This window comes from Azolla caroliniana, unplaced genomic scaffold (genome assembly GCF_043228905.1).
Source record: "Azolla caroliniana isolate FFs.n. ecotype wild unplaced genomic scaffold, voAzoCaro1.0.p SCAF_9, whole genome shotgun sequence".
Taxonomy (NCBI): Eukaryota; Viridiplantae; Streptophyta; class Polypodiopsida; order Salviniales; family Salviniaceae; genus Azolla; species Azolla caroliniana.
Genome location: NW_028230444.1, coordinates 7,524,058 through 7,596,146, shown reverse-complemented (window position 1 = coordinate 7,596,146; position 72,089 = coordinate 7,524,058). Strand labels below are relative to the sequence as shown.

Sequence of the window (72,089 nt, the reverse complement as noted above, 5' to 3'; positions counted from 1 at the left end):
GCAAGATAATTTCCTCTCTAGGCCCAATCAATTCAAGGAGTGAAAGCAAGTTGTGAGACTCTTGAACATGCAATTACTACAAGAAGCCTAGATACATCAAAACCAAATGTTGAGCCTTGGAGGCGAAGAACAACAAAGCTCAAAGATGTGGGCAATCCAAAAACTGATGCAAATGGTTGAAAAGTTGGAACCATGTTGTTGCTTTAACTGTTATTAACAAAATTAGCCAATTTGTGTAATTTGTACTAGACATGAACATCCTTAGTCTTGAGCACACCAATGAAGCAGATGTTCAATTTACTACGGACAAAGCCACAATCTTGATTCTCGACTTTGACACTTCATATCATGTCACTACACTCCAATCCCAATTCTATTAGTATATTGCCATGGATTTTGAGCCGGTTCCAATAGGCAACTGACAAAACTTCATTGTGATTAGCATTGAAGACATACATCTCAAACTCCGGAGTGGTTCTCTCATGGTTTTACATGATGTCTGGCATGTCCCCAATTTGATGCAATCTCTAATCTTTGGATTTGATCCAATCAGCCACCTCTACGAAGTTGGTTTCCAAACCAAACAAGCTTCTTTACGAGGGGTGGTCAATTCACAAAGGGAACCTCCTACTTTCTCGAGTAGCCAAGGTACATACGTTGTATCCTCTACGATGCACTCGATGAGTGAACTGATTTTTGGCCGATCTTCCAATGTACATGTTATGTATGGCCCGAGTGACCCGTGCACTTGAGCAAGAGTGGCATCACACAACGAGTCAACAATGCACAAAGAAATCCCTAAGTAGCTTTTGCATATGTAATTACCTCTCCACGAACTAGGCCTCATCTCATAGATCATCATAATTGGTCTCTTGTGGACATGAAAAAGATATCTATCTATCTTGAGGACCCATCTCAATAGACCAACTACCTGATCAAACTACCTCTCTTGATGGCTCATCTCAACACACTCGTAAGCTATCTAACAAGCAGTTGATCCTACACTTCAAATAATACCGACAATGGTCGATATCCCCACCAGTACATAAGAGATTATCCACGATGATACAATGTGTCCTATTGAACAACTTCAATCCAAGAGACCATCTCATTCACTTGTCATTTTCAAAACACATGTAAGTGAATCTTTCTCATACAAAAAAGCTATATTGACAACCTACTAAGATAATTTGTAACTAGCTACGATATGATGGGATCAAATCGTTTATCTCTGAGAAATACAAACTAAAAAATACACAACGCGGAAAACGGGAAATAGCAAAACACAAAGAATGCACAGAGTACACAGTGTTTTATGTGGAAACCCTAAACAGGGGAAAACCATGGACAATAGAGAATCACTATAACAGAGATATACAAGGAAGAACATATTACAACACTCTCTATACAGAGTGTATAGAGAGTGTTGTAATATGGAAACCCTAAACAGGGGAAAACCATGGACAACAAAGAATCACTATAACAGAGATATACAAGGAAGAACATATTACAACACTCTCTATACAGTGTATCAGCCACACAAGTGTCTTGGCGTCTAGTATCACACAACTATGGCTCCCGTCGCTCACGCTCTCACGTCTCTGTTCCTACTCTCTACTACTCTCAGCACAACAACACTATACTACACTTCGTTATGTTCCACTTAACTAGTTTGCCCTAGTTCTTCCTATTTCTAGATAGGAATATGTTATTATTATTATTATCTAAAAAGAACAAGAATAGTCGTTAATCAGCCGATTGATCGACTCGACTATCTGACCCACACACAAGTCGACAGTCTAGTCAGCTCGACTAACTGATTCTCATGTCAACTATCCAGTTGACCCGACTTTTCGGCTTTGTCTTCGACCAGTTGGTCAACCTGACTTGTCTGCCTTGTTTTCACTTGGAGCATCCATCAATGTAGCCAACTATCATAGTCGGCTCTCTATCTCCTCCAAGAACCAGTCGACAACCCTGTCGACTTGTTGGTCGATCCAACTGACGAGCCAATGTTCGGCTTGTGTTCATTCAACTGTCATCTTCTCTCATAGACTTTGACTGTCGACTTGTCTCATAGGAGGGACAAATTCCTAACAAAACTCCCCCTTCACTCCTATGGGCAGAGTCGACTAGTCTTGTCTTCTATCGACAAACTTTGAGTTTGTCCACAGGTAGGTTCTTCATGAGCATGTCAGATCCATTATCATCAATATGGATCTTTACAAGGGTGAACTCTTCCTCCTCCACTTTCTCTCGTAACAAGTTATACCTTCTCTGTATATGCTTGGTCTGAGAGTGATACGTAGTATTCTTGGCTAGGTGTATGGCACTTTGACTTTAACAATGGAGCAAGAATTCTCCTTGCTTCATTCCGAGTTCACTAAAGAAACTCCTCATCCATATCAGCTCCTTACTGGCCTCTACAACAGCCATATACTCTAACTCTGTGGTCAACAAGGCCACAATCTTCTGTAGTCTTGACTGCCATGACATTGCTCCCCCTACATAGGTCATCACATAACCTGATGTGGATCAACTAGAGTTTACATCTCCCGACATGTCTGAGTCGGTAAAACCTTCGAGCATAGGTTTTCCGAAACCATACCTAAGACATACCCTTGAGGTGCCTTTTAAGTACATAAGTATCCATTTTACGACTGCCCAGTGTGCTCTTCATGGATTACTCATGTATCAACTCACTGTTCCAACTGTAAATGCTATGTCTGGTCTATTGAGAAGCAATCTCAACAAACGTATGTGATGCTTATTCAGAAATAAGCTATAGTAGCTATTAGCTAATTAGCTACTAGTGGACATAAAGGTGAAACAGCTATTTAGCTACTAACAACTATTTAGCTACTGTAAACGTAAGTGTTTGTGGAAGCGTAAAACAGAGAACAACAGAGAGAGAGAGAGAGAGAGAGAGAGAGAGAGAGAGAGAGAGAGCAGAACGTAGTTTCAAAATTATATCAAGACTATGTATACACACTGTGCTAAGTAGCACTATTTATACAAGTCCTCTTGGGACTGACAGAAGTACCATGTACTTCAATGCTCACACGAGCATCTGACACTTACTACGAGACTATAGCTACCTAGTAGTCTATCCTATACTAGGCTTCCGATTGGACTTCTGGTTACGGATTGCACCCGACCTCCACTGCTTGCCGGTTCGGTTGCTCACCGTAATACCGATCCGTTTCGCCCGATCCGTCTCGCTTACCGGCTCCGGCTTATTCAGCCGATCCGGCTCCGGTTGAGCTTGCAGCTCAACACTCCCCCTCAAGCTCAACCTGAGGTGGGGTCGTAGTGTCGACCTCTGTGGCAGTCGGTTCTTCCAACCGACTTCTCCTGGCATCACTCCGCCTTGCTCGCGCTCCTCGTCCGGTTCGGTCCCGTTTGCCGCGACCCCTTTGGTTCTGCGCGCCTCGACCCTCTCGGTCGGCATGTCTGCTCAATAGGCCCATCTCAACACTCACGTTGTTGTGACTCCGGCGCTTGCTGATCCGTCGGTTCTCCTACGATGGCATCGACTTCCGCTGTGTCCGTGTCCCCTTGGCCTTCAGTCGATCTGACTCATCCGAATCCATCTGTTGGTCCGAGTCAGCTGTTTCCGACTCGTTCCAGCTCTTGTCCGAATCGGTACACTCCGATTCGACTTCCGGCTTCAGGCCTCTCACCACATCGGACCACATCCGAGTCTTGGCCTTCTCCATGCTTCCCTCGGCTTCTTCAGCCGGTGAACCGAAATCGAATTCTTCATTCGACTCCGCATCATGGTTAGTGCCGTCGTGATTACCTCCGCACAGCATGCACTTCTCTTCCTGAGTGCACAACTCTTCTTCACGGCTGCTTGCTCCGACTTGTTCGGATGTGTCGACTTCCTTCGTTGACTCGGCTTCCTTCATCTTCTTGTCTCCTCTTCTTCCGGCTCTCCTCTTACCGACGGGTTCAACAATTTTTTAGCCTTTGCCCGTTTCGGTATATACTTTGCCCTTGCTTCTCCCCCTCAAGTGCGGCACGTCGAGATGCTGAATACCAAGCATGTCGGTAAAGTGCTGCAACTTGTCCGATCCGAGCGGCTTGGTGAAGATGTCGGCAACTTGCCGATCCGTATGAACATACCGTAGGTCAACTTCACCGCTCAGGACCCGCTCACGCACGAAGTGGTAGTGCGCCTCGATGTGCTTTATGTGAACATGGAACACAGGGTTCCTGGCGAGCTGCAGGCTGCTCATGTTATCGCAGTAAATCAGGATCGGGGTCGGTACCTCGATTCGCAAGTCTCGCAGCAATCGCCGAAGCCAGATGGCTTCACAAGTGGCAACGGTAGCGGCCCGGTACTCAGCCTCAGTGCTTGACAAAGCCACTGTGGGCTGCTTCTTGCTGCTCCACGCAACGGCCGCGCTACCTATGGAGAACATGTATCCGGAAGTGGAGCGGTGACCAGACGCATCGCCGGCCCAGTCAGCATCTGTGTAACTGACAAGCTCTTTGGGTATACCTCGCCGATATAGCAGACCCCGGTCCTTAGTGCTGCTGACATATCGTAATATTTGTTGCGCGCACTGAAGGTGCTCCACGGTCGGCTTCTGCATGAACTGACTTACCATGCCGACCGGATAGCTGATGTCGGGCCGGGTGATGGTCAAGTAGATCAGGCTTTCGACAACCTGTCGGAACCGTTTCTCATTGCAGGCCGGTCCGGAGTGGGGATGGAGCTTCTGGTTCCGGTCCAGGGTTGTGGAGACAGGTCGGCAATCCGTCATGCCGAACTTATATAGCATATTCAACACGTAATGTTGTTGTGAGAGCAATATGCCGTCGGGGGTCCGGATCACTTCGATCCCAAGAAAATAATGAAGGTCCCCCAGGTCCTTCATTTCGAATGCGTCCGACAACTGGGACTTGACGCGGTTGATTTCGGGAAGACCCGGTCCGGTGATGACTAAATCATCCACATACAAGAGTATACATACCGGACTGTCATAGCCTTGCCGGATGAACAACGAAGAGTCCGACTTAGAGACAACAAACCCCAGCTTACGCAAGCGGTGCGTGATCTTCGCGTTCCAGGCTCGGGGGGCTTGCTTCAAGCCGTAAAGTGACTTCTTCAGTCGGCATACCGCCGACTTGCTCATCTCCGATTGAAATCCGGGGGGCTGAGTCATAAAGACTTCTTCTTCAAGCTCTCCTTGAAGGAAGGCGTTCTTCACATCCATCTGGTGAAGATGCCACCCCCTTGCCGCAGCAACCGCCAGTACCACACGAACCGTCGTCATCTTCGCCACAGGGGTGAAGGTCTCGTCGTAGTCGATTCCATGGGTCTGTGCGTATCCCTTCGCCACTAACCGGGCTTTGTACCGGTTAACAGAACCGTCGGCGTTGTACTTGACCTTGTACACCCACTTGCATCCAATCGGTTTACAGTGACAGGGAGGATCAACTAGGTCCCAAGTTTCGTTGGCATCGAGTGCCCGCATTTCTTCGTCCATAGCGGCACACCAATTTGCGTCCTTTGCCGCTTCTGCGTAGCTCTCCGGCTCATGCACTTCTGTCACCTTAGTCATGTACGCATAATGATGCGCCATGTATTCATTGTACCCGTACCGCATGACGGGATCCTTCTGGCGGGTTGATCGGCGCAACGCATTGTCACCTGATTTGAGGCCCTTCTTGGCCAGTTCGGTCTTCATTGCCGAAGTTCTGCCTTTCTCCTTTCCGGAGTCGGATACGCACCGATCCGACTCATCGTTGCCGGTTTCGAATTCCGGCATCTTCCTCTTCCCCTTCTCTTTGCGCGTGAACCGTTTCCTCGGTTCCTTGCGCGGGGAGAGCACGACAGAGTCTCCACCACTTGCCGTCTCTTCATCCGACTGGTCCAACCGACTCAGTCGCTCGTTCAGTCCACTCAACCGAAACGATTCAGGACTCTCATCTTGAGTCCCGGCTTCATCGTCCTCTGCCAGGGCTGATTCAGGCTCACTGGCCTGATCTTCCGACAGTGGGTCGGGATCGGAAGTCGGAGTCGGTACGGAGTACCAGGATGCCGATTCATTGAACTCGACATCCCGGCTAACTCGGACTTCCTTCGTCCGGGGGTTATAGCACTTATACCCCTTTTGCTCTTGAGCATAGCCGACTAGGATGCTTTTTTCCGATTTTGCATCCAGCTTTCTCCGCTTCTGATCCGGCACATGCACATACGCTATGCTGCCGAATATCCGAAGGTGTCTTAAGTTCGGCTTGCGCCCGAAATACAGCTCATGAGCTGACACCTTGTCACCAATGCAGTTTTGTATGTAGACGGCCGTCTGAACCGCCTCCGCCCAGTAGAATCGGGGCATGCTCTTTTCCTCCAGCATTGCCCTTGCCGCTTCGACGAGTGTCCGATTCTTCCTTTCGGCCACACCGTTTTGCTCTGGTGTGTATCTGCAGCTGAACTCTCGCCGAATTCCCTTCTGCTGCAGATAACTAGTGAATTGGCCGGAAAAATATTCCTTTCCGCCATCCAACCGAAGGCATTTGATCTTCCTCTCCGATTCCCGTTCCACCATCTTCTGGAGGCTCCGGAAACAGTCGAAGACAACGCTCTTCCGCTCAATGAGGTAGATCCAAGTATGTCGAGTATAGTCGTCGATGAAGGAGACGAAGTATCGGCTCCCGCCAAGGCTTACACTTTGTGCCGGTCCCCACACATCCGAATGGATGAGATTGAGCTTGTTACGGCTCCGGTTCCGTTCGGTGGGGAATGGAAGCCGATGTTGCTTCCCAAGTTGGCAGGCTTCACAGATTTCGGCTCTCCGGCCGCTAAACTTGTTTCGTTTGCAGGTCTTGAAGCCTCCGGTAGTTGACGTGGCCTATCCGCTTGTGCCACAGGTCGATCTCCGACTCGACCTTCTATTGTTTCGCGAACAGAGCGGTGCCAAAGTCGTTCATCCTTCTGTTGTTTCCATCCTTACCGGTCATGCCGGATCCGGATTTGTCCGAATCGGCATGCTTTCTCCAACACTCGCTTTCCCTGTGGCCTTTTTTGCCACAGTACCAGCATTCCGTAGCGGATTTGTCTTGCCGGTCTCCGGCACCGCCTTGACTCCCCCTGCTTGTGGAAGTCCCGGAACTGTTGTCGGCACACTCATAGTGCCTTCGTTCCTGCTCTTGCCGGCCGCCTCCATTGCGTGCTGACCCACCTCTTCCACCACGCCCACGGAGCCGATCTATTCCCGTGTACAACATTTGGCTGTCCGGGGATGCACTGGTAGATGCACCGGCGTGGTTCTCCTCTACAAGGAGCATCGACTGTAAGTCGAAGAATGAGGGGGTATTCTCCCTTGTACACACCGCAGTCCGGAACGCTCCGAACTTGGACGCCAGGCCTCCGAGACATACCTGCACCATCTCGTCTTCCTCTATGGTAACATTGATAGAGGCGAGCGAGTCGCAGATTTCCTTTATCCGGCCCATGTAGTCTGCCACGGACATGTTCTTCTGTCGAACATTGCTCAACTCCTGTCTGAGTTGCAGCTTCCGGGCAGTGGTGCTTGCGGCGAAAACCTTTTTCAGGTTCCCCCAAGCATCCTTCGGTGTCTTGGCGTCACAGATGTGGCTGAGCAACTGATCGCCGACACTGGACGCGAAGCTGTACATCACCCTGCTTGCCGCCTGTTCCCATACCGGGAAGTCCTTGTGTGTCGAGTCTGGCACCGCATCATTCGCTCCTTCGACATAACTCCAATACCCGTGTCCAAGCAGGTACTGGTGCATCTTGTAAGACCAGGATGCGTAGTTGCTCCTATCGAGCTTCTCCACCGAGAGCGACGTAGGCATGCCTCTATCCATGTCTTCTACTGTGTCTGTTTTCGACCTGTTAGGGTTTTCTTCTCAAGAGTAAATGTCTGCAGCAGAGGTTCTCAACCCTCGCGCTCTGATACCATGTAAACGTAAGTGTTTGCGGAAGCGTAAAACAGAGAACAACACAGAGAGAGAGAGAGATAGAGAGATAGAGACAGAGATAGAGAGAGAGACAAAGACAGAGACAGAGACAGAGACAGAGAGAGCAGAACGTAGTTTCAAAATTATATCAAGACTCTGTATACACACTGTGCTAAGTAGCACTATTTATACAAGTCCTCTTAGGACTGACAGAAGTACCATGTACTTCAATGCTCACACGAGCATCTGACACTTACTACGAGACTATAGCTACCTAGTAGTCTATCCTATACTAGGCTTCCGATTGGACTTCCGGTTACGGATTGCACCCGGCCTCCACTGCTTGCCGGTTCGGTTGCTCACCGTAATACCGATCCGTTTCGCCCGATCCGTCTCGCTTACCGGCTCCGGCTTATTCAGCCGATCCGGCTCCGGTTGAGCTTGCCGTTCAACAGCTACTAACAACTATTTAGCTACTGACAGCTAATTAGCTGCATATACAAGTCACTTATCTACTTCGGTAAAAATGTAAGTAGTAAGTAGTAAGTAGAAGAGTGAGAGTGGTGCAGAGAGTAAGAACAGAAAAACAGAAAATAGACGAGAGCGAGTTGAGCTTTGCATGCAATGAAGTAGAAGCTTTTTGGACTGTGTAGAGGTAAGCCTCCTTCCCCTTCCCCTTTTTGGCTTGAGCATTGAACGATCCAGCACACCACGATTCGTTGTGCACACAGAAGAGCCGAAGCGCCTTCGTAACATGGTATCAGAGCAGAGTTGCTCATAAAAAAGAGTATAGCAGTGCATAGATATGAGAAGGTTATTTCTCTGCTTGCATATCTGAATCAAAGAGAGTTGTCTGTGAAGTTAACCCTAGTTGAAAGAGAAAATGGCTACAGAGAATGCAAGCCAAATAGTCATAGAAAAATTGGATAAAAACAATTTCCCGGCGTGGAAATTCAGAATGACAAACTTCCTTATGGGGAAAGGATACTGGGATTATATTGAAGGAGACCTAGAAGAGGCTCCAAAGATCCCTGAAGAAAATGCATCTACTGCACAGATAAAAGCATTTAAGGAATGGAACCAAGGGGCAAGAAAGGTATTGCATTGACTCTCACTTAGCATCTCAGATTCGATGCTTGGACACATATAGGATGTTATGCTTCCAAAAGAAGCTTGGGACAGTTTAGTAAAACTGTTTGCAGTGAATACAAAGGCAAGAAAGCTTCAGTTGAAAACTGAGCTAAATACCTTGGAAAAAGGTAAGATGTCAGTAAATGAGTATGCTCTAAAAATAAAGAGCATATGTGAATCACTTGCTTCTATCAATGTGAAGGTAGAAGATGATGATAAGGTGGAAATATTCTTAAGAGGTTTAGGACCTCAATATAAAAGCTTCAAAACATCTATTCTCACAAGGGATAGCATGATTCCCAAGTTTTCCAGATCTGGTTTCAATGCTTGTAGTAGAAGAAAGAAATCAAATGGATGATGTAAACAAGGGAAACTCAGAGAATGAGGGGCAAGCCCTCTACAATAGTGCTGGAAGAAGCCGAGGAAGAGGCCATGGAAGATTTCGTCCAACTAGAACCAACAATAATAGTTATCAAGGAAGAGGACAACAAGCCATTAGTGGAAGAAAAAACATTAGAGGCAAGGGGAGCAATCAAGGAAGAGGTAAGCAAACCTATTTGAATGATGATGGCTACTGGTATTGTGGACAACCAGGTCATACACAGGCTGAACGCTACAAAGAGCAAAATGATGAAAAAAGAAGGAAGAGACAGCAAAATAATTATGCCTCAACTAGTGAAGATTGTGATAAAGATGGTGCATTTGTGGTGCAACATGAAACAACATCAGTGGTTGAATGCTCACAGAAATATAATGAAGATTTTATGTGGTATGTAGATTTTAGGGCATCTAATCATATGACAAGACATAAAAACTGGTTTGAAAGGTTAATGTTACCGGCCGGCAAAGGAGTCCAGAGTGGGAAACGGAGAGTTAATTAAGTAGTAGGAATGTGGTTGTAATTAAGCTATGAGTGTGGACGGACGGACCAGAAACGGTATGCCGTTCCGGATCCGGACCGATCCCGAACAGGTGCAGATGGCACCGTTTTGTAATACAGACCGGAAACCTATTTAAAGGCCCGGATACAATGTAATAGTTAGCGGTTAATTAATGAAAGCTTAAGCGTTGTTATCTCTATGTGTTAATTGCCGTTCTGTCGTAATTGTTATATCTAACGCGTGTTATGAAAGACGATCCTAATAAGTAACTTAATTAAGTCGGATTAAGCGTTGAAGTCTAATCCGGTTGCCGTAACACCCTTTGGTGAAGTGTCTCCCATAGACACCCTGTGTTAGGCCATTGTCCGGCCCTAAGAGTTAACACAGTTTTTGGCGACCACGATTCCTGTTTTTGCAGCGAACGACGGAACGGATGGATGTCTAGATCAACGCACGACCTGGTTACAGATCGAACTTGACGCCTTGCCGAAAGGCAAAGGAGACGCGAGGCTTTCCAGCAAGCGGCGCAGGAAATTAGAGCGGATCGCTCGTTTTCCAACGTAATCCGGAGAGTAGCAGAGGACTCCCTCTAGTTACAGCAAACATCGCACCCGGACGATGGCAGCAGCCTAAGCAGCCTCCGGGAAACCGAATCCCTTCTCCACGCGTTGGCAAACGGAGAAGGCGAAGCAGAGGCCTTTTCAGCATATGAATCGGACTCCGAAGGGGAATACAGTGTGCACACGAACTACCGTAGCAGCGACGAAACCCTAGGCGGACTAGAGGACGAAGGATCAGATACCTTACCGACACCGAAACCGGAAGTGCTAACGCTGGAACCCCCGAAACCAGTAGAGGAAGAACGACCTCCGACACCGGAAGTCGAAGAGGAGAGGCTTCCGTCACCAAAGGAAGAGGAAAAACAACCGACACCGGAAACAAATCGGGAAAGACCACCGACGCCGGAGAAAATTCCGGAACGAGCACCAACACTACCAACCCGCGCACCGATAGCGGACGACGACATGCCGTTCCAGTACTCCAAGTATAGAGATGATCCGGACGCGGAAGCTCATGTGCACGCCTTTGAATAGACATGGGAAGCCAACCATGTGTCCCAGCGATTGACTCCGGAGGAAGAAGAACGCTCTAAGATAGTGGAATTTGGCGTCACATTGGAGGGACCGGCAGCAAGATGGCGCCGGACGCAGGACCCGTCTACCATCAACACCTTTGCAGATTTAAAAGCTAAATTCTTGCATTTTTTTCAAAAGGAGGTGGACCAGACCGTAATGGTAGGCTTATTTTATACCATCCGGCAAGAGGCAGGGGAGAGCATTCCCCAATTTGTCATCCGGTTTCAACGGATGCATAGTCAGCTTGCCCGCACACCCCCGGAAGAGAATTACGGACTATATTCCTAAACGCGCTCCGGGAACCCCTACGCACGGTTTGCACGGTAATCGACTTCCGCACAAGTACCATCGACCAGGTCATTGACCGGGTGAGAGAGATGGAAAAGACAAGCTCCTGGCTCACACTGGGAGCATTTCAACGGGCGTTACCGTCCGATGAAGACCTCCGGTTTCGGCAAGCAATACACTGCAAAACCTGCTTGAATTCCGGACACTCGGCTCTAGAATGCACTATGAGGACGCAATGTGTAATCTGTCAATCCAACAGCCATATGACGGATAGGTGCGAGTATAATCTGTTGAACCGGCAAGCACCGCCCGTCCGACAAATTGAGCCACGCAGCAGCCGGGATGAAGAAGACGAACGCTGGCGGCGAATGGACCGCGACCGACCGGCACAGGATGTCCGGTATGGCGATCGACGGGAAAATGATGTCCGGTACGGTGATCGGCGGGATAACTATGACCGGCATGATCGGTACCAGGATTACAATAGACGATACGAACATTACGACCGGGAGCACTCCCCCGGGTATCGTCAGCAACGGGAGGAATACGGCAGATATAACGGGCAACACCGTCAAGAGTACCGTAATAAGAAGAGCTATAACAAAAAACGGCATTTTAAAAAAGGCGGCTACCCCCGGGATCCGGAACAAGGAGCTCCAAGCAGCTAACCGGTACAAAACCCCGTGCGTACCGCAGGACCTACCCCAGGTACAACAGACAATGCCAAATCTAGCAATACCCGGAAGGCCTACTGCTACTACTGCCGACAGGAAGGCCATTATAGTAACCAATGCCCGGTGAAGAGCTATGAAAAACGACCGGCAGTAAATATGGTAGTCCCTGAGGTGGCAGATCTGCAGCAGGTGACCACAAGGTCGAAGGGCATGGCCAAAGAATGGGAGACACAGGAGACCATCCGGAAACAAGCAACGGAATGGGTAAAGAAAGCAAACGAGCAAAATGTCATAGACTTACAGCGACAAAAGGAGAACACCGCAGGGCTTGCCGGCGGTAATCACTCCGAGAACGAGACATGGCAGGTGTTGCAAGAATGCCAGATTACGTTACCACTAGGAAGACTCCTACAACTCGTGCCAAGATTCACGGAAGGACTGAAGACGGCCATGACTGCAGGAGAACCATCACCGGCACTGGTACTCTTCTTGAATCCGGAGGAGGGACCAACGGTGGTGGACACCAGCAGTCCGGTAATCACTGCCATTGTAAAAGGGAAAGAACTTCCCGGCACAGTTATAGACGGAGGCTCTGGGGTGAATGTAATAAGCCTCCGGACGTGCGATGACCTAGGAATCCACGAGTGGGAGCCGTGTTCGTTCTGGTTGCGGATGGCTGATACAAGCTCAGTGCGGCCGAGAGGATTAATACGGAAATTAGAAGTCACCGTCGGCGGTCATACATTTCACATCTCGGCCGTAGTGCTACAATTACAGGCACAAGGTGCATACCCGCTATTGCTGGGGCGGCCATGGTTGAAAACGGCACATATCAAACAGAATTGGCGGAAAAATATAATTACCTTCCGGCGAGGAAAAGCCAAGGTACGGGTACCAACACAGCCAAGGACGAGCACTGGCAAGGAATGTACACCGTTGTATGCGGAATGCGTCAACATGCTAGAAGGGTTAGCGGACGAAGAAGAAGCTCAGTACCTGCAGGAAAACCCGAAGATCATACCCCTCTTCGAAATTGACATTGCCGAAGTAGTAGCACCATACTTACCGCAACCGGAAGAGGCTGAAGCAGAACCGGATAAAGATGCAATCCGGGAGTTACGGCAAGCGCAGGAAGCGTTGGAACGGGAAATGGCCGTTTCACAGCGCGTGAAAGCGTCGCAACTGGAAGAGGTGAACCTAGGCACCACGGACGAAGCAAAACCGGTGCACATCGCCAAGGAGATGAAATCCGAAGACAAAACGGCGATGATCACACTTCTCACGGAATTCCGCGATGTGTTCGCCTGGTCATACGAAGATATGCGAGGACTTGACCCTCAGTTATACCAGCATCAGGTGCACTTGAGCAAGGACGCAAAACCAGTGGCATAAAGACGGTACCGGATGAATCCCAATTATGCCGCCAAAGTCAAGGAGGAAATCGACAAACTGCTAAGAGTTGGCTTTATCCGTCCGGTAAAGAAAGCGACATGGTTGAGCCCGATCGTAGTCGTACCGAAGAAGAACGGAAAAATTCGAGTTTGCGTAGACTACCGGAAACTCAATGCGGCTACGGTAACGGATGCGTTTCCACTTCCGTTCACAGATGGAGTGTTGGATGCCGTCGCCGGCCATGAGGTCTATAGCTTCCTAGACGGATTCAGCGGGTATAATCAGATCCGGATGCACCCCGACGACCAAGAGAAAACGGCATTCGTCACCGAAGGGGGGGTCTTTGTGGCCATGGTGATGATGTTCGGACTCAAAACGACACCGGCAACATTTCAACGAATCATCATGGAAATATTTGGTGAATATATACCGGCTTTTATTCAGGTTTTCCTTGACGATTTCGCTGTCTATAGCCGGGAGGAGGACCATTTTCAGCACCTTCGTCTTTGTCTAGAAAAGTGTAGAGCGTACCGGCTAAGCTTGAATCCGGCAAAGTGTGTATTTGGCGTGTCCAGTGGAACTTTATTAGGACATATTGTGAGCCAGGAAGGTATTGCAGTCGACCCGGACAAAGTGAAAGCCATATTAGAACACCGGCGCCGGCAACGGCAAAGGCATTAAGCCGGTTCTTAGGCCAGATCCGGTGGCACAGCCGGATGCTCCGATACTTGGCCGACCTGGCTACACCGTTTCATGCCGTCGTACATCGAACACCATTCCAGTGGACCGACACTGAGGATAGGGCGTATAAGGCCCACAAGGTACTATTGTCGCAGGCACCGGTAGTGCAGCCTCCAGATTGGAGTAAAGAATTTCACGTGTTCGTGGACGCCTCCGACATCGCAATCGGAAGCGTACTGATGCAGCTTACGGAACCAAAGTGGTACCGGCCAGTGTACTATGCCAGCCGGAAGCTATCCCAAGCAGAACGGAACTACTCTACTACGGAACGGGAAGCTCTAGGGATGATCTATAGTGTGACAAAGTTTCGGCATTATTTGTTGGGAAGGAAGTTTTCCTTCCATGTAGATCATTTGGCACTCCTTTACCTGGTGTCCAAAGCGTCACTCACCGGCAAATTGGCCCGGTGGTCCTTACTGTTACAAGAGTTCGAGTTTGAAATATTCCACCGACCCGATATACAGCATGTCGTGGCGGATTACTTAAACCGTTTAGAGTCCGGAGAGACGGGTGACGGAGTAGCGGATGAGTTTCCGGATGCAGAGCTGTTTCGAGTCACTACGGAGACGGCAGCAGATGAGACGGTGGCACAGGAAGACAAATGGCTCACAAATATGCACCAGTTTCTGAGCACAGGACTGCCTCCGGAAGAGATGAACCGGGACGAACGGAAACGCCTGGCGGTGCAAAGCCGACATTTCAGCTTACTGCAAGACACACTGTACCACAAGGGCGCGGACGGCATATGGAGATGGGCGGTGCACAGCGATGAAAAGGAATTGATACTAAGGGAAGCCCACTACGGAGTTGCCGGAGGTCACTATGCCGGAGATGCGACGGCCAGAAAAATATGGCAAAGTGGCCTATGGTGGCCAACGACATTAAGAGATGCGGTACGGTACGCAAAAGAATGTGACCTATGCCAGAGAATGGGCCAGCCAACGGAGCAGGCTCGTATGCCACACCAGCCGGTACTACCACTCGAGCCATTCCAAAAGTCGGGGCTGGACTTTGTAGGACCGTTCAAGCCACCGGCAATGAGAACGGGTAATCGGTACGTTATCGTTGCTACGGATTATTGCACGAAATGGGTGGAGGCCAAAGCTTTACGGGATAACACCGTTGCGTCAACGACGAAGTTTCTATATGAGTACATCTGGTGCCGTTACGGATGCCCAATTGAATTAATAAGTGACCAAGGGGGGCACTTTCTCGGCCAAGTAGTGGAAAGCCTGACGACCTTCTATGCCGTTGTACACAAACGGAGCACACCTTACTATCCACAGGCGAACGGTTTAGCGGAATCAACAAACAAGACGCTCCAGAATATCCTCCGGAAGATCGTCAACGAAAACCGGACGGATTGGAACACAAAGCTACATAGCGCGCTTTGGGCATACCAGACGGCATACAAAACGAGCATCCGAACAACACCGTTCCGGTTAGCGTTCGGACTAGAGGCGGTCATGTCGGTAGAATTCCAAGTACCCAGCTTACGGATTCAGCTACGAGAACGGCTGAACGAGAAGGAGTCGGAGACAATACGGTTGACAGCGCTGTGTGAGCTCGAGGAAGAACGACTGGCTAGCATCCTACATTTAGAATTGAAGCAACGGCGACAGAAAGCATTTGTCAACCGACACAGGAAAGGTAACGAAAAAATGTTCGCAATCGGCAAACCGGTGTTAGTATTTCAAACCCGGATGGGCAAGATGCCGGGTAAACTACGGTTTAGATGGACCGGACCGTATTGGCTAACACGGGAGTATAATGGGTCCTACCAGTTAGGGACACTTGCCGGCGAAGTGCTAGGCAAATGGGTCAACGGATTCTGGTTGAAGGCATATAGAGGACCGATGCCTAAGAACCCATTTGAGCAAAGGACCGACACCAATGAGGGAAATGGCAACCACCAAGACGGCAGAGAAGGCGAGCCAGTAACTGGGGAGAATGAGGCCGGTAAGGGTCCGAGAGGACCAACGGACAAGTGACGTCACACTAATAATAATAATAACTAAAAATAAATTTATTTAAAAATAAAAAAAAAAACAATCATGCAAAAGCGAGGAATGAATGGATGAAAGAGCGAGGAGCGAAAAGGTACGTAGTGGGCATTTAAAGTGCCACCACAAGACATAATGCTATTTTAGTACACGACATGCACACACTCGAAAAAGGCGCCAGAATGCACAGACAAAAACCACTGCACGTAGAGACCCTCTACTTTCGCGCACCGAGACGTTGCAAGATCATCAGACGAGAACCTGCGCACAGAGAACCCCCGCCTTCTGAACTCTCTCTTTCTCAACCTCACTCTCATCACCATCCAACCTCGCCACCGCCATCCGACCTCGACACAGACATGGACCCGCAAACGCTGTCGGAAGCCGCCAAGACATGGCTGAAGCAACACGGGCTCGAGGGCTTCTTGATGATGATGGAAGTACCGCCACACAAAGAAGCCGACAAAGTGATCAAGGAAATAGATACAGAGGTCATAACGGCAGACGCGATTCGAGCGTTAACAGGCCTTCTGGAGGGAGGCATACTCACGATCGACAATGCAACCCCGGAGCAACTCATCGGGTATTTTGGTGAGTACTCTCTAGCCAGCAAGGGCTACCGGACACAGGGCGGCGGAGATATGTTGTTCCGCGAAATTGCTCATGTGCTCCATGAATAAGGCCACGTGTACCCTAGACCCCCTGTCATACCGCAGAACCGGGCAAGGATGATCATCGCCACCTATGAAGGGATCAAGGTGGATTGGCCGGTATTGATCGCAGACGGGTTGTGTGCGGCCATCGAGATCGTCAGAGGCAAAGATGACAAAGAAGGTCGAGACGAACGGAGGATATGGCACGCCGTAACGCAGTGGCTCACCTTGCTTGTGCCACCCGTCTAGCCCGTTCAGCCCAAGAAGCGAGGAAGAGTGGCAGACGGCACCCCAAGGACGGCTTCCAAACGGCAACAGCTATTGGCCTCTAAGGCCATTAAGGGAAAGGCGGCGGATGCAGAACAGGAGGCAGTAGGAAGCGGCAGCCGGAAGCGCCCAACGGAGGCGCAGGAGGAACCACCGGCACGACCCGTAAAGGTCACACTCCGCCGACCGGTGAATAGAGAAGCGGACCCCTTGGTGGCAAAACTCAATGCCGGAGCTCAGGAGGAGGAAATAGAGGAGGAGCCCACGGAGCACCTCCAGCGACGGTCGTCGGCAAGGACCGTTGAGACAGCCGGGAAACGTTCGGACCCTCAGACGGAGGGAACACCGGCTCCCCTTAGTGACATTCCCACGCCAAGGAAGGAACCGGAACCGGTGCATATGGCACCGGAAACAGAAGCCCCAGCACCACCGGCAACACCAGCAAGTCCCATCCCACCAGAGCCGGAAAGGTCAATGCAGCCTCCCTCGGTCAGCCAAGAAGAAGCGCAAGGGGAACCAGGACAACAGGGTGGTCCACGGGCAGAAACGGAACTGCAACTCGGCGCAACCAGGCGCAACCACCCCTCTACAAGTGAGCCCATCTGTCAAACCTCCGTGCAAGCACAACAAGGCACCGGTAGCCTGTGGCTCCGGTGGATAGGCGAACAGATAGCCGGAGCAGTGCGGTATATTGAGGCGGAAGAAAGAGCGCAAAGCGAACGGTTGCTCGTCACAACCAAACAACTAGAGACGGCCCGGTCCAGAATCCGGTGCCTTGAAAAAGACTTGGATCAGGTCACGACAGAGATGGCCAAAATGGCCTTAACGGCAACACAGATCCAATCACCGGTGACTCCGGTAAGTGTACAGAATAAAGAAACGGAACGACCTGTACATAGCAATAAGACCCCGGCAACGAAAACCGTTCCGGCGAGAGATGCGGCGCAAGCCCAGGAGCTTGCGGAATTGAGAGATGAACTTGCCGCACAAGAAGCGCTAAGGAGCCGTGAACGAGAATTGAAGACGGCGGCCGAAGCCGAATTAAAGAAGACTGCTGAGAACCTCCACCGGGCAGAGGAGAGCCTCCGGAAAGGCCATCAAGCGTACGACCGGCTAAAGGAGGAGAAAGACAAAGTGCTGCAGGAAAAGGACAAGCTGCGGAAAACGGCGGAAACAGAGATTGAACGGCTAAAAGAAGAGCTCCGCCAGCAGAAGGACCGCGAGGACCGGGCCTGTCGTCAGATCAACGCACGGCTCAAGCAAAAGACGGATGATTTTGAGCACCTGCACCAGGACTACAAACGGTTGGAAATGGAGCATAAAGAACGGATGGCCGAGCTCCAGCAGGCAGTTGATCGGGCCGCGACGGAGATCGCCGACGAACGGGCGGAAAATACAAGACGCTTGGACGAGACGGAGAAGGTCCGGATGGAGCTCCAGAGGCAGCAGCAGGAAGACAAAGAGAGAGCGTCAACAGTATTGCAGAAATTACAAAGCACATATCAAAGGCAATTGACGCATTAAAAGGCGCCGGCGGAGGACAACGTCAAAAGCATCAAACAACTGAAGGAGGAACGGCAAGCAGCGGAAACCAAATCGCAATTGGGAACGAGCCGGATTCAGTCCATCCTCCGGGCATGGCTGAATCAGACAAAACACTTGATTGATGAAAGCTCCGTAAAATGGTGGACAAAGTGGGCACAAAACGCGGCGGAACTCCAGTTGCTTCGGGCGGATGTGGAAAACCGGCGGAAGGAAGGAGATGACTGTTATACGTTGACTTCCGAGGACTTCACCGCCATACGGGACGAGCTGGCCGATGACTTCCAAGTCCTGGCAGATGAACAGCTGGCGCAGGTCAGGCAACTCGTAGCTCAGCTAGACGATGATAGGCTGGACGCTCAAATCCAGTTTGAAAGCTACGAGCGGTCCCAGGTGCGGGAAGAAAAAGCACGGGAAGCGGCAACAGTTAACCTTAGTGATGAGGAACCGTCGCCGGCTGAGGGCCAGCCGGGTACCAGTCAACCGGAGACCACTACGACGCAGGGAGCAACGACAGAGACACCGGTGTCAGAGCAACAAACGGAGGAGCAGCGGCAGCAGCCACCAACGAACCCGCCGCAGCAGACATCAACAGAGCAACAACAGCAACAACAACAACAACCACCTCCAGATGAACCATTGGAGCCTCTCGAACAAAGCATTCTGGACATTTTGGACGAAGAATAGCAAGGGTCGGTTGTGGATTCGACGTACAAGGTACTGTCCCACGGGCGTGCCATGTGTTACCGGCCGGCAAAGGAGTCCAGAGTGGGAAACAAAGAGTAAATTAAGTAGTAGGAATGTGGTTGTAATTAAGCTAGGAGTGTGGACGGACGGACCGGAAACGGTATGCCATTCCGAATCCGGACCGATCCCGAACAGGTGCGGATGACACCGTTTTGTAATATAGACCGGAAACCTATTTAAAGGCCCGGATACAATGTAATAGTTAGCGGTTAATTAATGAAAGCTTAAGCATTGTTATCTCTCTGTGTTAATTGCCGTTTTGTCGTAATTGTTATATCTTACGCGTGTTATGAAAGAAGATCCTAATAAGTAACTTAATTAAGTCGGATTAAGCGTTGAAGTCTAATCCGGTTGCTGTAACACCCTTTGGTGAAGTGTCTCCGGTAGACACCCTGTGTTAGGCCATTGTCCGGCCCTAAGAGTTAACAGTTAAGAGAACCAGAGATTCCTAGTTATGTACAGATAGGTGATAATACTGCTCACCAAATAGAGCATATTGGAGATATCCCATTGTGGGAAGAAAAAGGAAAAACAAAGTATATGCTGAATGTGATGCATGTTCCAAACCTTGCAAAAAATCTGATTTATGTTGGACAGATAGTAGAGCAAGGAATGCAAGTGAAGTTTAAGCAAAGTGGATGCTTCATAGAAAAAAATGGAAAGCTCATTGCAAAAGGAAAACGAGAAGGAAGGATGTTTGTGTTAGATGTGGATATGCCTAGGAATATTACAACCATGTTTACAGAAGGAATGAGTGTAATCTCAGAAATGGAAATGTGGCATAAAAGAATTGGTCACATAAGTATGCAAACATTGAAAAATATGTTGAGGAAAGATGCAATGGCTGGACTGGCTAAGCTCAAAGACTGTGAAATGGGAAAAATATGTGAAGCATGTCAATATGGAAAGCAAAACAGGTTGCCTTTCCCTCATGAAAGAGATGTAAGTAAAAATCTGTTGGATTTGGTACATGCGGATGTATGGGGACCAACAAAAAATGCATCTATTGGTGGCTGTAGATTTTATGTAACATTTATTGATGATTGCTCAAGGAAAACATGGGTGTACTTCATGAAAGAAAAAAGTGAAGTATTTGATTGCTTTCGTAAGTTCAAATGTATGGTAGAAAAACAGGCTGGAACTAGAATAAAATGCTTAAGATCTGATGGAGGAGGAGAGTACTTCTCAAATGAGTTTTCTGATTTTCTATGTAATCAAGGAATAAGGAGACAGTTCAAATGTAGATATACTCCACAGCAAAATGGAGTTGCTAAGAGAAAAAACAGAACTTTGGTGAACATAGCAAGGGCATTAATGACAGAGAAAAATATGCCATTGTATTATTGGGCTGAAGCTGTAAACACGTCAAACTACATTCTAAATAGATGTATAACATCTGGAGTACATGAGGTAACTCCTGAAGACTGTTTCCATGGAAGGAAACCTATCTTAGGACACTTGAAAGTGTTTGGATGACTTGCCTATGTCCATGTACCTACTGAGGTGAGAAGTAAGCTTGATCCAAAAGTTGAAAAATGTGTTTCTATTGGATATTCAGAAGAGCAAAAAGGGTACAGATGTTATAACCCTTTGACAAAAAAGATTGTGGTAAGTCGGGATGTAATATTTGATGAGTTGAGCAGTTGGTACAACCCAAAACAAAATGTAGAAACTGATGAAGACTGTGAAAATGAAGACAGGGATAAATCTGAAAATGTAAGAGATAACCACAGAGATGGAAACAATGTTGGACAGCAAAGTTCCACATCAATGGAATGTACTGGACCATCTGGAAGCTCAGGTAGAAAATCTGAATCTAATGCATGGAGTGAAAAACATGCAAGACACAAAAATTATGATGATAGAAAAGGAAAACAGAACATGCCAGAGTATGAAATGCTTGATTATGGATCTAGAAACATGGAAGATGTAGATTCAAATACATCATTGGATGATGAGCTTGGTATAGGATCCCTGAAAATCCCTGGTATGGAAAGGGCAATGAAAGATGCAAATCAGAAACTGAGAAGATCAAATAGAGAGAAAAAGATTGTTGAAAGATTTGGTTATGACACATATATGGCTATGCATTATGCATACATATCTAAAGTGGTACAAATCCCTAATCCAAACAGCTTTGATGAAGCAAAAGCTGAGAAAAAATGGGTGAATGCAATGCAAGAAGAAATAGATGCATTGGCTGAAAATAGGACATGGGATTTGGTAAAGTTACCGAAAGGAAAAAATGTGGTAGGTTGCAAATGGGTCTACAAAAAAAGCATGATTCAAATGGGGATGTTAGTAGACATCAAGCAAGACTTGTGGCAAAGGGATATGCTCAGATGCAAGGTATTGATTATGATGAAACATTTGCACCGGTTGCAAAGATGGCAACATTGAGGACATTACTTGTTGTAGGTGCAGCCAGAAGATGGGTTTTGCATCATATGGATGTAAAAATGCCTTTTTACATGGAAACTTAGAAGAAGAAGTGTATATTTGTCAACCACCAGGTTTTGAAGATACGAAGCATCTTGAATATGTTTGTAAGCTGAAAAAGGCTCTCTATGGACTGAAACAAGCACTGAGAGCATGGCATAGGGAACTTTCAGAATCTTTGAAAAAAATTGCTTTCAAAATGTCAAAGGTTGATCCATCATTATATGTAAAGAAGATGAATGATTGCATTGTTGTGATCTTGATATATGTTGATGGTCTAATCATTGGAGGTGATTCTATGGAAGAGATAAGTAAGTTGAAGAAAAATCTGGAAATGCAATTTCGGATGAAGGATTTGGGAGAGCTGAGATACTTTCTTGGCATTGAGATGATAAGGTCTTAGAGTGGTATATATATGTTGCAAAAACAGTATGCAACATTTATGTTGAAGAAGTATGGTATGCTTGGATGCAAACCTATTGGTATACCACTAGATAAGAACTGCAAATTGAGGGCTGATTTGGGAGCCAAAATAGAAGATGTAAACATGTACAGGTCTATGGTGGGCAGCCTCATATATTTGACCATAACAAGACCTGATTTGAGTTATGTTGTTGGATTAGTCAGCCAGTTTATGCAACAGCCAACAAAGCCACATTTGGACTGCATAAGAAGAATTCTGAGGTATGTAAAAGCTACTCAGAACTATGGACTATTTTACAGGGCTGATCTGGACATAAAGCTGGAAGGATATACAGATGTTGATTGGGCTGGAAGCCAAACTGACAGAAGATCCACAAGTGGATATATGTTTACATTGGGAAGTGCAGCCATTTCATGGAGTAGCAAGAAACAAGCTATTGTTACATTGTCAAGTACTGAAGTTGGGTATAGAGGAACTACAATAGCTACCTGTGAAGAGGTATGGATAAGAAGATTGCTTTCTGATTTGGGAGAATATATAGATGGTGTTGTCACAATTTGGTGTGACAATATGAGCAGCATTCAGCTCGCAAAAAATCCAGTGTTCCATGCAAGAACAAAGCACATTGAAGTGTATTATCACTTTGTTAGAGAAAAAGTGATTGATGGAGAAGTGGATATGTTGTATGTAAGTACAAATCAGCAAGTCGCTGATATTCTTACGAAGCGATTGAACATGGAAAAACATACACAGTTTAGAGACATGATGGGAGTTATAACCATCGGCATGGTAACTGAAAAGCATGAAGAAAAGAAGATTGAAGATGACCTCAAGAAAGGATAAGTTGAGCTTGAGGGGGAGTGTTGAGAAGCAAGCTCAACAAACGTATGTGATGCTTATTTAGAAATAAGCTATAGTAGCTATTAACTAATTAGTTACTAGTGGACATAAAGGTGAAACAGCTATTTAGCTACTGACAGCTATTTAGCTGCATATACAAGTCACTTATGTACTTAGGTAAAACTGTAAGTAGTAAGTAGTAAGTAGAAGAGTGAGAGTAGTGCAGAGAGTAAGAACAGAAAAACAGAAAATAAATGAGAGCGAATTGAGCTCTACGTGTAATGAAGTAGAAGCTTTTTGGACTGTGCAGAGGTAAGCCTCCTTCCCCTTCCCCTTTCTATCTTGAGCATTGAATGATCCAGCACGCCACAATCCGTTGTGCACACAAAAGAGCCGAAGCGCCTTCGTAACAGGGTCTCATACAAACCATATCATACATCAAACTGCTGTCAGCCAACGCATATGGTATTTTCATCATCTCGGCCTTGTCCTTCTCCCCTTTTGGGCATTGTTTGGCATTCAGCTTGCAGTTTGTCGGCAATTCAGGACCGATTGGCTTTGCTTCTGACATGTTAAATCTTTCTAGGACTTTTGCCACATACTTCTCTTGTGACAACCGTAGGACCTTCTTAGTTCTGTCTCGAACTATGTGCATCCCCAAAATCTATTTGGCCGGTCCAAGATCTTTTAGGTCAAATGATTTACCTAATGCTTTCTTCAAGCTCACAATCTTCTTTGTGTCCTGACCGACTATTAACATGTCATCAACATATAATAGGAGAATCAAGAGGTCGCCTTCATCATACCCTTTTATGAACACTCAGTGATCAGCTTGTGTTTTATGGAACCCATGTTCCAGCATGAAGGATTCAAACTTCTTGTACCATTGGTGTGGAGCTTGTTTCAAACCATACAAGCTTTTCTTTAGTCGACACACCAAGTTCTCTTTTCCTTTCTCTACAAAGCCTTTGGGCTGATGCATATAGATTTCTTCATCTAATTCTCCATGGAAGAATGTTGTCTTGACATCCAACTATTCAATCTCCAGATCCATGTTGACAGCAATGCACAGAACGTTCAGGTGGATGTCATCTTCACAACTGGTGCAAAGATCTCATCAAAATCAACACCCTTTTTTGTTTAAAACGCTTCACCACAATGCAGGCCTTATATTTGGGTGTGTTGTCATCTTCCCTAGTTTTCACCTTGTAGACCCATTTGTTTTTTAGTACTCTCTTTCCTTCCGGTAGCCCAATCAGGTCGTAGGTGGAATTTTCATGCAAGGAATCCGTTTTGTCTTGCATTGCACTCAACCATTTGTCTTCATGCTCATCAGCTATGGCTTCATCATAACATTTTGGCTCACCTTCATCAGTCAAGAGGACATATTGACTTGCATATCGGGTGGGTGCTCTCCTTTCTCTGAGTGAATATCTCTTGCCTCCCATTGTCGAATCAGGTTCGCATGTTCTTGGCACCTGTTCATTCGACTCGGGTTCATATGTGTCGATTGGTTTCTTAAGGTCAACCGACTCCTACTCGTATTCCTCAATCGACTTCAGTAGGTTAGCCAACTCATATGTGTTTGACAGTTTCTCTGAGTTGACCGAATCAGATTCGAATGTTCCAACTAGTTGTCTCCTCGCAGTCGACTGTGTCGGGTCGATTGTTCATGTGTTCCAACTTCCGTTGTTTCCAGTCCTCAATTGTCTTGTCTTCCATGAACACAATATCCCTACTTCTCACCACCTTCTTATCAACAAGATCCCACAACCTATAGTCGAACTCATCCTTTGAGTACCCCAAGAATATGCATGGTTTCAACTTGTTGTCGATCTTCGACATGTCAAGAACAGTACTAAGACAGAGAGGGAATTAGTACTAAAATATGCGAATTAGTACTAAGAGGGACAAAATGGTGTAGAACTCATGAGAGAAGGGGAGAGAGAGAGAGAATGATGATACCAAAAGATATATTATATTATATGAAGAGTAAGTACAAGAATAGCTATGAGGCTTAAGACTGGCGTTGAACCGATTTGGTTCGAAATAATGCCTTGTGCCTCCTTTTATAGTATTTTCAGGAGTACTCCTAAAGTTTCTAGAATGTTCCAAAGAAATTTGGAAATATACATCAATTGTCTATAGTGAAATAATAAATGAAAATAATATTTTTCGTATTACAATATATAGTCTAATGGCAAGGGCTCGACCCATGTAACATAAGGTCATGGGTTTGAATCTTGCCATATCATGACACTATCTCCCCTTTAAAACGATGAGTGTTATGAGTCATTTTGGATTGAGGACCCGATTTGTCTAGATATTGACGATGGAAGTCTTCGAGAAGAGCACGAGCATTGGTCACATTCTCTATTGGTTCCCAAGTACACTCGCTAGGGCTATATCCTAGCCAATCGACCAAATAGTAGAACTTGTTGCGAACAATCTTGGAATCGAGGATGGCGGGAACCTCGTACTTAGGTCCATCTTCAAGTTCGATCGGAGGTGGAGGTGGTTTGATACGACCTGGGATAGTGTTGTCCTGATAGGGTTCTAGAAGAGAAGTTCTCTTGTTTACGTACGCGTATTTAACGTATCAATACGTATAATACCTTCTTATTTGTATAGTGCGTACCATACGTCAAAGTTGTTCATTCAAATGTCATATACATTCGTCTAATATGGTATTTAACGTACCTTTAATAAAATACGTATAGTACGTATTTATAGAAAATGTGAGTAAAACCCTAAAGAAAGCAAAAGAAAAGAACAACTTTAGTAAAATAGAAGGAAGAAAGACGGACAGAATAGACTTAGAAGAAGAAGAAAAAGTAGAAGAAGAAGAAGAAGAAGAAGAAGAAGAAACAGAAAAAGCAGAAGAAGAAGAAGAAGAAGAAGAAGCACTAGAAGAAGAAGAAGAAGCAGAAAAAGCAGAAGAAGAAGAAGAAGAACAACAACAACAACAAGAAAATAAAATCAGGTTAGTGAATATGTTTCTTTCTTTTATTTTTTATGATTAAGTATACCTCCCATTTTGTTGTATTCCAATGTCAAGTTGTATGATAATACCAAATGACAAGGGAGATTTAATTTTTAGTTGATCTAGTTTACGTATGCTTGTGTCCAGCAATCTATCTATTCCACAATAATGCATCTATACAAGTAACAAATTGGTAGACAATTGTAATTGATGTCATGCAATAAAACTCTCCTCTTTGCAAGTGTTGAGATCAAATATTATAGGAACCATGTGTTGAAACTCAAACATGTATGTATACATGTAGACAATGTGTTCAAAATCTTTCACAATTTGTAGCATTAGCTAATCCTTTGCTTATTGATTTTAGTGGTTCTATCCCATTTGAATTCATTTCAGAAATTGATCATTCTAATTTACTTTCCATGTTACTATAAATGACATTGGTTTCCAGAAACATTGAAGATCTCAATTTCGTGTCATGGGAAAAGTGCTTGGTCCTTTTTTAATGATGTCCCATTTTTTATCATTTGCAATGCATATTTATTTTTGTTAACAACTACTCATTTTTTGGAATTTCATGGTTTTGGTTGTCTGCTTTTGAATGTGATGGGTATGAATAAATGTGCACTTGCTAGAACTCTTTCAATACAGCCTCCATATACATGGATTGTCCTTTATCTGTAGGCCCTAATAAACCGCACACTTTTAGGACATGGGCAATGTATATGCATTCGGAAAGATTCCATCAACTTGCATTTTATCGAAAGAATCTAATGCTTTCTCAGTAGTTCTATACTCAACAAACCCTCCAATGAGAGCATTCCTTTAAGACACAAGAAAAGGTGAAAGTGTTTGGTAGTAATAAGTATCCCCTCATCTTGTATCTTTTCGAAGCTTTTTAGTGCATCCTCAATGGGTCCATGCTCAGCATATCATGCAATCAATGTTGTCCATAATACCACATCTTGGTTGGACATTCGGTTGAAAACATTTTGCACTTCCACTATAGATCCACATTTGACATACATATCTAGCAAAGCACTATGAATAAATAGATCTTCATCGAACCCTTTCTGTACATCTTCAAGATGGATTTCTTGACCAAATTCTACTTCCCTTTTGGCTTCCAAACTTGTTGAATTTTTTGCTTTTATGCATGTCGTTATTACGTTAAGCATTAAGGCTCTTTAGTTAAGTTATGGTAATTTTTGCTTCCTTTTTAGCTTCCAAAAGAGTTGAATTTTCTGTTTTTATACATGTCCTTAATTGTAACATTTTCTTGTATTTGCTTTCTATGAATAAAAGATACTCTTGAGTATCCTGTAGTTGCTTATTTATAGTATAATCCTCATCCTCCCTGAAGGTTGATCTATTCAAAGTTTTCAGTTCTTCAATTTGCTTTAATGCTTTCATATAATCTTGCTCCTCTTTTTGTGCATTATTTTCCATTTTCAATATCTCAATTTTATTGATTTGTAGAAAATAAAGAAGGAAAATGCCGCCCATTAAGAACAAATATTGGGATACATGTTGCCTCAATGTCGTAAGAAGTCAAACAGGAAATAGGAGTTGGAACTGTAAATTTTGCAACAAACATATGCATGGGTCAGCAACACGAATGATTGCTCATTTAATTGGAAAACCTAGCCATGGAGTAACGAAATGTACCAATGTCCCCAAGGAAATGTTGATTGACCTTACAACTTTGTATGGTAATTGTGGAAGCCAAGCAATTGGCGAAGAAGAAGATATAGTAGCAGAGATCGACTCATTCAACATGCCTGAACAAGGTATATACTATAGACACAAGCCTACAATAGGTGTCTTGATTACTAATGTTTAAATAATTGTAAATTATTTATCTTGAATTTTTTTTTCTTTTAGGTGTTTCTACCTCATGCTCGTCTACATTTGTTGATGAAAGTCAAAGCATGTCATGTATGGGTGGTGGTAGTCGCCAACCATATCCACCAGCAATTATAGTGAAACAACAACCGTTGCGTAAAGGACATGTGTTACAAATGCAAAGGAAACAACATGCAAACGTTATGGAGGTGAGATGTATCATTGAAGCAAATTTGTCATTTAATCTATTAAAAACACCATGTTGGCGGAACATGTTAGAAGCTTTCTCTACAATTGGAGAGAAACATAATGGAGTCACATATAATTACATGAGGACGAAAGGCTTGAAAAATGAGGTTATATCCTTGCAAGCAAAGTTAGAAAGGGTAAAAGGATTATGGCCCAAGTATGGTTGTTCTATATTAACAGATGGGTGGGTTGATGTTTCTCATAGGCAACTTGTAAATGTCCTCGTATCATCTTGGACTCCATGTGCAACCCATTCTTTGGATCTACTTTTGGAGGACATTGGTCAACTGCCTTGGATGAAAAGTATTATGTTGAAAGCAAATAATATCGTACGTTTTTTTTGCAAGAAGAGGAATGCTAGGAAAATTTTTCTGCTCACAGTAACCTCGCCATCTTGAGACCTTCTAAGACAAGGTTTGGTGTGATGTACCTTGTCATACAACGTTTGCTCAAAGTTTGGTATCCTCTTGAGCAAACAGTGGTGAGTGACATGTGGAGGTCTTGGTCAGATTGCAATAAGCCAGATGCCATGAATGTAAAGAACTACATCCTTGATCCTACAACTGAGTCCTCGTTTCAAGTTGTTTTGACCCTAATGGCACCATTGTATAGTGTTTTACGACTTACTGATAGGGAGGGATCCACTATTGGTTTGTTATATGAGTTTATGCGAAGAAGCAAAGATGTTTTAGCAAAAGGAGTGGAAGAAAACATCCCCCACAAATCCAAGTAAATTTCATATTTATTTTAATTTTTTATGGTTTCCTAGCATTAAACCTCCAAATGTTTTCTCATGTTTTAAGATCAAATCATTTTGTAATTACTAATACCCTTTTAGGTACGAAGATGTTTTGAAGTTATTTGACATACGATGGAAATGGTTCAAGAGGCCGATCCACCTTGTAGCTCATTTGCTGCATCCGATGTGGAGAGAGGAGGCTACATTTATTAACCCCGAGTTAATGGATGCATGGATGAGCTATACAGAAAAATTGTACTCGACACTTGAATGTGATATCTTATTTCGTGAATTGCATGAATATCGAAATGGTACAGGGACATTTAGCTATGCATTAGCACGTGAAGAGATATCTATGATGACGCCAGTCACATGGTGGGAAAATTTTGGTGGAAGAACTCCAAAGCTCCAAGCATTAGCTGTCCGCATATTATCCCAAGTAAGTGTCAAGTTTTGAAAAAATGATCAATTTTATAGTTAAGTTCTAAAATATTGCACTTTTGTGTACTACCTTTTATTTCATATTTTGTTTTCTATTAGGATTGCTCTTCTGGGGCAGCAGAAAGGAATTGGAATGCACATGCTCTCGCACATACAAAAAATAGAAACAGACTAAAGGTAGCACAACTTGAACGATTGGTATATGTGCGAGAGAACTTAAGGCTAGTTCGCAAGTTTGAGACTGTGAATGCATCTCCAATGCAGGCATTGTTTTATTCACTTCTTATAATTTACATTCCTCAAATTTCGTTAAGCATTTATAAACTTTTTGCAGGTGAATCCAAATGAGATAGATGTCTCTAAGACTCCTGATATTCCATCTATTAGCCACGAGAATGATATGGATAGAGAATTCTATGAAACTTATTTTCAAGAAACAATGAGCATGAGAAGAAGGACAAGGAGCATGACAAGATCACATACGACAACATCAAGCGATGGAGTCCCTATTGATCGAATACGGAGGCAGAGGCCAAGAAGAGATGATGAGCGGTCTTCTTGTAATAGGAGAATAACAAGATCAAGTACATTTGCTTCTTTACCACCAAATGATCAAGATAATGTCAATGGAATAGAAGAAGCAATTCATACAAATTATGATGATCTTACTAACGAAGAACCTATGTTGATGTCATCAACTAACACTGAATCTAATGATGAAGATGGTGATTGTGATGAGGACGAGATCTAATGACTAATATTTCTGATTTCTATACATTATTACTAAGCTCAATAGCCATATGTTACTTTTCTTTGATCTAAGCCCATTTTGATACATTGGAGTCTTGGACATAGTTCAAGTTATGTGTTCTTAGAAGTCAAATATCTGATGTTATGTGTTGTTAAGGTTTTTTTCTAAATTTTGTTCCTACAATGCATTCTATTTCTTTGACAAAATGCAATGTAAGTGTATCTCAAATATTTGATGTTATGTGTTCTGAAGGTTTTTTCCAAATCAAAAGATGTGGTCTTTTCTTCAATAGGTATGTTGCACTTCTTGTCAAAGTGTTGTTTTTGTCAAAAGTACGATTTTTTTTGTAGAATTTTAGCTTGTCATGACTCATCATGTGAATTCCCTCAATCATGTGAGGGATATATAGTTTTTGCTTCGTGGCCTTGGCTGTTGTTGTAAATGCCCAACAAGTTTGGGTTTTTTTTTACCTAACAAATATCTATTTGATTTGTTGATTTGTATCCTTTTGATTCTCATATTTGCTCGATTTGCCCTTTAGTACTTTTAAGATGCAACTACAGCCATGGAATGCTTCGTTACATTGCATATACACGGTTACAATATTACAATATTACAAATATTTTTTAAGAAAGTAAATAAATTTCAAATTCTAGAAGTATTTAACGTATTTAACGTACTATACGTATTTTATGAATTTTATAGGTATTTAACATACTAAAAAACGTATTTAACGTATTTTAAAATTGGGAGGTACTATACCCGTATTAATACGTTAAATACGTATGGTATCAGTACCGTACCTAACGTACCTAACAACCATGAAGAGAACTATGAAATACCGGATGTATCCGTAGTTTTAGAGGTAGATCGAGACAAAAAGCGACATCATTAATTTTTCTGATAATACGGAAAGGACCCAATCGTCGATAATCCAATTTATCGCATGGGCGAGTAGTCTTGATATGTCATCATAATAACCATACCCGATCTCCAATGTTAAAATAGGATGGAAGTTGATGACGATCCGCATAATCCTTGTGTGTTTGTTGCGCTTGTTGTAAATGAGTAGATAAATCCGCTTGTAACTTGCGTAACCGCTCCAAGCAATCCTCTACACAAGGATTTGTGGGTTACTCCGTAGTTTCAAATACACACCACCGGGGATGATAGCCCGTATAAGCATAAAATGGTGTAACCTTAGTCAATGAGTGGACAGAGTTTATTATACGCAAATTCAGCGAAGTGGAGAATATCCGCCTAGTCATCTTGGCGATAGCTTAGAAAACACCGAAGATATTGTTCCAACGTTTGATTTGTTCGTTCTGCTTGTCCGTTTGTTTGCGAGTGGTAGCCGGAAGCGAAATACACTACGTGAAAAACGTATAAAGTACCCGATTTAATAAATATGAAGAAAACAAAAAAAATATGAGAATACATGTTACATGGATAGGGCAAGATCCGAACCTTATACCTCCATGTTAATACTTTGAAGGTTGTAACTTACCATTACACTAACACATCATAAGTATAAAAATAATAGATATCCCACATAGAATGGTTAATTCACGCATATTTTCTAGGATTAGAAGAAAAACGCAATAGAAAAAAGCTACACATGCACATCAAGCGTGCATGAACACTATAGTCGATAAAAACGCATGAGGGTAGAAAAAATATGATCACTTTTAGAAGAAGCATGTTAGAAAAAGCATATAGTCTATAGATAGAGAAAACATGGAGTCCATAGTTAGAGAAAAAGCATGGAATGTTAAGACTCTCTCATCACTATATAAGGATGGGGAGCACAATGTAATGGGGGAGAGAAAATTATGGATGAAAAATCATTAGGGTTCAAAAATAATGATTAATAAAATAAACTATGCTCGTGGGATTCACGAGGTTTTCGATCTCTCTTTTCCAATCTATTCCTATTGATTCTAATCTATTCTAAAATATAATTAGGGTTTTAAATATTAATAAGATAAATAAACTATACTCGTGGGATTCACGAGGTTTCTATATCCTTCTCTTTCAATTTCATCTGGGGCGCAACATCGTATCCAAGTGATTACCGATCACAAAAATCTAATATACTTTTCTACCACACAAACCTTAAATCGTAGACAAGCGCGATGGTCGACCTTCTTGGCAGACTATGGTTTTGAGATAATCTTTCGACCCGGCGCTCAACACACGACGGTCGATGTCTTATCTCGTCGGTCTGAGTTCAAGCTCACTCTAGAGGATGAAGCCCATGTTCAGCAGTCCCAAAGTTTGTTAACCAATTCTACAACTTCACGACTTGCTTGCTCCAGGATGACTCTTTGCTCAAGCAAATATTAGAAGCCACTACGACTGACAAGTTCGCCACAGAGGTCAAGGCAAGTATCACAAACCCCTCCCATGAACCCAAAAGACCTGATTTAGCTCGTTTTACAATTTAGGATAATCTTTTGTATGTCCTAGAAGGTCCTTGTCGAACAAGGGTGCTTCACGAGTGTCACGATGATCCACTTGTTGGTCATTTTGGAGTTGCGAAAACCTTGGAGTTGATATCTCAGGGATACTAATGGCCACAACCATGGAAATTGGTCAAAGATTTTGTTAAGTCATGCGACGTTTGTGCTCGCTCTAAAGCATCTCATCATCGACCATATGGTCTCCTTCGCCCTCTCCCAATCCCCAAACGACCATGGGCCTCTCTTTCCATGGATTTCATCACTGACCTTCCCTTTATTGGTGGTTATGACTCGGTATTTGTCATGGTCGATCGCTTCACCAAGATGGCTCATTTTGCTCCATGTGCCAAAACCATTACCGGAGAGGAGACAACCGATTTGTTTTTCAAAAATGTGGTTCAACTACATGGACTCCTAAACGATATCACTTCTGATCGAGGACCACAATTTGTTTCCAATTTCTAGCGGCGCCTTCTGCAAACGTTCGGTTGTACTATGAATCTATCTTCCGCTTATCATCCGCAAACCGATGGACAAACGGAGCCGGTTAACCAAATCTTGGAACAATACTTGTGATGCTCTCTTGGTTACCAACAAGACAACTAGGTTGACCTTCTCCCACTTGCCGAGTTCACCTACAACAACTCTATGCATGCATCTACGGGAGTTACTCCATTTTTTGCCAACTACGGTCTCCACCCCCGCTTCAACATTTCGCTTCCCTCTGACTTTGTCAATCCTTCTGCGGAGGACTGGGCACGTCTCTTGGAGGATGTACATCGCGATCTTTCCTTGGAGCTCACCCTCGCTGGTGAACGCTATAAGGAGCAAGCTAGTCGTCGCCGCTTAGATGCTCCCAAGTTCGAGGTAGGAGACTTTGTTTGGCTTCTCCGTCGCAATATTGCCACCACTCGTCCTTGTTTGGAGCTTGATTACAAGAAGTTAGGCCCTTTCCGAATCATTGAGAAAATTGGTTCCATGGTTGTTCGCTTAGAGCTACCTTCCCACTTTCATATTCATAATGTATTCCATGTCTCCCTCTAGAACCTCGCCATATATCTGAAATCCCCAGTCGACACCTATCTCCTCCACCACCAATCCAGCTCTCAACCGGAGAAGAATATGAGGTCGACCAAATTCTCGACTCTCGTCTCTTTTGTCACTAGCTTCAATACCTTGTACTCTGGAAAGGGTACGCAATCTCCAAAGCAACGTGGGAGCCGGCACATCATCTCAAACATGCCCCAAACATAGTTCGAGCATTTCATGAACGTTATCCACAAAAACCGGTTGCGGATCCAAGGAGGCGGCCTTAGAGGGAGGATAATGTCATAGACTGGATGCAACATGGAATGGTGGGGGTTGAACCCATGACCTTCTGGTCTTATTGGGCAACCTTACCAATTGAGCTACACCCATCTATGCATTATTGTATTGTGTAAGACTCAACTTATTTCATATAGATTGATCACTAGAACTTTCAAGAACTTCCTAGAGAATGCATCTTCATGCACTCTCTAGAAGTCTTCTAGCTTTCATGCATACCTCCACATTCTTGTATAAATATTGGGGTGCACCTTGATTACAATCAAGGTGAACAACACCAGTTACAAAAGCATATACAATTTTTGTTTATTTTTCTATCCTCTCTCTTACTTGTTCTCTTGTCTATGCTCTCTCTCCCGCTATCTCTTAATATTGAGCCTCGTCTACTTGTCCTTGACAATCTTGTGATCTTGCTTATGCTCTCGCTCTCTCTTAGTACTTAGCCTCATTCCACCCGTTCGTGACGTCATGTGGCGATGCCTCTTGTGCCATATCTCTCCACTCGAGTCGGTTGCTATGTTTGCTTCTTCCTTGCACAACTTGGCATGCATCACATATAGAGTGCCCTGTTTCTGTGCTCGGGCCACTATGAGACTTCCTTTGCCAAACTTCCACTTGCTATTTTCAAAGCTACAGCCTACCACTATAGCCTTCATCATGAAGTCTTCCAATCCATATTAGAATCAGCTTGATATCAAGGACATGTCAAACATCCCTTAGGGTCAAACATACACTTCGTATGCCGGCTATACTACACACTCTGTTGTCTCCCACCTTTACATTTTCTTTTAGTAACAGTTTTATTACTAGTGGGAAACCTTAAAGTGAGGTGAAAACCCACAAAGAATAAAATATATATATACAAGTGTCCATTGTAAATTTGCAGTGTGATGTCTCTAAGTTGCAGAGAATCAAATAGAGATTGCCTGAGGGATTGCTTAAAGAAGCTAACTTCATGTAGTTGGATTCGATCAAAGACCTTATTATTGCGGGTTGTCCAAATGGTCCAGAGCGCCCAAAATCGTGTCCATTGGAGAAAATAGGTATTGTTGGATAGGGCGCACAGAATTTGTCCAAATAGCCAAAAGTGTTTCCCAAACCTTCGGCCAATAAATCTGTGATAAAGAGACGCACTTAGTATTTGTACAAATGTTGTAGTGAATGAGCAAGTCCATAATAAGTGTGGGACTATTTCCAATCGTCCACCACATCTTGTACAATGCGGTGAGGCTATCAATCTCTTTTGTTGATTCGACCCAGTCGGGAGCACACCCTAGACATCTCCATAGGAATACCCCTTGCTTAAGTGGAAGACTAGAGCTCCATAAGCTTGTAAGCCTGTTTTTTCACCAGGACTGTGTTTTGTGTAGGTTCCATAATGCATTTGCATGTTTGTGAAACCACGGAACAAGTTGCAACAACATATACATTGAATGTGTTGTAGTGTTATTCATTGGAATAACAATGTTCCCTTTTTGTAACATCTAGTCTTGAATCCTGCGATCTCCATCTAGTGGCACAAGTACTAATGAAAGTACCAACTATGTGACTTGATTCCAGATAACGCGATGATGTGGCCCAAGACTATAACGACATGTCATGTCATTGAAGTGCAATAAGTGACCTTGGTCATTTACCACATCTGCAATTGCTTTTGGCCCCTTCTTTGCTAAAAAATAAGCTTTCCTGGGCTCTTGTTCAGCTACTGACCGTGGGAATATAGCACTCCAATGTAAGCTTTCGAGGCCTAAAGAGTTCCCTAATTCTGAATTCCTACCTCACCATTTTATGTGGTGCAATACTTCCTTCCAGTGCTTTAGAAGCTCTGAGCTAAACGGACAGCCTTTGATGTGCCCGTCAAGCTTTCCAAATACTACATCCTAATGGTTAGTATCCCATGAGCCAAATGACTTGGTTTTCAAATTATCAAACATATCAGATGGCCTTCTTCCCCAAGGCAATGTTTTTTTAGCAAATTTTGGTAGTAAAGTAGCTTTCTAGCCAACATATGCAATTGCAAATTAAGAATATTTAGCCCTCCACTCAATCGTGGAGTGCATATCTTCTCTAGTGATATGAGTCATATACCTCTATGCAACTGCTTAGAGCACCAAAAGTTGCTTATGATTTCTGAGTTAATCTTTTGTAGCATGTGTTTCAGCCAATCAATCATAATTAAGTAATATTGCAAGTAATCCATTAATAGAGATTGCACTATCCTCAATCTGACATGGAGCGGCCATGTTACAATCTTCCAATGGCTCAACTTTTGTCTTGCTTTTTGCAGAACCCATTCAGTCTTTTTGTTCCCTATTGCATTCAATCCCAATGGATAGCCAAGATGTCTAACCATTTCATTTGGGCTAACAACTTGACCTAGCCACAAAAGTTGATGCCAACTATATGGTGTCAACGATAGGAGTTTGGACTTGTTGAAGTTAACATGCAATCTAGTAGCTAATCCATACAATTTGAGGGCATCCATAATAACCCTCATATCATTTGGATTGTTTTGTGACATGAATGATGTATCATTTGCATATGCTTGAGCCACGAAATCATGTTTGTCTTTCATTTGCAAACCGTGAAGTTGACCAATTGATACTAGATTATCCATATACAATAGTAGTGGATGAGTTGTGTCTCCCATCTTTACATAGCCAGTCACTGGTTGTGTAAGATGAGAAGCACTCTCTCGAGGGAGTTATGTGAAATGATGCACCAGAGTCAATCACCCAGGTGCACTCTTCATTTGCAAGGTTTGCACTTGCGTGCTTGCAAATGAGCAGGAGCTCCTCTTCGCTTGTAGCCACGGCTGAAGTGCCCTTTTCATCAAAAAACTTTATGGGTTCTACATAATTTGAGACACCTTTGTCCTTCTTAAGGTGTCGACAGTCCTTTTGGAAGCATGTAAGCATGTAAGCTTACCCCTGGACTTGGATTTGGCATGAGACTTGTCTCTTCGTTGTGGGTTTCTCTGCTTGAATGTTGTGTCACATTCGCCTCCGACTGGGATAGGACACCCTTGTCCTTCCTTCTCGTCTCCTCGTTTAGGATACCTGTCTTTACCACTTGTAAGGACAAGTTCTCTTCTTGGCACGAGGTACTGAGAGACACCACCAAGTTCTCCCAGTTGTCTGGTAGGGTACACACTAGTAGTAGTGCATGCCTAGCATCATCAAGGGGAAACTTGGCTGTCGCAAGTTGATTTACATACCCCATGAATGTGTTGATGTGTACCACTATGCTTTCTCCGTCTCTGTACTTAAGTCAAGATTACGATCTTTCTCATCAACGGGGTTTTGTTTAGAAAATTCTTCCTCTCGTACAGCCCTGACAAATTGTGCCACATTTCGTAGGCGGTTGTGTCGTTAGCCACATGTTCAAGGACACTAACATCTACACATTGTCTAATGATGTCAAATGCCTTTTTGTTCCGGAGTTTCCATTTAGACTCTAACACCCCGATGGATATTTCTTCTCTGTCTATGGGTTCGTACAGATCTTTGACTATTAGAAGATCTTCCATCTTGATCTTCTAGTCATCATAGTTGTGTGAGTTCAGGAACATCATTCCTGGAAAGCCGCTCACACTCCCTTCCATTGTTGAACCTCACCTTAATCTAGTTTGACGGGATCGAACCATTTATCTCTAAGAAATATAGATTGAATAATACACAACGCGGAAAACAGAAAACAACAAAACACACAGAATGCACAGAATACATTGTGTTTTACGTGGAAACCCTAAACATGGGAAAACCACGAACAACAGAGAATCACTATAGTAGAGATATACAAGGAAGAACATATTACAACACTCTCTATACATATGTATCGGCCACACATGGCTCTTGGTGTCTAGTATCATTCAACTATGGCGTCGCTCACGCTCTCGTGTCTCTCTTCCTACTCTCTGTTGCTCTCAGTACAACAACGTTATACAACACTTCGTTATGTCCACCTAACTAGTTTTCCCTAGCTCTTCCTATTTCTAGATAGGAATAAGCTATTATTATTATTATCTAACAATAATAATAATAGTCGTTAATCAACCGACTAATCGACTCGCCTATCCGACCCACACACAAGTCGGCAGTCCAATTGGCCCGACTAGCCGACTCTCATGTTGACTATCCAATTGGCCCAACTTGTCGACTTTTTCGACTTCGTTTGGTTGGCCTGAATTGTCCGCCTTGTCTTCACTTGGAGCATCCATCAATGTAGTCGGCTCTCTATCTCCTCCAAGAACAGTCGACAACCTTGTCGACTTGTTGGTCGATCCAACCGACCATCCAGTGTTCAGCTTGTCTCTGTTCGACTGCCAACTTCTCTCATAGACTTCGACTGTCGACTTGTCTCATAGGAGGGACAACTTCCTCACACGATACACGCTAACAATAATACGGTGTCAACTTCAACAATAATACGGTGTCAACTTCAACAAGATTTTTTCACAATAATACGGTGTCAACTTCAACAAGATTTTTTCACTAGTGATGAAAATGATAACCGTTTGATTCTTACTCAAGCTTGAAACTATCAAGGACTTGGAGCTTCTTCAACTAGATGTAAAAATGGCAACTCATTCTCAAGATGAAGATCAAACAACATAGAAGTAGTCGACAATTGTATCTATCTCAGACCAAAAACATCCGAGGAATTTTGGAAAGATTCAACATGAATTCAACCAAAATCTGCAACATCGTTGCATGCAAACCTTACACGTTCTTGAAAAGATTGCTCAAAATCACGTCTGGTGAGGGATCAATGGTATCAAAAATTTGATTATTTCATGCAATCGTTTGGATTTTCCCAGATTAGTGAGGATCATTGCCTTTACTAGAAAGGTACATCTTATGGTTTAGCCTTCTATCTCATCCTCTATGTGATATACTACTTGCTGGCCAAAATGTTGGTGTCCTTGCCAAACTTCGACGGCAATTGCAATTGAAGTTCGCCATGAAGAAATCATGTCTTGTGAAAGTGATTCTCGGGATGAAGATCACATGACATAGAAGTAGTCGACAATTGTATCTATCTCAAACCAGTAACATCCGATGAATTTTGGAAAGATTCAACATGAATTCGACTAAAATTTGCAACATCACTACATGCAAACCTTGCATTTCCTTGAAAAGATTGCTCAAAATCATGTCTGAAGAGGGATCGTATGAAACTAGTACCATACACCCTGGCCATTGGCACTTTGATGCACACAATGGTTACAACCTACTTGACTTAGGGCATGTGCTTGGCAAGGTAAGTAGATTTATGCACAATCCCGGACGACCACGCTAGAACGCAATGAAGCATAGGACTAAGCAAGGAAGATTGCCAAAGTCTGAATTTGAATGGGATCAAATGAGAAAGTTCTATATTCATATTTTGTATTACTTGTTTTAATGAACAATCTTATACTACACATGAATTTTGAATGAATATACCAGTCTATTGTTCAGTGTAGAAATAAAGCATGTGGGACCCCTTTTTGTTCTTTCCACGAACCATTGATTTACAATAATAAATCAGATTAGTTGTCTGCAAGGATTATTATCTACATTAATACATCTAACTAGCCTCAAACCAAATAAACAAAGAATTACGGTGATAGTCTCCCTTTGCTGGAAAACTTACAATTTGATTCGATGGGATTAATTACATAGAAGCCAAAATTTGTCCCTACTGAACAGCAAGATTTACTGATTAGACACCCTTTCAATCAGACATTTTAAAACATACTATGAAAACCTTTGCAGCATAATAGAAGTGGCAATCTCTTTTTCATATACTCGATAATGTCTATTGTAAACTAGAGATTTTCTAAGTCTGATTGAAAATTTACATTTGGTTTTCTATGCTCACTATATAACTTGTATTTGTAAGGGTTACACCAAAACAAACATTACTCCCTACCCTAAGTAGCAAGATTTATTGATTACACCTTTTCAATCAGACATGCATACAATGAATACTTTTGCTGCATAATAGAAGTGAACATGGATCTTGAGGTAGTCTTGCCTAATAACATTCCAATAAAAGACCAACTCATTTCAAATTTTACAAGACTGCCAGATTTGTGAAAGTGTAATCATCTACCTGGATACACTGGAAACTATAGAGTTTATGAACACCTATTCAGGACAAATAATTATCATAGTACAACAAACCCAACTCTAAATCAATCCCACTGAAGCAACCATTGATCCTACCGTATCAGTGACTTCAAAGGAATTTAGGATATTTGAATAATCATCATCCATGAATGGACATATCGTTCAAAATGATGCAAGCAAATTCTACAAATGGATCATATTTCCATTTTACAGTATCCATTAGAATAAACCAAATGCCATTACACCTGCCTGAATTCCTTCACACTAAATATCTATACAGCATTTGAAATGCCCAGAATAAACTTCACAGTATCACCATAGATATGAATGGTAGTCAAAGAAGACTTTTGAACTGACTTTCGACTCGGAGTACAAACAGAAAATACACCAGGTATCCGATGCCATAATACTCAACAAGATGTTTAATTTCATTTTAAACGATATGCCCTTCTGTTACGGATTCAGGATCCATGCTACAAATATAAAGCATTTGGAAACCTCCATCGAATTTCCCAATATAACTAGGAGATAAAAGTGTGAATTTGGATGATTTACAAAAAGCAAACTAAATGTAAAACGTGTGATCTTCAATATATTGAGATCCAAATATGGTATCAACCATAGGCTATACTGAGATTAATAAGATATTGATTTACAAAAATAGATCTAAATTGCAGTCATCTTCATCTGGTGGTGGCAAATTCAGATCCAAGTATGGTTTTGCAAATATAGTACTAGTTTGAATAGCAGGTAAACAAATAGCCTCATTTGTGTCTAAAATGACAGAAGATGATGAATCACAATCACTTTGGCAATCCACCGGATCAATACTAGTGTTATAAACACTACATGACATGTCATGGACACCCAAAGGTATCATAGGATGATTCTTCATTCTCATCCTCTTTCTCTGAAGGGATTCATTATCTATAAAACGAGCATCCTCTTTCATTTTGTTTTTAGTTGGAATCAAGAAAAGGTTACCAGACTCATCCCTTCGAGCTGATGTCACACCATAGCTTTGATGAGAAACTCGATGAGATTTTGTTCGAATGCTTTTCGGAGTACTGGAAGACTCTACAGTGCTACTATGGCTAGTGCTTTGCTCATCAAAAGGAAACTGAGAGGGAGAAGGAGAAGAAGAACAAGGTAAAGGAAAATTTATTTTCGCTTTATTACCTCTGAGGGAGCGAGCTGCAGTATCATAAGCACGAGCTGCATCTTCAGCAGTATCAAAAGTCCCAAGCCAAACCCTAGTTTTCTTCACAGGATCTCTTATTTCCGCAGCAAAACGACCCCATGGTCTTTTTCTAACTCCACGAAATCTGTGTTCTGTAGGAGAGAGAGTTGATGCCATCATGGTCGCTCCAGTTTCAGGAACCTTGTTGGAAAACATCTGCCTTTGTTGTTGCATTCTAGTATGCCAAGACTGTACCCTAAGAAAATAAAAATTTACATACAAAATTCCCATGAATCTCTTTCCTTTGATGAAAACATTTAACAAAAAACATTACAATACAACTTTTCACGGCAATAAGTTAAATTACATACAGGAAACATATATCAAAAAGCTCAATTAATCTCTCTTCAATTCAGAGGGAAAAAATTACATAGATTGCAGTCCTCTTCAAAAGAAAATTCCATATTGAAAGCCTGATTAATATCATCTCCATGAAAACAAGTTCACACAAGAGAGAACAATCTTTTACCTCGGGATGGAACAGAATGTATGATAAATCTCCTGCATGAGAAAGAAAACTATTTACAAAAAGCAGTAGCAATCTTACCGCTACCCACATAAACAGCAATAGATCTCTTCCTTGAGACAAGAAACACAAAAAAAAACCTTTAAACGAAACAAGTCTTCACAGACATATATCTATTACGTAAGTTGTAACATCCACGAACAAATCACAGCACAAAGCAATGTCAACTAGGAACTGAGGTTTCTGAGCACAAAAAGCAAAATTAGCCTCTTCCATGACAAAAAACAATTTACATAGAGAAGCACGATAAATATCTTCCCTGAAAAATAAGTCTACAAAGAACACAAGATAAGTATGTTTTCTGATTCTCAGCCAAGAAAATCTATACGGAAAGCATAATCAATCTCCTGGCTACGAACGCTCAATGAACCCTTCCAACACTCGAAGCAAATCAAAGAAAGCACCGCAATACATTTTCTAAGATATTACTAGGTTAGACACTTCGTACCAAGGAATGTCACATTCTTTACAAAATCAGAAAATGACAACAAATTCGCTGCGGCAAAGAAGTATCGACATTAAAATCATGTTATGTCTCTGACCTGAGGAAGAGGAAGAAAGATGAATCTCTCCCTGCCGAAAGGGAAAACTTAACCATACACAAACCAGAATGAACCTCTTCACATGAAACATATTTTGGCACGAGAACAAGACAGAGTTACACTTAGACTTTGGAGCAAGAAATGTCTTTGACACATAGAATGTACAAAGAAAAGGTTTCCTGACGGAGTGAATTTTACATAGATAGCCAAAACTAGAACGGATCCATTTCCTAGCATTTTAAGACCATTAATCAAGAGAAAATACAGTTTGACAACAAAGGAAGGTTTACAGAGAAATCAGTGCACGCGAGGAGGAAGAATACGTAGACAGATAAATCGTTACAAAAGCTATTTACTTATAAGGAACCTCGTCAAGAGAGAATACTAAATTCAAAACTAGACTCTTACGCAGAGAGAAGGATTTATCTGTTAGAATGAAAAGATATTTGTAAGCAGAGAGAAGGGAAGAGGCAGGCAGCATCACTTACCAGGAGAGGATTTGCAGATTCTGCAGAGAACGGAGGTCGTGTATGTATACGGATAAGCCTCCGTACTCAACAAGTCCTCTGCGACCGTCGATGGCAGGATGGACAGATTCCCATGAGGCAGATTGCGGAGAAAACCTGATGACTGAAGCCGCGTGTCCAAAAAGAAGGCGACGGACAGAGACGAAGAAGAAGGTATAGGGAGAAGAATCCTAGGCTGAGTGGAGACAGCGATTGGACTTCTGGCGTTTGCGAAAACACATCAGAGCCACCAAAAAACATAAGAAGAGGAAGGGGAAGAGGAAGAGGGGAGATCCAAGGCTTCGTGCAGGCGATGGATTACTAGGGTTTCGACACAGGGAAACAAAAGGAAGAGAGAAAGAAGGGCAAAGGGAAGGCTCTGATGATGTTCTAGGGTTCGCGGAAACGCATCAGAGCCGCCATAGCCAGCTGTATAACACAGAGAGAGAGAGAGAGAGAGAGAGAGAGAGAGAGAGAGAGAGAGAGAGAGAGAAGCGCTTTACACTGACGCCGTCAGTGCACCGTGACTTTTGACGTTCACAGGACGATCCTTTTTTCCACGTGTCTGGAGGCCGGTGGCCACACTTCGGGCGTCGATAACATCGCTGGGAGAGAGAGAGAGAGAGGGAACGGAACGAAAAGAAATGGGAAGAGGAAGGTTAGGTGGGGGGTGGGGAGTAACGCTGACGCCGTCTTCTCTGCCGTCCACGACTGACGGCGACTGAAGGTTAGGTGGGGGGGGGGAGACCGCCGGCCGCCTCTCATTTTTCCCGCCATTTTGTTTTTTCTTTTCCCGCCCTTTTATTTCCCCTTTCTGTTTGCTTTTTGCTTTTTCTTTCGGTTTTCTTTTTCTTTTTTGCTAACCCCCCCCCCCACACACACACACACCAAAAGAACCCCAACCCACCCCATTGTCAATGATCATTTTGTTCTGGTTTTCTTGTCGGGTTTCGGGTTCTTTGTTTATTCATCTCTGGGGTCCAACCCCTCCAGATCCGCGGCTTCCATTGGCACATGTGCTCGCCACAAAGGAGTGTGGAAAGCACATAATCCTCTACATGTCACTAATTGCGAAAACACTTCTTTGTCGGTTGCAAAACTAAAATTGGATGATTCCTTACACTTGTGAGGGTGTCCCATATACATACATGTGTCTATGTGTGTGATTGGAGCTCACTTCGCGTGGTGATCGATACATCGACGGGAAAACCATCAATGGGCTAGGGAGCAAGCCAGTGTGACAATATCTGGCATTACAATCAATTCATCAGTTGCAGAAACATTAGTTGTGGATGGGTACTAATTTAAATTTGCTTTGCTAGAGAAAAGAACATGAGTTCACTGTAACCTTTTTACATCAGCACATTTTGAAAAATCGCATTCCTATTCACAAACTTTAAGAGACAGCAAATATTGAGAGCGACTTTCGAGACGCATCCGGAAGGAAAGCCCTTCAAAATTGCAATATCTTCTCCAATATCTTCTCATTCAATAAGTTTTCGAATTTCAAATGGGAAAGAAACATGGTTTAAATTCAAACACGTTGTGGTCACTTAGGCATCAAAGACATACGGTTGGAATGAACCTAGTGATAAATTCATGGTTGCAAGCAAAATAGGAGGTTAGAAATTTATTGATGGCATGTAGTTGGATTGAAATATATTTCAAGAAGGTGCACACCTTACTAAGTGAGATTTTTAAATTCCTACCAAGCCACTGCACTTGTGAACATCGATGTTATTTTCATCCCATGTCCTTGCTTGTGAAGAGAGAATACATTTGCCAAACTTCTCGACTTTCTTCAACTACACATGAGTGTTGACAAATGTGGAAAATGACATCATTTTTTACATTCTTGGATGATAGATATTCAAGTAATCAATATTTACTTGATATATTGGCATAACACAATTTGTTCCTTCTCTCGCATAATGAATATCTTGCATTTGCATTAATCCAAATCAAGTGTAAACATATTTCTCATTTAGAAAGTCACAACTTTTTTCACTACCTTATCTTCCATTGTATTGGCGTAAGAACACGAGCATCAATGACACACATTTCCTCATATTGGGGTTGAGAAGGTAGTGTTTCTAACTAAAACGTGTTTGACTTTGCTTTCTGGGAGTCTAGAATTGAAATGCTTGAATCTTGAGATAATTGGTAGGTCTGAAAAGTTGATGATGTGTTGTTTTGACTTTTGTGTTGAAATTGACACCAACATTTTGAATTGTCATAGTTATAAACTTTTCCCCAAAGTGATATGTTGGCCAAATTTTATGTTGAAATTGACACATGCATCTTTTTGGCTACATGGTTATCAAGCTTTCCCAAAAGCAACACTATGTGAAGAAGCAAATTTGTGTAAAGCAAGTTGTAGTTTGTGGTTTTTGTAGACATGTTAAATTTGGAAATGTTGCCCATGTTAGACATAACTTACTAAGATTTTTTTTTAGATGAAATTTATTTGGGGAAATCACCAATATCAAGCTTCAGTTTAAGGTAGAAATAAAGGATTATTTGGGTTGTGGGAATTTAAGACCAAGTGGATGATGTTTATGGTTTTTTTTTAGATGAAATTTATTTGGGGAAATCACCAATATCAAGCTTCAGTTTAAGGTAGAAATAAAGGATTATTTGGGTTGTGGGAATTTAAGACCAAGTGGATGGTGTTTATGAAATTTGGCTATGTTAAGCTTTAGTTTTCGGTTTTTGTAGATGAGGCATATTTGGGTTGTGGAAGTCAATGTCTAACAACGTTGTTTATATTTGTGAATTGCTATGTGCATGGTATCAAACTAAAAATATGAAGACCATTAATAATACAACAAATGTCAAAAGAATTACACAAAACTTGAACCCAAAAGTTTAAGGTTACAATGTACACGCTTCACAAAGTTGATTAATGTAGACTCGTGAATCTATCAACAATAATACATTCAATTTAACTAGTGGGATGTGTAAGCCCCTCACATAATGTGCAATGCCTAAGACTTGTGCAATTACAATTTCAATTAATTCATTCACTTTAACTATCACAATTTTTTTTCATTGAATATCTTATTGCTCCTTGACAACATGGATATCATAATGACCTACAATTGAGTAAGACACATGACAAATAAGACAAGCATTACGCCAAAAACATTTTATTTGGAGAAGTGATCTTATCGTGTTTACATGTGAAATGTCACAAAGAGTGTCTCGACATATTTAGTCCTTGGTAGATGAAAAAAAGAAATTATCGTTCGCCTTATTTTCTCCCATTTGGATGATGCACGTAATTAAGAGTCATTTATCTCATAAATGGGTTACGTTTATTTAGTATACATGTTCTCATAAACCAACTACAATAGTGTTTTAATGTTGATAATGTATCATCTATAAAAAAACCTTGGTCCCTTGTTTTAGAGTTGGATAACGCAAGAAAATATTGTGTGGAGTGTTTTTTTGGTAAAAAAATAGTGTCAATCAAATGCCTTGGGCAAATGAAGACTTTTATTTTTCACAATAAATTTATGACCCAAATGTTTACTAAGGGATACCTCCATTATATAGATTAACCATGAAACCAAAAAAAGCCATGCATCAATCTATGATCATCAAGAGTAAATTTGTGAACTACAAAACTAAAACATATTTGCTTGAAGATGTGCTTGTACCCATGATGCACTAGATGTTATTGGAAATCTCTGCAACAATTTAGGAATAAAGCCAACATGATGACGAAGGATAATTGGCAAATAAAGTGAATGACAAAGCTTAAACAACCCATGTGCTGTCCCATGGAGTTGAATACATCAACTTGCACCTTTCTTGATTAACCATCATTACATGTTGAAGACTCATTGTAGGGTTTTCAACATTTAACCATTATATATACCTTTAAAACTTAGGCATTGGTGAAAGAATGGGCTTGAACCCAAGAACTTGAAGCTTTGTTGGTAAACGATTGCTACATGTCGAACACCAATTGTAGGGGTTTCAATGGGTAACTAATATATCCATACATTTTTAACCTAGGCATTGGTTAAAGAAAGGGAGGAGACAACACCAATTCTTGAATATTTATGGGTCACCAACCACCATAACATTTTGTAAGATCAATCACAACATAACATGGTCTCACATATTTCATTACCTTTTTACATTTGTTTTACCTATTCATAAACAAACAATTAAAGCAAGAGTGGTACATCTTCCACTTAGAAGTTTTTTTTTCTAGTCACGACACACAATATGGCTCGACATATGTATTAAAGAAAGAAGAATATGTTGTCCCTTTCAACCCCCTAACATAAATTGGTCTTCTAAAATGCAAAACTAAGATTGGACGAACATATTTCTATGCTCTTCTTTTGTTGCAACATGGAAGTGTCATTTTTAGAACATGGTCTTATCCATGGTGTTAACAAGTGTCAACAAATTTGTTCACTATGGTCAATGGAGTAGCTGGTCAAAAAGTTAATATTGTAGGTGAACATAGTAGGGGCACATTAAGCCCATGTATAAATGTGGTCTTATTTTAATTAACTAGGTTGGAGTACTTCGAGCCATGCACATATTTATTGTATCTTGTATCAAATGCAGTCGTGTTCATGCACACTCAAATAAAAAGATTTCAATGTTTCTTTCATTTACGCCTTTTTGTTAAGTAACATTTATTTGTATGTTTTGTCCATGTCCAATTTAACCTGGTTTTAGGGATTTTGCAAGTGTGTATGACAACAAGCATAGGGAGAGAGAGTTCAAATGAGTGTACTTGTTGTCATTTGACCTCTCTCGCCTTGATGAAATCCGGGAAGACCAATTGGCTTTGTCCCTCTCGTCATTGTGGTCATCCGAAGCAGGATCGACATGGAAATCCGGCACAAGCAACACATAATATAAGTCCAACCCCTTTAAATTTGCATTGGAATAGGATTGATAGTTAACTGTGCTCAATTCAACTAGGTGATATTTGGGAAGACCAATCGGCTATGTCCCTCCACGCACCATAGCCACTCCGAGCAAGTTTAGTACCCAACTGCCATTCGAAATCCAATAAGCTAATCAATTGGCGAATTTGGGTTCAATTAGGATAGGTTGACTGGTTGTAGTCACTCTAGACAGAACCTGCTGATAATCGAAGCTGATTGGCTCGTGTCCAAATCTAGCTAGAACAAATTCGGGTGAGCCAATCAATTGCACCCTACAACTATTCATAGCCAACTCTAGATAGAACCTCCCAAAGCTGACATAGATGGCATCAACATCCGGCTCATCTGAAATAAGCCTAAGGAAGTTTGACGGATTGAACTTCTATTTCTAGAAGGAGGAGATGCAAGATTACTTGATCGTCAAACGTCAGATTGATCCGATTGAGAACAAAGACACTCCAGATAAATTCAAGCCGAATGAATGGATGAAACTTGACCGTATTGTTTGAGCCACCATTTAGATGCGCATGTCTGAATCAATGTACTATATGGTGCAATTGTGTTTGACTGCTTATGGACTATGGAAGACACTATCAAACACTTATGAGAAGGTCGCCGCCACAAAGATACATCTGATTTAGAGCCTTTACAACCTTTGGATGAAAGAATCTGATTCGGTCGAGGCACACATAAATGAATATGAAAGCATAAACTCCCAACTGTCAGCCCAGGGTATGACAATTGAAGACGAGCTGAAAGCTCTTGTGTTGATGATCAGCCTACCCCCTTCTTGGGAGACCTATGTCATCACTGTGTGCAATGCATCCGGAACAGTCGTGAGTTACTCTGAATCTAAAAGCTCAATTTTGACGGAAGACTCTCGGAGGAGATCATTCGTTCATGATTTGGCTAAGGATGCTTTTGTAGTACAAGGTTTGGCTAAGTGTCCGAACAACTAAGGAAGAAGTCAACAAACTCGCGAAGCCGAAGCAAGTCTCGAGATAAACAGATATGCAATTACTGCAAGAAACCTGGACATGTTAAAGTCGATTGCCGCACCCTCAAAACTAAGATGTGGCTCTACATAGTAGACCTTAACCTTCCATGTGGCTCTACACTAGTACTAGACAATGTCCTACATGTACCAGAGCTCTCAAGTCCGTTGATTTTGGTTGGACAACTTGATGAAGATGGCATCCGTGCCAACTTCTCATCAAGAGGGTGGACACTCCATGTTGAATGCGGGTCTCTAATGAACGTATTCACATTGTCTCCTTTTGTACACACTAGGTTTAGGTTATTTATGTAAATAGTGAGAAGGGCAATTGCCCTAAGTCAGTCAGTATATAAACTAACTTTGTAACCTAGTTTGGTGGTTGGTTAAAAAATATAGGTCATCTCGTGCCCAACGTCTCTCTCTTGCATTCTTGTCATGTCTTGTTTCTTTGTTTCTGTTTTTGATGCCATTAATCTACCTTGCTTGGATCCACTTATGATCCTAACTTTAGAAGAGTGCAGATTCGATTGTTCCACACCTAGACGGCCACGTTCCCAACATCTAGTATCAGAGCTTGGTGTTCTCGATTTTGTTGTCGCCGTCTACTTTGTCTCCATCAACAACTCTTCTTTTGTACACCATGAAGATCTCGGTTGGCAACTCTCTACAAGATTGTTTTTCGTAAAGAGAAACACTGGCAAAATCTGCACTGATGTGAGCCAATATGTTCTAAATCACCATTGAAGTGAGTCAATCGGTTGCACTTCACTCCTGTGATTGTAGCCACTTAGAGTGAGATTTCACTTCACAAGCTCTGCCTCAATCGCACTACATTGGATTAGACAACAATCGAGTAGGTTACTTGACGTTAGTCACTCGCTTGTCATAATCACTCGTAGTTGTCTGGGCTCCAGGAACAACCCCCTTCCGTGCTTCATTCGGCTAGAAAACACTCGGAAAGATTAGCTGAATCTGTTCTTCTCATTGTCATAGTCACTTGAAGCAAGATGAACCTGGATAATCGGCACATACTCTGTGTTCGAAAATCTTGAAAATCAACATTCGAAATCGAATCGACATACTTGGGTCCAACTCGACTAGGCTAGTCAGTCGTAGTCACTTCGGATCGAGTCTCCCAAATTTCGAATAAGATTCGACTTGTGTTCAAAATCGATTAGAACGAATTCGGCGAGCCATTCTACTGCACCCAACCACTGTTCGTAGCCAACCCCGAACAAAGCCTCCCAAATTCGACACAGATGGCATCAACATCTCACTCATCAGAGATGAGTTTAAGGAAGTTTGACAGATCGAACTTCAACATTTGGAAGGAGTAGATGCAAGACTATCTAATAGTCAAGGGGCAAATCGACCCCATTGAAAACGAAAATGCTCCAGAAGGATACAAGCCACTTGAATGGGAGAAGCTCAACAGAATTATCCGAGCCACCATTCAGATGCACCTATCGGAGTCTGTGTACTTCATGGTACAATCGTGTTCAACTGCCTTCTAACTATGGAAGATACTTTCAGACACTTTTGGAAAGAAGGTCGTCGCCATGAAGATATATTTGATACGGCGCCTCTATAACCTTCGGATGAAAGAATTCAATTTGGTCCAGGCACACCTCAACGAGTATGAAAGCCTAAGTTCCCAAAATTTGGCTCAAGGGACGACTATCGAAGATGAACTAAGAGCAATGTTGCTTATGAGTAGTCTCCACCCTTCGTGGGAAACTTTCGTCACAATCATGTGCAATGCATCGACTACGGCCGTTAAATACTCCTTAGTCACGAGCACAATTATGACTAACACAGCTCGGAGGAAATCATTTGCAAACTATTCGGCCAATAACGCGTATGTAGTACAAGGTTCAACCAACCGATCGAACATCCGAGGAAGAGGTTCTTCACTGCAGCCGAACAACCAGCGACGGCGGAGCAAGTCCCAGGATAATCAAGTCTGCAACTACTGCAAGAAACCCGGACACATCAAAGCCGATTGCCACGCACTCAAGACTAAAAACGAAAAGGCTCAGCGAGCTGATCAAAAGAATGACCGGCATGAGGAGGTCAATTACGTCGGCTCTTCGGCCGAAATACTGTCGAGCGACCCGAACATACTATCCATTGAGAACCTAGTCGAATTAGAATTTCTGCTTATGACAGAGAAATCGAGCACATGACTCTTGGATTCGGGCGCTTCCTTTCATGTGATACCTCATCGATCCCAATTTCGGCAATACTCGGCCCAACATTCCGACTTAGTTTGAGTTGGAAATTCACAGCACTGTACGATTATCGGAATCGGCACAGTAGAGCTCAACCTTCCAGGGGGCTCTACATTGGTACTACACAATGTCTGACACGTACCTGAGCTCTCAAGTCCTTTGATCTCAGTCAGACAACTGGACGAAGACAACATCCGTGCCAACTTCTCATCAGGAGGGTGGACACTCCATAGGGGGAACCTCCTACTTGCTCGAGGACCAAAAGTACACTTGTTGTACCTGTTATATGTCACACTCAGAGAGGGTGACTTATTCTTGGTTGCATTCCCGTTTCATCACTTTGGCATGGACGACTCAGACACCTCAGCAAGGTCGGCATCACACATTTATCTAGAGCCGGATACATCCCTAAACTCTCCTTCTCTGATCATTAGTTCCGCGAGCATTGCCAGTACAGGTAACAAATAGCCGCATCACATCCGACATCATCGAGAGAGAATGGACTTCCCTTAATTTGGTCCACTCGGATGTCTGTGACCCCATGCCACATCAGTCTCTCGGTGGTGCCTTGTATTTCGTCACCTTTATTGACGACTCGACTCGGAAGGTGTGGGCTTACCCAATTAAAACTAAAGATCGAGTGTTCTCGATTTTCTCTGATTAGCTCTCTATGGTCGAGAATGAGTCCGGCTGAAAACTGAAATGCTTTCGGATCGATAATGGAGGAGAGTTCAAATATGAAGAATCAGTTAGATTCTACCGACAACGTGGCATACGACGTGAATATACGGCACCCCACAGTCCGGAGTAGAACGGAATTGCCGAGTGGATGAATTGGACAATTCAAGAAAGGATAGTTTCCATGCTCCAACACTTTGGACTATCGAATGGCTTCTGGGCAGAGGCACTACTTACAGTGTCGTGCCTTTCGGCGCCGGATCACGCACACGTTTTTCACGTAGTGTACGAAATACACTATAACAATGACAGTACACATAATCAATATGTTGCCTAGTAGGCCTCCATGACTTCGGATACCTCAGGAACTATGGAACGGCAACAAGCCGAATTATGATAAGCTGATGATTTTCGGGTGTGAGGAATACACCCTCAGACCGAAAGATGATCGCCGCAAACTTGCACCATGGTCTAAGAAATGCATTTTACTCGGTTACAGACCAAATGACGAAATTGGCTATCGACTCTGGGACCCCGAGCACAGATAGATCGTCTGAAGTTCGAACATAGTGTTCAATGAGTCAACCATGCATCAATCGGCCGAAAACCTGATCGAAGTCCAAAGCGTAATTTTTTCAGATGTGCCAACCCTTCACGAAGGCCCAACACACAACACAAGATCGGCTTCATGGGCAGCCGACACCTCTAGTACTGACTCAGTAGAATTCGACTGGGCATAACCAAATATTTCGGCTTCTAACCATCCGACTTCGACAACCGATGCGACTAGTCCAGTCATACCTTGAAGATCCGAGAAACTGTCGCAGCCCCCGGAGAGATACTCTCCTAGAATCTTCTTTACGGACGTCAGAGAACCAAGGTCATACGAAGAAGCATCGACATCTGTCGATTCGGCCACCTGGCATCTGGTAATGGAGTCCAAGATGAACTCCATTCGAGCAAACCAAACTTGGAACTTGGTCGAACTACTGAAGAATCGACGTGCTCTTCCATGCAAATGGGTCTATAGAATTAAAGAGACGTCTGATTCGGCCACCCCAAAATTCAAGACCAGATTAGTTGCGAAAGGGTTTCGACTAGAATATGGCGTCGATTTTGATGAAATTTTTTCACCAATGGTGAAAATGACAACCCTCCGCTTTATGCTCTGCGTCGTGGCAACCGAGAATTTGGAGCTAATTCAGCTAGATGTCAAAACGACATTCCTCCATGGGAGGAAATTTATATGGAGCAGCCAAAAGGCTTTGTCACACCCGACCAAGAACATCTAGTCTACCGACTCAGGAAGAGTCTTTACGGCCTGAAACAGGCACCGCGATAGTGGTAGAAGAAGTTCGATGACTTCATTCAATCGGTCACCTTCTCGAAGAGCGATGAAGACCACTGTCTCTTCATGAAAACAACTTGAGATGGGTCACCCATCTTCCTCATCATCTACGTGGACAACATGTTAATCTTCGGCCAGCAACGCGGAGAGCTTGCCAAACTCTTTCGGCAACTACGGTTGAAGTTTGCCATGAAGGACGTCGGTCGCAAGACACATTCTCGGCATGAAGATTAGTCGGAATCAAAATCGAAGACAATTGTTTCTATCCCAATCCGACTATATTACACGTGTTCTCGAATGCTTCAACATGCAATTGGCTGAATCTGCTTCGACCCCACTCCCCATTAGCATTCGACTGTCTCAGCAAGACTACCCAACATCCATTTTGGAGCAGGACATTATGAAGTCGGTATTGTATGCACTGGCAATCGGCTCCTTGATGTACGCGATGGTTGCGACATGATCTAACATTGCTCACGTCGTAGGAGTCGTCAGCAAATTCATACACAACCTTGCCCGATCGCACTGGAACGTAGTAAAGCATGTGTTCAGATATTTGGTGGGCATAAAAGACCTTGGCATTCTATTCGGCCCGAACGACAACTCAGGTGTAGTAAGCTATACTGACTCGAACTTTGTCGGTTGTGTGGACAGTCGAAAATCGACAACCAGATACTTTAAGTTCGGCAATTGAGAAATCTTGTGGAAATCGAAACTTCAGGAGTGCACTTCCACATCAACGACCAAGGCCAAATACGTAGCTGCGTCCGATGCGGCGAATGAGGCCTTATGGCTCGGTCGGTTGGCTTGCACGTTTCGACAAGTTGAACCCGACTAGACTCCAGTTGTCTACAATGACAATCAGGATGTTGTCGCTCTGTCGAAAAATACGGTTCATCACAACGCCTCGAAGAACATTGACGTTCGATATAGCTTTGTTCGGGACTGCGTAATTTTAGGAGAAATCGGCCTCGAGAAGATATCTACAATCGATAATGTCGCAGATGGGATGACCAAGTGTCTTTCGGTGGATCGATTCCGATCCCTTCAGCACCAGATGGACGTAACGAAGAATCAATCCGATTAAGTCGAACACTTAGGATGTTTTCGAACAATTGACTTCGACAGTTCGAAGTTCGGCTTTACCTTCCTCAACCCCGGGTAGTTCGGCCTTTAGTGTTTCGAAGTTCACCGACCCGAATGAAAATTTGATTTGTTCGAAAACTTTGTATCAATATGTATTTTACATTTATTTCGATTTACAGAATTTCGATGTATGCGCCCATTACAAGGGAGTGTTGAATGTGGGTCTCTAATGAACGTATTCACATTGTCTCCTTTTGTACACACTAGGTTTAGGCTATTTATGTAATTAGTGAGAAGGGAAGTTGCCCTAAGTCAGTCAGTATATAAACTGACTTTGTAACCTAGTTTGGTGGTTGGTTAAAAAATATCATTCATCTTATGTCCAACATCTCTCTCTTGCGTTCTTGTCGTGTCTTGTTTCTCTGTTTCTATTTCTGATGCCATTAATCTACCTTGCTTGGATCCACTTATGATCATAGCTTTAGAAGAGTGCTGAGATTGTTCCGCACCTAGACAACCGTGGGGGAACGTTCTGCTTGCTCGAGGTCTGAAAGTACAATCCTTGTACCCGCTATACATCACACTAAGAGAGGGTGATTTGTTTCTGGTTGATATTCCTGTGTTGTCATTATGGCACAACTAACTCAGACACCTCAGCAAGGTTGGCATCACACATCTATCCAGAGCTGGATACATCCCCAAACTCTCCTTCTCGGCCCACCAATTCTACGAGCACTGCCAATACGGCAAACAAGCCGCAACCTCGTACCCGACGGTAGAAACAAGGGAATTGACTTCACTCGATTTGTCCATTCCAACGTCTTTGGCCCGATGCCACACTAGTCTCTTGGTGATGCCTCCTACTTCGTCAACTTCATCGATGATTTGACTCGTAAGGTGTGGGCATACCCAGTTAGAACCAAAGATTGGGTGTTCTCGATATTTCAGGAATGGCTCCCGATGGTGGAGAATCAGTCCGGCCGGAAGTTGAAATGCTTATGGTCTGACAATGGAGGAGACTAAAAATCAGAGGAATTCATCAAAATTAGCCAACAGTGCGACATTCGACATGAATACACAGTACCTCATAGTCCGAATCAGAATGGAATTGCCGAACAAATGAATTGGACATTTCAGGAACGAATCATTGCTATGCTCCAACACTTCAAATTGTCGAATGGCTTCTAGGCAAAGGCACTATTGACGATAGTACAAATAATCAATATGCCACCAAGTAGGCCTCCAGAGCTTCAAATACCTCAGGAATTATGAACCGACAGGAAGTGGAATTATGACAAACTGAGGATTTCTGGATGCACGGCATAGTACACCCTTGTGTCGAAAGACGATTGTCGAAAGCTTGAACTGAGGTCTACAAAATGCATTTTCCTTGGCTATGGACCAGACAGAGAAATCAGATATTGACTCCAGGACCCAAAAAAAAGACAGATTGTTCGAAGTTCAGACGTTGTCTTCAACAAGTCGGTCAGGCACAAGACGGTTGAAAGGCCTATTGAAGTCTGAAGGGTAACTTTCTCCGAAGTGTCGGCGCTTCATGACAACCCAAACCAGAACACAAGGTTAGCTTCATGAGTAGCTGAATCCTCTAGTACCGAATCAACTCCAACGGATTTCGCACAACCGAACGTTTCAACCCTAGACCATCTGACCTAGACACACGATCCGACTAGCCCAGTCGTACCACACATATATCAGAGATTGCCATAGCCTCTAGAGAGATACTCTCCTGGGATCTTCTTCATACACGTCGACGAGACGACGTCATATGAAGAAGCATCAGCATTAGCTGATTCAGCCACCTGGCATTTGACGATGGAGTCAGAAATGAACTCCATCCACTTAAACAAGACTTAGGACTTGGTTGAATTGCCGAAAAATTGACGCGCTCTTCCATGCAAGTGGGTCTATAGTCTAAAAGATATGTCTGATTCGACCAACCCAAAATTCAAGGCAAGATTAGTAGCGAAAGCGTTTCGACAAGAATACGATGTTGACTTTGAAGAAATATTCTCAGTAATGGTGAAGATGACAACCCTGCGCTTTATGCTTGGCATCATGGAAGCCGAGGATTTTGAGCTAATCCAGCTAGATGTCAAAACAATATTCCTCCATGGTAACCTTGAGGAGGAGATTTATATGGAGCAGTAGAAAGGCTTTGTGCTACCGGGCCAAGAACTTCTAGTCTATTGACTCAGGAAGAGTCTTTATGGCCTGAAACAAGCATCGAGGTAGTGGTACAAGAAGTTCAACGACTTCATCCAATCGGTCAAATTCTCCAAGAGCGACGAGGACAATTGCCTCTTCACCAAAACAAGTCGAGATGGGTCACCGCTACTCTCCGGCTGGCATGCCGGACAACTCGCCGAACTCGTTCAACAACTCTGGTTGAAGTTCGCCATGCAGGACCTTGGTTTGGCAAGACACATTTTAGGGATGCATAATCGGCTTTAGAATCGATGACAACAGTTTCTGTCATAAGCCGACTACATTGCATGTGTCTTAGAGTGCTTCAACATGCAATCGGCAAAATCTGCTTCGACCCCACTCCCAATTAGATTTTGGCTATCTCAGAAGGATTGCCCGACATTTGGTCTTGGGGGGGGGGAACTATGAAGTTGGTACCATATGCACCGATGGTCGGCTCCTCGGCTCCTTGATATATGCAATGGCTACAACACAACCGGACTTAGCCCATGTTGTAGGAGTCGTCAGCAGATTCATGCACAACCCCGACCAAACGCATTGGAACACAGTGAAGCATGTGCTCAGATATCTGGTAGGCACAAAAGACTATGGCATCCTATTCGGCCCAAGTGAGACTTCATGCGTAGTTGGTTATACCAACTCAGACTTTTCTAGTTGCTTGGGAAAGGAGCCGGAAGCCGATCGTCACTCTGACATAGAGCACAAGGACTAGCATATAGGGAGAGCCGAAGGCGTACAGGCCAAAAGCCAAATCGGCTACCAACCGATTCAAGATAGAAACCGACTCTACCTTTGGCAATTCGGCTAGTAACATACAAATTGTAATTTAAATTTAAAATGAAATTTAAGTTGATTGGGGAGCTAACCCCATCACAGTGTGCATGTGTTTAATATAGTAATATACTCACACTTATGTGCACATTTACACATACACTTATACATGACTTTTAATACAAAGACTTTACACTTATCTATCCACGTACCAACACAATACACTCATACACTTTCAATCCCACGGATAACACGTTCCGATACATAATCACGGAAAACCGGGTTTCTCTTTTTGAGTGGAGTCGTGTTAGTTTCGTATACTAGGGTTCGGTGCTTCCTTTATGTTAGGGTTGCGTGGTCTTGAGCATAGTACGTAAAATTTGTGTTCGTCAGGCTTATCATTCGTTTTCCTACGTTGGAAAACGAACACTAATGATATTAAAAAGTTCGTGTTTTTTTTTTTTCATTTTTTCATTTTTTTTTCGTTTTTTCCCTCTTTTTCCCTCTTCTTCTCTGCACGTAACGTTACGCTCTCCTCTCCTCTCCCACCTAGCCTCCAACGATCTGCACAGTGCACACTGCTTACCAAGTTTCAACGACTCACGACATTCAGGTATGATTAGAATTTAGGTTTAATAATCGCTATTAGGGTTTAAATTTCCAAAACGAAATTTCAGAAATTTCAGCCATGAAATTTCGGAGATGAAATGTCTGAAATTTCAGAATTTTCTCTGATGAAATTTCATGGCTGAAAATTCTGAAAATTCTGAGATGATCAGACATGAAATTTCTGAAATTTCATGTCTGATCATCTTTGAAATTTCATGTCTGAAATTTCAGACATTTCATCTCTGAAATTTCAGACATTTCATCTCTGAAATTTCATGGCACAACAAGAAGCACAACAAGTTATTAGTGTTGCAAAGTGAACAAGAAGCACAACAAGTTGATGAAAATGAAAGCCTCACCAATGTGATGGCATATATTGATGATAATGCACAAGATGAGGATGATGATGATGATATCACCTTGAATGAAGATTAGGAATCTTCGTTTTGATTAACACCTCATTGAGAATTTTTTTGAAGAGTAGGATTTTGGATAGTTGTTATTAGAATTTACGAAAAAATGCATATTATTATTAAGAAGGTAATGTGTTTTTTTTTGCAATTTTTGCAATTTTTTTTACCTTGAAAAAATATTTATCTTATAGTAAATAGTTTAACCAAAAGTATGGTATTTATCATTCTTCGAGGGTGTTTACCCTTCTCGAATGATTGAATCATTCTCGAACACGAATGCACGAATGGTACGCATGGTTCATACTATGGTCCTGAGTTCCTGTACTCTATGGCTTTCCGTTCATAGCTCTATCTCTTGTGCAAGACCCCACTCGCGTAGGCGAGCCCGAGTGCTCCCCGAATGGCGGCTTGGTGGCATGCAGTTGTTGTGCTTCGGTAAGAAGGCTTGTCTTCAACGCAAGACTTCCACTCACGTAGGCAAGCCCGAGTGCTCCCCAATTGGAGCTTGCCCGTAGACGGTTGTTGTTCCTGTTCGGTATTGGGCCGGCTCGAAACCGGCGTTGTAACTTGTGTCCTTTGTAAATATATATGAGAAAACTTTGGTGTGCATATGTTTGTATCGGTGTCTTTCAGTTTCATCCTATCCGGGCATGGTTGTGATGTGTGCGTGTGTTGAGTCATTCTGTGTTGCAGCGTGTCTCCTCTTTCGGTCCGGAGACTCGTGATCTTGTATATAAGACGGTGCGAAGAGTCGGTGTGCGTGCGTGTGTGCTCTCTCTCTCTCTCTTCAATTCGGTTGCTTCTGGAACACATTCAGACCCATCCGGTCACATCCGGATCTATCTGGTTCGGTTGCTTCCGGCTCGAATCCGGAATCGTCATGGTTAGTGCCACAGTCGGTGTAACCGGCCCCAGAGAAATCGGCCTTCCGGCAACCATCTCTCCCTGGTCTGTGACCTCGGTGGTTCCGCTCGATCCGATACACGTGCACAGATTTCTGCAACAGTTGTTAACAAGATTCTTATCGAACTCTCAAGAGTCAAACAAGGTTTTAAATCAGAAGCAAGTGCATCTTTGATCATGTGTTGCTACTATGGGAAGCTATGGCGTTGGTGGGTCGTTCTAGGCAGAGCTATGTTATTCTATTGGTAGACTTCGAGAATGCCTATGACAAAAACAAGGTTTTAAATCAAAAGTAGGTGCATCTTTGATAATGTGTTGCTCTTATGGGAAGCTATGGCATTGGTGGGTCGTTCTGGGCAGACTTATGTTATTCTGTTGGTAGACTTCGAGAAGGCATATGACAAAAACTGGGTTTTAAATTAGACGCAAGAGCATCTTTGATAACGTGTTGCTACTATGGGAAGTTATGGTGTTGGTGGGTCGTTCTAGGCAGAGCTATGTTATTCTGTTGGTAGACTTCGAGAAGGCCTATGACAAAATCCTTTGGCCTTTCCTGGAGATCGTGATGCAAGAAATAGGCCTACCCCAAAAATGGAGGAATTGCACATTTACACTCTACAAGACTCGAATTAGTAGTGTGCCATTAGCCGGCATTAGGAGCCCCTCCTTTTGGTTGCAACGTTGAGTGAGGTGGGGATGTACCTTCAATGAGGTGGGGTTGTACCTGGCCCCATATCTTTATCTGGTTATAAATTAGGCTTTTTCTACCTTTTTTTAGGGACCAAGCAACGGATTGAGGGGACTGCTCGTCCCAAATGCGCCTGAAGATCTCTTGTTGTTAGAATACGCAGACGATATGGTCCTATTAGAGCCAACCCTACGGTGAATAGGGATAGGATGGGACAATAAGCAAGGGCCCGGTAGTAATTAATTATCGGGACGTGCCAAAGTGTCCCCGCATCTAATTTTAAAGGAAAGGGAGTAGCTAATATGCTTCAACATTCGAAGATAAAGAGCGCAGATTGGCCAAAAGGAAAGTAAGCAACGTAAAATACGGAGTGACTCTTAGTTGTTGAGTTACTGAGTAGTTATTCGACCTACTTGATTAGGACTAAACTTCCTTATTTGTTTTTTAAATTCCTCACAAAAAAAAAGAATTCTATTGAAACTACCCGAACTTGCTGGAATTAAGAAAATAGACCTTTGATTCAACATCGAGGTTTTACTTGACGTTAGGTGGGTCTATCCCGAAGATGACGCTACGAATGATTCCTCTATTCCTACAGGAGGATGAGGAGAATATGTTATGGGCGCAACAACTAATCGAGGACTTTTGCTAGGACTTTGGAGCCAAGGTAAACTAGAGTAAAACCCAGAGCCTTTAGATCAGTGCATAGGAGAAACCAAGGTGGAAAACCCATGTCTACTTTGACTAGGTTCCAACCAGGATGATCTTCAAGTACCCAGGGTTTATGATGGGGAGGGATATCCCCAAAAGGGTGTAGCTCCCATGTGCAATCCAAAATAGGCAGGAAGTTGAACCACTAGAGCAAATCTAAGCTATCATTTGTTGGCAGGGTGCTTGTTACGAACCAAGCGTTGCTTGCCACCAAGTGGCACTCGGTCTCATGCTGGATCATGGACCCTATAGGTTTGTGTACAATTAAGGCCTCCATTTAGGGATTTATATGGTGTGGACTCGGTCTCATCAACTCGTAGAGCCGAGCACTACTGGCAAAAATGTTGGTTCAGTGCCTCCTTCCAAGTAAGGAGTGATGGAAGGTACTCCTTCGAAATAGGTTGCAAGAATGGTTGGCGGACATTAGACAGTGTTGACAAGGTACTCTGTACATTCTGAAAGAATCTCTGTCATCTCTACATGCCTGAGAAGATCAAATTGTTTTGGTGGCAAATTAGCTATAAAGTGCTCTATGTTGGCGAATGGATAGGTAAACGAGGATGCCCAAGACCTTGCCCACTCTACTCTGCACCTGTCGAGATTGTGATACATTGTTTGTGGGATACCCCCAAGCTCAAAGGGTATGGGACAGGGTGACTCGCCTCATAGCTACATGTGAGGTGGAAGGAACAACATAGTGGAGTGTGGTGGCCTGGATCATTCCCTCGACCAATAGTTGGATGGACACCTTCAACAAACTTCAAGGCAGTTGGTGCTATGAATGCACAAGAAGCAAACTAGTCTAGACCCAGTTCAAGGGAGGGTTGACAACCACATCCCCCTACTTCCAGGAGATCTTGAAGTTGATCGTAGGCTTCACCCTCTGGTATGAGTGGAAAGCACACTACCTAATGTTCTTCCGAGATCTAGTATGACCACAGGAGGAATTGATCATGGAGATATGGTTCACGATTATCAGCTGCATGTGAGGGCATCTGGACAAGATTTGTTATCGCTCCGATGATGTGGTCACTGCCCGCTTACATTCTAGCAGAAATGGTGGAGCACACCGATGATGACGCATGGAGGGTTGTTTCCCCCTCACCTCCCCCCTTCCTTCGTTGGGGGCAAGGGGATCGGGTTCATGCCGGCCAACGATGGAGGGCACTATTTTTGAATGTATGTTTTTATAGTTCTATCTACCTACTTACACTAAGTAGACAATATGAGAGGATATGTATGTAGCCATAGTTTTCTTCTCATATTTTGGAGCTCGGGCAAGGGGTCATACCTTTATATATATATATATATATATATATATATATATATATATATATATATATGATGTGAGTATAGGTAGCCTATTTAACGGACAACATGACCAATACATTTGTTGATTTGTTGTGGGTTGTGCAGTTGTGCAGTTGTATAACCTTTTCTATAAAAAAAACTCTCCTAACGGATTGGGAAAGCAACCCCTATTTTGGGAAAAAAACTTCAATCTAAATAATATACAAAGGGCCACTTCTTGCATATATGTTTTCTCAAATATTTTGAGACAAATCCATTCTCATGCTCTACGACTTATTTTATCCTCTCATATTTCTTCATCCATCCACCTTATCTATCTCATATTACAAAAAAACAAAATTTTGGCCAAAAAAGAATAGCTAGTTGTAGAAAAAATATAAGTATTTAAAGCATTCCACACAATTAACGTATTCCATGTGTATTCTACGTATGTAACGTATTACACATTTTTTTCTTTAGAATACATATTCTAAGATTATTATTTTTAAAGCAGAATACTTTTAAAATACTTCGCAAATGTATTCTACACATTGTATGCTAAGTGTTTGCAACTATGCCACTATCCAAGAAAATTACCACATCAAGCACATACTAGAAAGAGTGGTAGGTAAAGAAGTGTATAATTTCATAGATGGTTTCTCGAGGTAAACCCAAATATCAATGGGCCTAGAGAATCAATACAAGATTGCATTTGCCATAGAATTCAACACATTTGCCTACAAACATAAGCCATTGGATTCACGAGTGCCCTAAGCACATACCAAAGAGACATAGATTATATCTTTGCCTCAGACTTGAGGTTTGGAGTCCTACATCGATGAACTTTGTTGCAATTCGAGTTGGAGTGGACATCAACTTCCTGAGGATCTTTATAAAGAGTTGTGAGTACCATCACTCCTTAAACCTTCCAAAATGCAAAATTTGGATTCAACATGACTTAATACTAGGGCATGGCATCAAAGGATGGCATTTCCACCAACGAAGCCATAGGAAAATTCTTACTTAAGATGCAATCCCAACTAATGAAAAATAGTAGCAAGGATTCATGGGTTATATAGGATATTTCCAAAGGTTCGTTAAAATGCTTGTTGGGAGAGAAATCCCTATATGGGTTGCTTAAAGAGTTTGAATGGACCGAGGAATGTACAAGGTTCTTCAAATACATCAAAGATTGCCTTGTCCCCTATTTTTCCAATCGACCCTGCTACAGAGACATCCTAAGGTCACTAGATTAAGATGAAGAATTCCATGGGTTATATAGGATATTACCAAGAGTTCAATGAAATGTTTATCTACAAAGAGAAATTCCTATATGGGTTGTTTAAAGAGTCTAAATGGACCGAGCAATGTACAAGGTTATTCAAACACATCAAAGACTGACTTGTGGTCACCTATTCTTAAATCGCTAGATATTTTCACTTTCGCGGTTGGTGTTGTTTTGACCTGACCAAACAATGATAAGCTAGGTTTGTCTGTTGCAAGCGCAACCCATATAAACATAATTATTCAACAAAGAACTAACTCCATATGAGTTCTTCTAGTTACTCCTCACTAATGCACTTGAGCAACCAACAAAGAAGTGCCCTTTACTAGGTCATTACATTGGTTTGAAAGATGAGTTGGATATCAACGAAGCCCACCAAGAGCTAGCCATTCATGCCACATGTGATTTCCAAGAACAAGAATTCACACTCAAAGAAGTCACCACCCCTCGAGTGATCTTTCAATTTTCCAAACTTCAACATCATGAAGAAGCAATGGCATGTCAATCTTGCACAACTACCAAGTCCACATTGGATGAATCTCTTATAACAAAGCAATGAAAATATCATTAATATAACTAAAGGTTGAGCCCACCCTTCCTTAATCTGTTGAGCATCCAAAGGTCACACTTGTACCGCTTGTACCAGAGAACAAAACAAGTGTGATTTTTGAAACTAGCGCACTTATGACTAGTGTTGCAATGTAATTAGAGAACACAAAGTACACATGAGACCATCACATAACCCTCCTTTTTCCTCCATAAGTGAACCTTCCTTCGAACCACCATAAAAGATGCAATGAAGGTGCAACACTAGGCCCTCAAATGCAGATGCTCAACAACACTAGACACGTCTCTACTATAACCATTGACATACATACACGTAACCACAACGATAACATAACTCCTACAATGCTAACCCCACCAAATGTCTCCATGTTGGAAATCGAAGATGCATTGGGAATATTCACACAAATGCTCCTAGAGAAACAAGAAACCTTGCAAGTTTGAATTATCAACAATAGGTGCAATTCATCAGACAACAAAACATAGAATTGAATACATACTCAAAAAGGAACTCAAATGTGAGTCACTCAAATGCCAACTACCGAAATAGGTAAAGCCCATCACATAGCATTCTAATGCCAATGGGAAGTCAACATAAAAAAGATAAGGTTTTGCCATAACTCTTATAATGCCAATGACTTACAGATTCATTATTGACTTTTTGTATTCTTCAACAAGATAGTTGATGTTTCATTTAGTGTTTGATTGCTCAGAGTCCTGTAGATTTCGTCATGTCATCACATAACAATATAATGGGTATATATGCTAAGGTATAGACAATGGTGAGACCTTATAAAATAATGTTCTTCTGTCTTCCTGATATACTTCTAATGTCCCCATAATTAACGTAAGTGCCAAGCTTCTAAATTTGATGAAAATATGGGATTATGCATAAACAATAGAATATATTGATTTTGCTGTTCAGTTTACTAGAATGTGTGGACATTCTCTTGGGTGTTGTTCCTCTCCAAGAGCATTTCTGTATTTCTCAATCTGTAGAAGTAACAAATTAGCTCTAAAACAATACAATAGTTTTCATATTCAACTCACGTAAATGTGTACTTTCAAAGAAAAAAAACCTTATACTCAGGACTGTGAGAGCCTTGTCAACTTACTAAGCCTTTGAGACCGTGCCAATATATCACCAAAACTTCATTAATAACATTAAATTATCACTCAGAAGTATGTAATCATTTCAATATCACCAAAGTCAGATCTGTTTATAATTTACCATGACACCAAGGATATTATTTTGGTTTTACTACATTGTTGCCCTCACATTCACAAAACACTTTTGCAAAGAACATTGGTAAAGCATACCATAATTCATTATTGTGATCCACAATAATTAAAATGTAAGTCAACAGCATAGAATGAGCCTGATTCCAGCATAAAGATGTGGACAAAGCTTGGCGAATCAAAGTTCAATCCAGGCCTATCTACCTGACAACTGCTAACCATTGGCACTTACTATTTCCAGTAGTGAATACGGAGTGCAAACATCCACAGCATCATTTTATGCCTTCTGGATTTTGAGTCTTACAATTATTATCAAGAATGGGTCATTTGTGCTGCCTTTAAGTGGTCATTTTTTAACCAATTTTATAACCTTGAAGCTGGCTTCATAATTTAAACAAATTCTTTACACTTGTTTGGCCTACTTTGCATCTGACTTTAACTCAATCAACTTTGTTTTCCACAACAACGCAGACACTTACATTATAACTTCCTGCATTCTTTTTGCTCCAATTAGCTCACATCCATCTGAAGTGCCCACAGAAACAGAGATGAAATGCAATTGCATGTGTGAATTGATATCTTAAGTACTGATAAAGCCTGTGCATTCTTAGCAGGAAGTTCATCAGACACATCCTGTGCATCTAGACATATCACTATGCCCCACTCAATATTACTGCATTTTCACTAGGATGCTTTTGAAATCCTACTCCTCTTTGATTGGCACACTGCATAAAATGACATTAAAGACAAATTAACAGCTTTCTACAAACACTAGAAACACAATAGGTAAGGAGACTAGAAAAAGTACACAATAAATCACTGAACAAATACCAGCAAGATGAATAATCCTATACCTTTTTAAATAACAGAAATATATCAAATGGGTGATTTCAATTTTCTTTGTTACAAGTTAATGAACAAAAATCACAATCTCTTTACAAAGACTGCTAATAATATCAGGATTCCATGAAGTAACCAAGGATTAAAAACAATCTCACTTAACACAGTAGATATTTGAGGGATTAAACCTAAACTCTCTTTATAGAGACTGCTAATAATATCCGGATTCCATGAAGTAACCAAGGATTAAACGTAATCTCACTCAGCAGAGGGATTAAACCCAAACTCCGTCTTCAAATGACATTAAGTTCATCAAGTTCTTCCAATAACTTTCAAAACGTAATCATAAAACTAATCAATCAGTAGAGACTTTTAACAAGTTTTTTAACCATTAAATATAACTTGATACTAACAAGAAGAAAGTGTATAGTGCCACAAACCTATATTGGGAAGGCCAATGAAACAAATGAAATTTCAATACCAATTAAAACTTCCAAGGCATTGGAAAGATGCTTCGACAGATAAGGCATTCAATAAACAAGGCCTCTGTTTCAATATGAATTGTTTTAACTCTCCTGCATCAGTAAAAAATATTCAATCAACAGCATTTAATTATTGGAATTGATATGATAATTAGATAAGGTAGAAACATACCATCTGAGCCACAAGGACCACAAAGCATTTGCTGTAACCATGCCTTTCGAGTTTGAATATGATGCCCAATATGATAAGCATTATATAGAACTCCACAAGAACTTTTCAAAACTGTGTTTTTTGAGGTATAAAATTCATTATAAACCCATCTGATGGATTTAATGGTTTCATGAAATACCGAATAGTAATCCAATTCTTCCAATTAACTCAGCCACCAGCCCTGAACCATTTTCTCACCTTCCCTAACACGTCACAGCTAGTTCTCCTGAAAGCTGGATAAATTTTGGACATCTTTACAACAGAAAGCTGGACATGAACTTATTGATACAATCAATAAATCTTCCTGATTAGGATGCATGTCTCCAAAGTCAAATGCAAAATGGTTTTGCTGTACAGATAATTTCCGACATTATGTTACAACAGAGGTAATTGTTTTTTATGGCAAGATCCAACCTTGATCGTCACATATACTTCTGCAGCTGTAATATAAGATTTTAGGAAACTTAACAGGAGCAGTTAAAATGATTTACTAATTAAAAACAGACGTAAATGAAGATTATTCATGTACATGAAACTCAAATCATCACTTCCTACTACTTAGAACTACCGCAGTAGAGATTTAGGATTACATCCAAGTTTTGTAGGGCAAAACGGCACTTTGTTGCCTTGAAATTAGTTTTAGTCTATATAATTGAAAAAAATTACTTTAGCCTACATAATCAACAAAAAATTACGTCAGCCTACATCATAACCTGTAGATATTCATCCTACAGTTTAAATAGATATCAGCATAATAGTTTAGCCTTCATAATAATCATTTCTACGTTGTAAAACAACAAGAATAGCACTCGGAACAATATTTATCATTAGAACCTAACATTACGGAGCATTAACTGAAGCTTCCAGATTTCTGTGGAATTAGTTGGGTCGTTAAAACTAGTGTCAGAAGAGTCAATCTACTAAGTACACAATTCCAATATCACAAATATCAATAACTCAAAATAAACAACTGACAGCAAATCCAACCATATCTGGAGTAATGACCAAATGCAATGCGTCATTGGTTCCATGATTCAATTTATTATATCTTCCTACAATGACAGGTTTCAGAACTAAGCATAAACATTTCGCATGATCATGAGAAAACTTTAACTATAAACACTTTAAACTATAATCCTCGTGTAATGCTTTACATAATGAAAAAAACCGCTTAAAGGAAAGCTTAAAAGCTATGACTCAACTTACATCATAAGTCTTATCACTGACACTGCAAAATACACTCAACCAATAACCAAACCCAAAATAATAGATATTCAAATATAACAATCCGAATCCTCCTGACTCAAAAATACCCTTATTTGACAAACCTCTTACTTGACACAAAAATACTTTAATCCCGTGGACATTAGTTTTTCCTCCGAAATCTTGTGTTCCACATAACTTTCGTAACCCCACGCATATCTTGGGAATCTCTTATTTCAAACAAGTTCCACAACTTCGTTCAATGAGCGCATGCACAATTGTTCGCTTATTATTCACTAAATTGAAATCGATGGTGTCTGTGGAGGTTATCGACTATACGATTATGTGAACTTAGTTTATGATAGACCAGTGACACTTAAAAACGCATGCACTAAGAGTAGCCCCATGCAAGAGAAGCGAACACTTGAGAGGGAGTAGAGCCTCCCTCCAGGACACAAAACGGTAGATTTTTTATTGCTCGGTGATCCACCCCGTGAGCGCACCCGTAGGGGAAGGACCATATAATGACGAAGACGATAAAAAATGAACTAAATGCCACAGAAATAACACAAAAATATCTAAATCTGTGGCAGCAAAGATTCAAAGACTTAACGGTGCCAACCGGTAAAGATATGCAGCCGTTCCCTTCCACCGCAACGAAAAACATTCGCAAGTTTCTTGTAAGGACGGACTGATCATTAATCCATCCACGAAATCGGCAAGACAACCAACCTGTAATGGAAATGAAGTAACACAAATGAGTGAGTTTGCCATTGGATAAAATAATATACTTTTAGGGCAAGTTTGAACTCAATAGATTAAGTCCGAAGGAAAGGTTGGTAATTCTATGAAATTTCAAACCATGTCATCACCTCAATTATTTAGATGCCAGCCATTTGTATAATGGCTATTATGTTACGGATGTATTTTTATGTATTAGATAAAGTCATAGTACTACAATCACACGGGTCTGCATAAATTTCTATGTTCTACACCGTACCTTGAGTTATGTTAAAATCCATCTTCGATCCAATCTTCGATAAGAAGTACGACAACCATTTCTTACTTCTGTGGCGTGTTCAGAATCACGAAATTGTTCAGAAGTGAATATACTTCTGAATAAGAAAAGTAAGGCCGCATGCAAAGAAACAAGACCAGAAAAGGAAAATCCGAACAAAGGGAGGTAGAGAAAGGCGTCATTTTGAAGTAGATCTGTGGAGGCGGTCAGAAGGAAACGGAGACGACGAAGAAGAAGAAGAAGAATAAAGAAGAAGAAAATGATGATGATGATGATGAAGAAGAAGAAGAAGGAATGAGGAGGAGGATGAAAGGAAAGAGAAGGTCATCATGTCGAGATGAAGGCGACCTGCAGAGGCAAGGTACTCACTCTTCCTGCAGATAGATGATTGAGGAAGCAGGAAGCAGGAAGCAGGAAGAGCGATCTGCAGGCAGAGTAAGAGGAAGCAGGAAGAGCGATCTTCAGGAAGCAGGAAGAGCGATCTGCAGGCAGAGTAAGAGGAAGCAGGAAGAGCGATCTGCAGGCAGAGAGGCAAAAGGAGACGGACGAGGGAGCAGATCCAGGGAGAAGGTAGCGATCTGCAGGCAGAGAGGCGAAGGAGAAGAGAGAGAGAGAGAGAGAGAGAGAGAGAGAGAGAGGCATACAGGCACAGTCTAGAGAGAGAGAGAGAAGCTTCTGGAACACGCGATTCCCTTCGGAGACGTGGCCGCGTTCACACTTGTCCGCCCGCCTACTCACACATACATACAAATACATACGTACGTACGTACGTACAACATACTCTATACATACGTACATACAAATACATATGTTACTATGTACATACGTACACGCATACTCCATCCAATGATACACATATACACACATGCATATCATACATATACATATTTTGCCCCTATCCACCACGCTTTTTTAGCATGAATCATCAATCATCATCATGCACAGACCATGCCATGCCACCCAAAAACGTTGATGTCACTTCGCTCACCGCCGACATGTTTTTTTACCCCTTTGTCTTGTCGCCCCTCGTGTCTCTCTTTCTCTCCTCACGAAATGTAGGCATTGTGTCGTTTATATTGGCGGGCCATTCACTTTGTGTGTCTTCGTGTGACTCTGAATGTGAATATAGGTAGCCCATATCATTCTCCGCATCTCACACAAACATACATCTCTCTCTCTCTCTCTCTCTCTCTCTCTCTCTCTCTCTTCGTAATTAACTTACCTTAGTGGTAAGTCGTTTGTGTTGGTGGGCCATTCATTTTGTGTGTTTATGTGTGACTTTGAATGTGAATATAGGTAGCCCATATCATTCTCCGCTCCTCACACAAACATCTATGTGTGTGTGTATCTTCGTAATTAGGCAAATTGATTACACTACTTGCACATCTTAGGTTCGAAACCCAATTTTCTCACCTCTCCATTACTCCATATATATATATATATATATATATATATATCTTCGTAATTACTAATTAGCTTACCTTAGTGGTAAATCGTTTACACTATTGGCACATCTTAGGTTCGAAACCCAAATTTCTCACCTCTCCATTACTCCATAAATATCTCTTATTTCACTAGATGCCACTGTAGAATGTAGGGGTTGAACCCATGACCACCTAGTCTCCATTGGGCAACCTTACCATCTAAGCTACATCTATCTAGCCTCGAAAATAGTTGGGTATACCTCAAAGGTGCGCAATGCTTTGTGACGAAACCCAAATTTCTCACCTCTCCATTACTCCATAAATATCTCTTATTTCACTAGATGCCACTGTAGAATGTAGGGGTTGAACCCATGACCACCTAGTCTCCATTGGGCAACCTTACCATCTAAGCTACATCTATCTAGCCTCGAAAATAGTTGGGTATACCTCAAAGGTGCGCAATGCTTTGTGACGAAACCCAAATTTCTCACCTCTCCATTACTCCATAAATATCTCTTATTTCACTAGATGCCACTGTAGAATGTAGGGGTTGAACCCATGACCACCTAGTCTCCATTGGGCAACCTTACCATCTAAGCTACATCTATCTAGCCTCGAAAATAGTTGGGTATACCTCAAAGGTGCGCAATGCTTTGTGAGTGAAGATCGTACTATCTCACAACAAAATGTCATTGCAAAGCATATGAAGAAAAATTGAAAAATAAGGTTAAGGGTGTGCCGAAAGACGGAAATGTAGGCAAATAGGGACACGTGACGTTCACCAATGACTCACATATCACACTCCTTGTTGAAACATGAGAGCATGATACTTAAAGGATTCAAGTTTTAAAAAGCTATAATGTACAATCTGGGAGAAAAACCCAAGACAAAGAAGAGGACAAGGAGGGGTGGCATGTTTGATTAAGAAGGAAATAGAGAAATATGTGTCGATAATAAAAAATGATAAACATAAATGCTACATATGGCTCAAAATAGAAACACCTAATGATTTGCCCACTTTTGTAATTAGATGTTACATTCCTCGTCAAGATTCTAACTTTTATGCTTGTTTGGATAAAGATCAACCTTTTGCCAATCTAGAAAATGATATTGCTTATTTCAAATCCAAAGGGGAAGTTATTGTCTCTTGGTGACATGAATGCTCGTATAAGAAGTTTCCAACTTGATACGCAACAATCTTTTATGCCACATATCTGAAGGACGCAAGAGGATATGCAAATGTATAGCCGCTCTTCTAACAATGAAAAAGATCCGGACTAATTTGGGAAGTTACTCCTACAAATGTGCAATAGTACCACATTGCTTATTGCAAATGGTGTTTCCTTATGGCCCAACACTAATGGTTTTACATGTAGAAAACACAATGGAAATAGTGTGATTGACTATGTGCTACTTTCTGAAGGTATTTTGGATCGTATACATAAATTCTCACTTGGTGAATGGACAACAAACCCACTTGAGGATGAACCTTAAGCAAGTGCCCATGTACTCCAAGATGATTGAGGATATATTATGAATGAAAAAGATACAACACAATGTCACACTAGGAAATTGGCTTCTTAAAAGACAAGCGATCATCAATGTATAAAGGTTGAAATGCTCAAATGGATGGGAAAGGAAGCACATGCATGGATAAGAGATATATTTAATCATGTATTGCAACTTGGTATGCCATATGATTAGACTGCAAATTGGATCAAGCCTTTACATAAAGGCGGAGATACATCGAACCATCATGGTTGACTTGTTAATGGCAAAACTATTTGGATGTATAATCGAATAAAAGTTAAGTGTATGGGCTTGAAAAAATGGTAAGAGAGCTTATGGACAAGTTGGCTTTCGAAAACACCAGAGCACCATTGATCACCTTGTCACCTTTTGAGTATAATTTAATGGAGGAAAGTCACCTTGGAGGTAAAGGTTTATATTGTTGCTTCGTAGACTTTAAGAAAGTTTTTGATATGGTACCTCGTGAGCATTTTTGGAGGCAAATGGAAGAACTCAAGGTGCCAAGTGAATATATGCTTACAATCTCCTGAATATATGAGAAGGTTATATGTTGTATGCGTATGAGCAATAAACTTTCGGATTTTTTCAATAGCACTATTGGTGT

At 42.3% G+C, this 72,089-nt stretch overlaps 2 protein-coding genes and 1 long non-coding RNA gene across 6 annotated transcripts; 1 reads left to right on the top strand and 2 right to left on the bottom strand.

Annotated features, from left to right (window-relative positions):
- Window positions 1-20,704: 20,704 nt before the first annotated feature.
- Window positions 20,705-30,101, top strand: LOC147860076 (uncharacterized). The gene is made up of 8 exons (XM_087324622.1): window positions 20,705-20,856; window positions 21,034-21,279; window positions 21,809-21,843; window positions 21,904-22,037; window positions 25,814-26,076; window positions 29,009-29,348; window positions 29,450-29,527; window positions 29,685-30,101. Exons 1-8 carry the CDS (start codon window positions 20,705-20,707, stop codon window positions 30,099-30,101), a joined length of 1,665 nt encoding a protein of 554 aa, XP_087180748.1.
- A 10,308-nt stretch (window positions 30,102-40,409) lies between these two features.
- On the bottom strand, window positions 40,410-43,271 carry LOC147860075 (ethylene-responsive transcription factor 7-like). Its single transcript, XM_087324880.1, has 2 exons — window positions 42,802-43,271; window positions 40,410-41,441 (listed from the first exon to the last, which is right to left on the bottom strand). The coding sequence occupies exon 2, from the start codon at window positions 41,417-41,419 to the stop codon at window positions 40,658-40,660; it is 762 nt and encodes a 253-aa protein (XP_087181006.1). The 5' UTR covers window positions 41,420-41,441; window positions 42,802-43,271; the 3' UTR covers window positions 40,410-40,657.
- A 22,339-nt stretch (window positions 43,272-65,610) lies between these two features.
- Window positions 65,611-68,642, bottom strand: LOC147860074 (uncharacterized). Of its 4 annotated transcripts, none has more exons than XR_015530252.1 (4): window positions 68,580-68,642; window positions 68,136-68,245; window positions 65,898-67,362; window positions 65,611-65,805 (listed from the first exon to the last, which is right to left on the bottom strand). It is a non-coding gene; the product is annotated as an uncharacterized LOC147860074 (long non-coding RNA). The 4 variants fall into 4 exon arrangements; XR_015530250.1 differs by having other exon boundaries at window positions 68,514-68,627; XR_015530251.1 differs by lacking the exon at window positions 68,580-68,642 and adding an exon at window positions 68,386-68,480.
- Window positions 68,643-72,089: the final 3,447 nt, after the last annotated feature.

What these genes read in the sequence shown, in the direction of transcription:
- LOC147860075 (XM_087324880.1), bottom strand. Translation starts at nt 41,419, where the DNA reads ATGCAACAACAAAGGCAGATGTTTTCCAACAAGGTTCCTGAAACTGGA.
- LOC147860076 (XM_087324622.1), top strand. Translation starts at nt 20,705, where the DNA reads ATGACAGAGAAAAATATGCCATTGTATTATTGGGCTGAAGCTGTAAAC. An exon ending in GGGTTTTGCATCATATGGAT is followed by an intron (nt 21,844 to 21,903) that starts GTAAAAATGCCT and finishes GTCAACCACCAG; the next exon opens with GTTTTGAAGATACGAAGCAT. An exon ending in AAAATAGAAACAGACTAAAG is followed by an intron (nt 29,528 to 29,684) that starts GTAGCACAACTT and finishes AACTTTTTGCAG; the next exon opens with GTGAATCCAAATGAGATAGA.